This window comes from Lissotriton helveticus, chromosome 1_1 (genome assembly GCF_964261635.1).
Source record: "Lissotriton helveticus chromosome 1_1, aLisHel1.1, whole genome shotgun sequence".
Classification (NCBI taxonomy): Eukaryota; Metazoa; Chordata; class Amphibia; order Caudata; family Salamandridae; genus Lissotriton; species Lissotriton helveticus.
The window spans coordinates 1,373,113,514-1,373,174,461 of record NC_136057.1 but is presented as its reverse complement, the minus strand read 5'-3'; the positions used below and the strand labels follow the sequence as shown (position 1 = coordinate 1,373,174,461).

Sequence of the window (60,948 nt, the reverse complement as noted above, 5' to 3'; positions counted from 1 at the left end):
GTATTCAAAAGCTGCAGATTGCTCAAAATGCAGCAGCAAGAGTACTCCTAGCAATTTCTAAATTCGATTCTGCTTCCAAAGCCCTATCCCATCCGCACTGGTTGCCGGTAGCAAAACGGATCTAGTTTAAATCGCTCTGCATTCCTTTAAAATCTTTGAACAATCTGGGGCCAATGCAGTTGTCAAACTATCTTAAGTCATATATCCCAGCAATCTCCCTGAGATCAGCTGTGCCTGGAAATCTTGCTTTCCCAAGAATAAGTAGGGCCAAGTGGGGTGGCAGGAGTTTCATACAACAACAGCCAAACTGTGGAACTCTCTGCCATCCTCGCTTAAAACAGAGACTACCCTGTTAAATTTAGGAAGGGTTTAAAACCATGGATCTTTCAGGCACACATTTTAATTCACTCCAGTCAGATCCGTACTTTCCGAGGGTAGGTCCTAGACACCATAGGGTATTTGCCGCGCTTTATAAATTTTTCATCGTGGATGTGCCTGCTACCGATGTTAGCCCAGCTGCCCTGTAGCTAGCCGTTCCTCCCTTAACCCATTTATGTGGGACAGGAGTGCATGCTGCATCCTTAAAACCCTGACCCATTCTATGTCCCTCGCATGCACACAAACAGGATTATTAATGGCGCTGGCCCTACGTTGAGCCTTTTCAAAATCCCAGGTTGTGTTCTGTTTGGGCATTTTGCATTCCTTGCCTTAATGCCTTGCACACCTCGACAGGACTAGCATCTGGTACCCTTTGTAAAATCATTCTTTAGCAGCTCACTTATGAGCTATCGCCGTTGCTTGGTCAGCAAAATCAAGGGTTTTTTCCTAGCGATTTCCCACATGTTTTCTTCATTGTTTTGGGGGGGCAAGTCCCCCATTCTTTTGAGACAGATCGGAGAAGTGGACAAAGTAAGTCAGAGACCTCTTCTAAGCCTAAAATTGGTTCCTAATTAATTTGATACTCCATTCTCCGTTGAGCTTGCGAGTAATGCTGATGTTGGCATTTATCCTCCTGAAGGGCAAGCTTAAATACAGGCTGAAGTGTTGAGTTCCAAAAACTTAATTATAAAAAAAAGAGCCACGTTTCTTGCCTGTAACAGTTCTTTTGCTACTTGAAACTAGTTTAGTTGTGGATCCAGTGTATAATTCATCTAGTGACAAACTCCAAAATGCATCTTGTTTACAATATAATCGTGTGTTGACCATGGGCATGCCTTGAATGGCATGGGCTAAAACACAAAAAACTTTTGTCTGATAAGGGTGTCACCATCACAAAGGTGCACACAACTGTGAAACCAATACATCTGGTTGTTCTCTTCCTTCATGTCGTTATATCACCAGCTTTCTGGTTCTGGCCTTTTCTGTTACAAATAATTGTTATAAGTTTTACCAGCCCAATTGTTGGTCAGTAGCAACCCAACACTACAACTTCCAGAACACAATATGTTGACAAATGAAATACCGCGGCTGGAAGCACAGTGTTCTCTTGACCTGAAGGGAGGTAGGAGCTCTATGCCAGGTGGATTAGAAGGAGTGAGATGTTTGCCGGCAGCGGACAAGGTGCAGCCGTTCAAGATTAAAAGTCCTGACTTTTGGAGATTCATGAGCTGGAATAGTTTAGTGCCCCTTCCGAGATAGTCCGCTTCCACAAGGGGGGACCATCACCTCAGTTTGAAGGCCTCTGCACTAGGGAGAAAGTGGTATTGTTGGTGCCATGGTTCTTTTATCATGTACTGTAGCATGCCCCAACCCCTGAAACCTCAATTTCCATCTATGCTTGGAGAGAGCTGAGGGATCAGATACCACAGCAGACCCAGGCCCAAGGACCCGGACCAATGCAGAAAGGCACCCTGAAAATTCATGAAGTGGAGTAAGGATTCCAACTGAAGAAGTCTGTGCAGGTTTGCAGTCATGGCTGACTGCCTTGCTCCAAGATTTCACGGACCTTGCAGGTCACTCTGGGTCGATAACAAGGTTATGAGCCTGTAATTTGTACACACTTCTCTTGCACCATCTGAGATATCATGTTTTTTTTCTTACCGTCGCACCTGGGCACAAATTCAGTGGCAGCTGACATCTACGGGGAAGCAGGTTTGTGGGGGGGGGGGGGGATATAAAATTATATATTTTTTAAAACAAAACACCTTACTCCACAGGACCTCCTCGCTCCAGACATCCTTGTCGCTACTGCAGCCTGGAAACTCCCTTGACCAATCAGGGTGCTGCTCCCACCAGTGTGACAGTGTGAGAGCAGCTCTCTGATTGGAGGGAGCAGCCTCACTTGGCGCTCCACAATGCTCTGGGGGCCTGCACTTGCTCTTATCCAGCTGTCGTAAGATAGCTGGGTTAGAGATGTTTAAAGTGCGCATGTGTGGCTGGCCGTCCCAAGACTGCCGGCCAAAAAGACATGCACACTTTAAACAGTGCATTGACAGCCCACCCTCCTCACTGCTGCTGTCACTCGGCAGCTGCCCTGCCCCGCCCCCGTCCTGACACTCTGTTCGGGACAGGGGATGAAAAATAAAATGGTAATGAATTGCCATTATATTTTTCATCTCGGGGGCATTTAATTGGTGCAAGACTCATTCCGCTCCAACGGAGGAGCCACCCCTGCACAAATTGGCTTCCTATCTGTCAGCGTACTGCAATGAATGTGTCACTTTTCTCACTACTGCGGGTTTCGACATGCAGCTATGAATAAGGCTGAACATAGTATGTCTGTGCCCTGAACGGTTTCTCTCTTTCTACCAAGTCTCTGTAACAGACATCTATATCCAGATACCTCTCCGCCACCAAAGGGTTTTACTACCTAGACTGAGTTTCAGCATATTTTACTTTGCCCCTGATTCTGTTCTCTGTTAACCAGTATATTTCACCAAGCTTGGTGTTCTTCGACTGGTTTCCAATGTTTGGGTTTTTTATCGTGGGTCCTAAAACCTCCTGCGGAGGATCACCCAAATAACCCATTTCTTCTCTGTGCTGCATTAGCCTTGATTGAAATCAACTTATTAAAAGCACATGTAATGTTACCAAAATTCGTTTTTGGCTACTGAAGCTGTTAAGATCTCTGATTTCATCAACTGATATGGCCTATCTTGTAACTATTGTAAATGCAACGATCCAATTAAGATTAGACTAAGGAAATTCAATATATTTAGACCTCCCAGAGACTTTGCTGCATCATCTTCGACTGGTTAAGAAAGCAGCAGCAAGGATATTAACTAACTGTTCCAGAAAATGTATGTCCCCCATCTTACGCCAGCTCCACTGGCCTCCAGTGAGAAGTAGGATTCTTTTTAAAGCCATGACTACTGTCCACAGGACAGTGTAGCAACTGTCATTGGAGTTCTTGCCAAATAAAATGTACTTTTTCATTCTCGCACGAAAGGTTACTCACCTGTAAGTGGTGGTATCTTTTATACGTTTACATGCTTTTAAATATTCCCTTCATCCGCGTATTGTCAAAGTAAATTCCCGTTCAGGCAACTTGTTATATTTCAGTAGTCTGTAAATCTATGATGGATACTAGTGCTTGGGAAGTAGACCTAGGCAAGTCATTTTTCTTTGCAATTCTTCCCAGAGGTTTGTGTTCTGAAATATTCTCCACCAGACATAGAATCCATCTTTGGGGTAAATTTAAGAATTCGAAAGTATGTGAAACTATGAAGCATGCCAATGCGAGAGAACAATGGTTATAGGCATAAAGTTTTTCATATTCCTTCAGATGGTTCTGTAAATGATTTGTCTCTTTGCATTAGAGGCCCCAATATAACATTTATCGTTCGTGAGAACCTAGGGACATGGACAACGTCACATCCCTTACCCTGGAGTATGCAAGTTGATAGCTCCTTTGAATTTTGAGTAAAAGATCTACCCTACTGCCACAGATGCCCATTGGGGAAATCAGTCTGCTGTCTTAAAGTGAGGGCTTGTGTCTAGGCGCTTCCCGGAATGTCGCCACAATATGCATCATTTTAAGGCAATGATCGCATGTCCTGTTGGCTATAGTAATGTAGGCTAAACCTCTTTAGAGATTCTCAGCATGAGGGGATGTTAAGATGGTTGGTGAACTTTCTTTACTCTATGCGCAACTTTTGAATAAAAACAAATGAAATTAATCAACTTGTGTATTTGCAAATCATCTCTCTTTAAGGGGGCCGAAGGAGATGCCATGCTACTTCTCTGGTATACATGTGCTCTGATTCTGTTCATTGTGTGCTTTTCTAGGTCTCATCCTGACTGTGCCATAAAACCCCAGATATCATCATTCTGTGCCCTCAGCTTGTCTGTTTATCCTTTGTGTTCTTTCACTGCAAACTGTGTAAGCAAATCATGTTTTTTACTGCTTTCCTAATGTGTCTGCTACTACCTTAATTGCCTCCTGGCGAGTGTGGCCCTGATTGACCACTGCTATGTTACATAGGAGAACCAAGGCGGCTTTTTGGCCCTGTCTTTAGATTATTAGTAGCTGTGTGTGCTGTAGTATCAGGTAACTTGGGGAGAGCAAAGCTTGGTTTTCTGAGCTTTTCCTGGACACTACAGACAAGTTAATTTTTGACTGTCTGCCCCTGTTTTGTTTACCTACTATGCCTTCGGCCAGTTGTTCTCAAACCCCCCCACCCCCACATTGCCTCCATCCCCTGTATTTGTCTCCATTATGTGCCATTGGCTCCCATGTTTCTCTTTCCTCTCTCAGCCCCTGTGTGGCTCATTGCCCTATTATCCTGCGTGACACCAATGTGTGTGTGTGTGTGTGTGTGTGGTTTGTTAAACTACCATTGGGTTGCTGTACTGAACACTCAGCCACTCTGGGTGTCTCCATACTGCTTCCTTGGTCTTGCAGTGTATGCTTTCTCTGGCTTCAACCCTACTGTTTTCCTTTTGGTCTCCTTCTTGTATTGTCACTCCCTGTGTGAGTACTCAGTAGTTCTGTGTGGCTTCTTGCGTTGCCCACAGCACTTTCTGCAGAGCTGGAAAGTCCCAGTTAAGCCCAACATCTGTGATGGCATCTTCCACAACCCCCAACAGGGCCAACAGTAACTTGAAAAAAAGAGTTAACTTTATTGTTCGATACATGTACAGTCAAAGGAACTGCTAGGTAATCAGCAGCTTACAATACAAGGTTATTTACCGAAACCATGCCAGAGGCATTATAAAAGGCACTTTCAGCAGTATAGACAGTTGGCTTATTTACAGTGGAAATAGGCGTTTCTTTCCTTTCTCCCAAAATCTAAAACTCCTGGCAATTGGTGACTTTATCAGTGGGTAGTTTGGTTGTTTCAGAGTGAGACAAAACAGATTTTATGAAGGAATCTCCTTGTTTGCAGATTTACAACCATGTGCCAGCAGGAATGCGCATGTGCTTTTATCTGAACTGGCTCTACTTTAGGGACTGTCCACGAGATGTCGCCTTTCTCACATGAAAGGGGGGAGCAGAAAGGATGCACTCTTGCCTAGTGAGGAGAGGAGCTCTCCCTTTCTCCTCCGATTGCTAAAAAGGAACATCACAGTAGGCATCGTGAGTGGGCTAAAGCAGGCATATGACTACCTCCGTGATTACATTTGTGGAACGATGACGAGTCGCAGACTGTTTAGGAGACTGGACTCATTGTGTGAGATGGCCAGAGGGCGCTGTGACACAGGTTGCTGAGCATGTTGTGTCCTGGCTCCAAAGAGGGACACTGTGTCCAGTATCACAGCATAGGCAGCATTACTGGAATGGAGACCGAGCCGGCAAGACCAGTACCCATTAGTAAAGCAGTGCAGTTCCCTTTCTTGTGCTAAAAACTACCCACTGATGAAGACATTTGGACAGTAGAGTGAAATGTGTGCCCCTTTTATACATCCCTCACTGGCACACACACAGAAAATTGTTTGTTTTTGGATTGGATTCAAGTGAGAAGGGACGAGAGTCTTGGGCGAATTGACCCATAAAAACGGGAATTCAATTTTTCAACATAGTAGTACTGATACAGTAATGTCATAATACATATATATGTTTGCTATTGTTTGAGACAATGCAGTAGTGGCACATGAAGAACAGTGTGTCTGTTTTATTGGTTATGGGGAACTGCAGATTTCATCTGCGGTGGGGAGGGGGGGACGGGTTTGTTACTTGCTGGCTCTATTCGAATCTCTGCTGGCCCTCCATTCCATGCAGAAACCATCTTGTTCCTGACACTTTTTTCCACCTTGCATCCCCATTAATCCTAACATCCTTTTCAGGCATGCAGAGTAGCGAGGAAGGTTCATTCAGGGATGGACACACATGCCCCTTCTTCGGTCTTGTCAACATCTCAGGTCCAGTCAAGTTGTAGAGTAGCGCGGGGAGCATTTGCAGATGATCTCTGTTGTCAGTCTTGTAGCCCCGAAAGCATTGTGGGGCAGCATGGTAGGTAAGTGTAGCTTATGTTACAGATGGAAAACGAAGGATAGGTCCTTCAGTCAGAAAGATTGGACGGCCAGTGCAGAACAACATCTTTGGCCTTTTGTGAAGCACATAGCAAAGGAGACCTCACACGGGCTAGTGATTGTTTGAGGTACCACATTTGAGGGACACGGGTACTCTCAGATTGATGGATGGTGTCTTCTGGCTAAGGAGACAGCTAGCACACCTAAAAGTCTCCAGAAAGTCCTGCTTCACCTTAGCTTTACAACCCGCAATAAGTGTTAATTTGGTCAAGGCTGGTGTCCAAAAACGTCTTCAAACTTAGACATTCTTCTTATGATCAGCAAGGATGCTGCTCATCTGCTGTCTGTCTTTCCACATTATAGCCTTGCTTCCCTCTCCACAAGGAGAATCGCACACGCAAAAAGTCCCATTCAGATATGAAGAGATGGTTGGTTCAAGATAGAAAGCACATTGTCTTTCGTCTGCCCACAAAGATGCAGTGTGATATCTCGGACAGCCCGTGCTTTCTCTCTTTCCCAGAGTTCCCCATCACTGTCACGGCCTGGACAATGTAGTATAGACGGGCTGTTCCCAGTGGGTGGGACTGTGGGATTGGGCCACACTGCTGGACTCTGTGAGGGTTGTGTAGAGCGGTCGCTGGGAGGATCCCATGTAGGAGAATGCAGAATAGAGGCTGGAAGCTTGGCCACCATGGCTGTAGTAGGAGCCAGAGGGCTGGTGGTCCGAGTAGTCGAACTGGGCCCTTGGAATTGCAGGGAAGGCGGAGCCGTAATGTGGAAGGCCCAGTGAGGCATAGGTGATCTGAGACGCTGATGACTGCTCAGGGTAGTGACTAGTGCCAGAGCTCTCCGTCTTCACCTGGGCCTTCGACTCTGATAAAGCTGTAGCTCCATGTGGCTTTGAGATCCAGGCAGAGTGGCCCCCGCTACTGGCTGCAGCTGCCAGCGCACTCCCCAGACCATAGCTGGTGGCATAGCCTCCAGCCACATGACTGGCGTGACTGGCATGGCTTCCATGACCGTTGGGTGGCAAATATTGGTCGAACTCATTGACATCGAAGGGTTCCATGTTAGACATCACTTCATGGCTGATCTCTCCAATGTCCACATTGCCAAAGTCGATGGGCGGTTTGCTGGTCTCCCCTAGTGGACGACCCTCGCGCTTGGGATCCTTGCCTGGCTGCAGTTCTGTCTTTGGCGTGGTGGGTGGAGTGGGTGGCCCATGACCCTGACCTGCAATCGAAGGAAAACAGAGACAGGTGAAGCTTGAGTATCCCCATTTCTTAGAGGTTCAATGCTCTGGGAGTGCACTTTAATCCCACAGGGGCACATACTACCAGGCCAAGACGGCAGAGGTGGCTGTGACAGCACCGCAAGCATTCCATGCCCCTGTGGCTGTGTACCCTCAGCAGCATTGTGATCTTCAACGAAAGAGCAGTATTTGTCCCTCTTCCAAGGCCTGCTATTTGCTTATTAATATTCCTTCCCTTTTGCTCTCCAGCTCCCCCTCCTGGTCTACTGCTACTGCATGCCCCCTATTAGCCCAATCCTAGGTCAGCCCACATGTCCTGATTCCTGTCTGTAAGCTCGCTTGACCCTCGTGTGGGTGTCCTTACAAGTGCTTGTACGCCTAATCCCAGGATATCCCAGTGTAACAGGGACTTGCTCTTAGTTCTTCCTATCCAGCATATCCCTGAAAAAAAAACAAGTTACTCACCTTTTGTAAGGCCATATCAGGTAGAGAGACTACCTAGCCATAGATTCTTTACCTTTGAACGTTCACTAGATGTCAGACTGGATCCGGAAACTTTTGGTGAGCAGTACCCCTGTCCACCAGTAGGTGCACCAGTTGGCTCTGCTTGGCATTATCCGTACTGGAAGTGACGTGTTAGGTGGCTATACAGGAACCACCCTAGCACACTGACGTCCGTTTCTTTTGCAACTTTCCACTCCACAAGCGCCGAGCCACAAAGAACACTGACCAACCGTGTGGAAATCTATGGCCCTTATAGGGATAAATCCTTAACGCTATAATCCGGTCAAGGAGTGGGGAGTATGGGTAGGTTGGTGAGGAATCTGTGGCTAGAAAGAGTCTCTGTCAGATAAGATGTTACTGAAGGTAAGTATTTTATTCATCTGATAGAAAATTCTAGTCGCAGATTCATTACCTTAAAATAGATACCCAAGCAATTCCACTCCGGAGGTGGCCACATAGGGATTATACTAAGAAGTCTTGTAAGACCGAAAGGGAAAAATGACCCTCCCATCTGGACCGGACTGTCTAGGCAGTAGTGCTTCATAAACGTGGGTAAAGACGCACACGTTGCTGCCTGACAGATATCTAGCACAGGAACTCCATGAGCTAAAACAGCGGACACAGCTTTGGCTCTGGTAGAATGAGTGCACAAACCCTCAGGGGGTTGCTTTCTGTCCACTATGTAGCAGACTATCCATCGCAAAATGGTCTGCTTCTGTTCTGCCTTCCCTTTCTTGGCTTCGATATACCCTATGAAGAGTTGATTGTCCACCTGGAACACACAAGTGCGATCAAGGTAGAACAACAATGCTCTTTATGGGTCCAGTCAGTGGAGTCTGTCCTCTTCTATAGAGGGTTTAGGCGCAGTGTGAAAGGTTGGCAGAGTGATGGATTGTCCTACATGGAAGAGGTGACCACTTTCGGTAAGAAAGATGCCCTAGTTCGAAGGACACGTTTGTTAGGATAGAAAGTAAGGCATGGAGGCTGCACAGAGAGCCTCTGTGGCTCACTAACTCTATGGGCTGATGTTATCGCCACTAGGAAGGCCATTTTGATGGTGAGATGTCTGAGTGGGCTGTAATAATGCATGGCACGCCATGCCACAAATTTTCTCTAAAGACAGGCGTATACAGTCTTGGTGGAGGGAGGCCTGGTTGCCAGGATAACCTTGCAGAGTTGGTCAGAAGGTTGAAAGCTGCTAACTGTTGCGGCTCAATCTCCACGCATGAAGGCAGAGCGTTTCCAGGTTCAAATGTAATACCCTGCCCTGTTGCTGTGACAAGCTCCTCCCAAAGAGGCAGCCAGATCGGAAGATCAATGCTCTTGCTCAACAGCTCTGAATTCCAAACTCTGTGCCCAATCCGAAGCCACAAGAATGACTTGGGCCGGTTCGTTTTTGATCTTCTTGAGAACTCTGAGCAGGAGTGGTATTGGCAGAGAGGCATAAAGGAGGCCAGAGCTCCACTTGAGACAAATAGAGTCTCCGAGCAAGAGCAGCCATAGAAATTCCAGCACACAGGACTGCCTACCTTGCGCCTACTTGGCGGAGTAAAACCAATCTAACCAATGCTCTCCCCACACTTGAAGGAGATCTTGAGTCACCTCCAGGTGTTATGTTATGTTAAAATTAATTTATAGAGTGCACAGCTACTCAGAGTATCCCGGCGCTGAGACAGAAAACCAAAAGCTAAGAACAGGGGGAAAGAAAAAAGAAAAGGTAAAGAGCCAAGTAAGAAACAGTTAGGTTGTTTGTTGAAACAGCCAGGTCTTCAGTTGTTTCCTAAAAGTCAACAGATTAGTGGTTTGCCTAAGTGAAAGGGGAAGCTTATTCCAGAGTCCGACCACTTGCACTTGAAAAGAGCAGCCGCCTTTACGGACCCTGCAATACTTCGGGATGACCATAAGATGTTGTTGGGTGGATCTAAGAGATCTGGCCGGTACATAACCAGAGACTCTTCTGCAGATGTACTTTGCTCCGAGGCCATGCAGAGCCTTGAAAGCCAGGACCAGCGCCTTAAAGCGAATTCTACTGCGAACAGGCAGCCAATGCAAGTTTCTGAGATGGTGGGAAATCCGGTCTCTAGGCCCATGACTCAGAATATCCCTGGCTGCCGCGTTCTGCACCATCTGCATTCAGTTTAATAGGAGCTCCGGAAGGCCCAGGTACAGGACATTAGCATAGTCCAATCTGGGCATGAGGGCCTGAATAACAGTTTTTCTGTGTGAGGTCTGATGTAAAAACAAAAACCTCCGCAACATTTTTAGGTGGCCAAAACAAATCCCTGCTACCGCCTGAAACCTGGGGTGCCATCGAGAGAGTGTCACCTATTTTTACTCCCAGGTTCTTTACAGTTCTAACTGCAGCCTGGGGTGGCGACATTTCTTGAGGCCACCATTTTTTCCAGACATCCAGTGGCGGGGACCAAAAAAAATAATTTCGGAGTTACATTTCAGATGGTTATATTTAAACCAAGCAAAAGTTTCTTTCAGGCATTTGTTAATCTTCTCCCCATTAAATTCCTCTCCTTTCCTTCAGGTGAACAGCAGTTGAGTGTCATCAGCATCTGATATTATTGTGACCTCATTCTCTTCGGCCAGGGTAGCCAGGGGGGCCATGTACGGGTTGAAAAGTACAGGGCTCAAAATAGAGCCCGGTGGCACCCCTGCGCTGGGCCGAGAAAGGAGGTGACCAGACCTCCTGATTTTTGCCGTCTAGGAAAGAGGTTAATCACTTCAACACAAGGTGCATTCCCAAAGCCTTTGCAAAAGTAGGCCGTGGGGCACGGTGTCGAAGGCCACCGAGAGGTCTAGCAAGACCAGGACCGCTTTGCCACCACATCCAGAGTCTCTTTTATGGAATCTGATACCTCCAGCAATGCTGTCTCTGTACTGAGATTCTGCCTAAAGCCTGACTGACTAGAGTGAAACAGATTGTTCGCCTCTGCGAAATTGCTGATCACAGTAAACATATTTCTCGACTGTTTTAGCAAAAAACGGCAGAAGAGAAATAGGTCTATAATTAGTTAAGACCATAGGATCAGCCGTGGGTTTTTTTAATAAAGGAATTACCTTCGCACTCTTCCAGCCTGCTGGGACCTGTCCCTTGGAGAGGGAGGTATTCAACACACAGTTAACGGTGAGATTCAAGACCTCGGCCATGGATGCCAAAAACTTGGCCGGGCAAGGGTCCACCGGCGAGCCAGATTTCAGGCCCTTCATTATTGCCAGTGATGTCGTTAACGGCATAGGCTGGAAGGTAGAGAGGAAACCCTTATGGTCCTGCCCCTTTGAAGCGATCTGTAGAGAGGATGGCACCTCTGTCACAGCAGGGTCATCAAAAGCGGATTGTATGGTAACAATTTCTTAATAGAATAAAATTAGCTAGATTACAAATCCACTTATCAACCTAGTCTCCACCTTCGGTAAAGAGAAGCTTTTAACGATGTTGAAAATTTCCCTGCTTTTATTTCCCGTCGATTCAATTTTTGAGGCGAAAAAGCTCTTCTTAGCTGCCTGTATCTTTTGATGGTAGTCTTTTAAGGCCTCTTTGTAGTTTTTTTTATTTTCCGCCTTGACGTCCTTCCTCCAATCTCTTTCCTGGCGTTTGCAGTCCTTCTTGCATTGACGTAGGGTGTCGTTGTACCAGGAGGCTGACCGTCTAATTGCTCTTATGGGGCGCGAGGTGGGGGGAGCAAGGGTCAGAATGCCCTGTGCAATCCAATTCCCTAGAGCCTCTGCATCCTGCTCTATACCACCAGTGAGCATAGGAGGGTGTAGATCTAACACGTGTTTCAGAGCATCCGGGGTGATTTTATACAGAGGTCTAGAAGTGGATGATGGCTGCTTAGCCTGAGTCCACGACTGTTTAGACATTTTAGGTAGACTAAAACTGATAATAGTGGTTTGACCAAAGTATAGGTACAGGTGACATTGTCTGTCTTAGGCAGTTCGCAAGACCTGATCAAGAGTGTGCCCTTCCTCATGTGTGGGGGCAAATACACAGGGAACCATGCTAAGCGAACCCAGGGATTCTAACAGAGAAATAGTCTCTTAAGTGTCCTGTTGGTCCATGTGTATGTTAAAATCCCCCAGGACGAGGAAGTGTTTAAATCTGGAGGCCGCCGGAGAAATTACATCACCAATGGACTTCAAGAACGCTCCAGCCTGCCCAGGGGGTCTGTACAAGAGGACTCCCGCAAGGCACTGATGAGGGGACAGGGTAGCCTGAAAACATAAGCATTCCGCTCCTTCTAAATCCTCCAGGGGAATGCAAGTGATGGCAATATCAGTTTTGCTAATAATAGCAATTTTGCCTCCCATGCAACCGACCCGATCTTTCCTCACAATGGAGTAGCCGGGGGGAATGGCTGAAGCTATAGAGGGATTGGACGAATCCAACAGCCAGGTGGAGCCACCATTCATGATCCTCTAGGCGCCGACGGCTGAGTTTGTCCGCTCTGGCTTTCAGAGAGTCCGTCAGGTGTTGAACCACTAGGGAAATGCCATGGTGATCCAACTAAAGCCAGAGGCAAAATGCCTCTTGGCAAATGGTCTGCAACCCCACTCTGCCTTGCTTGTTGCAGTACCACATGGTGGTGGTGTTATCTGTGAACACCTGTACTAGGCTTCCCCTGATTGAAGGAAGAAAATCTTTCAATGCCAGCCAGATCACCTGAAGCTCCAGTAGATTGATGTGGAGTCCGGAATCTGCCGGTAACCAGAGTCCTCTGATCTCCACGTCTCTCGGATGGCCCCTCCAACCCAGGAGTGATGCATCTGTCACTACAGTCAGCTCTGGTTGGGGAAGGGATCTGCAACTGAACCAGTCACTATTCCTTACCCACCACTGCAGATCCTTTGCAGTTTCTTCAGAGATTTGCAACATGTAGAGAGTCACCTGATTCTGAACTCACTGGGACTTCTGGTCCCACTGAAGAGCCCGAATATGCCAGCAAGCATCTGCTACACGCATGATGCATGAGGCCCAACAACCTCAGGGTCATTCTTTAAAAAATCCAGGATAGAGCCTGAAACATTGATATCATCACCTGAATATCCTGGACTCTCCAGTTGAGAAGATAACCCATAAACTGCACAGTGTCCAGACTTCCTCAGATGAAAAGGAACATCTGAGAGGGAGTCAGGTGTGACTTTGACAGGTTGATAGTAAACCCCAGCGAGTGCAGATGGTTTGCCTTAATCTGGAGGTGGTAGATCACTTCTGTTGAAGGCGAGCCCGCCTTCAACAGCCAATCGTCAAGGTAGGGAAAGTCTGGAACCCCTGACCTCAGCAGATGAGCTGCAATCACTTTCGTGATCACCCGAGGGGCGCTGGTTAGGCCGAAGGCAAGCATGGTAAACCGAAAGTGCTCTTGGCCCACCATGAACCACAGGTAACATCTGGGGGGAGGCAGGACGGGGATGTGGCAATAGGCGACCTACAAGTTCAGCGCTACCATTCTGTCTCCCAGATCTAGGGCAGACAGGACTTGTGCGAGCGTGAGTATCTTTAATTTCTTCTTTCTCAGGAAGAAGTTGAAAAGGTGCAGGTCTAGGCTAGGACAAAGGGCTCTGTCTTGGGCACCAGGTAGTAGCGGAAAGGGCAACCATGACCTACATCTGATACAGGCACCCTATCTATGGCTCCCTTAGCCAAGAAAGCTAGTCTTCCTGATGGAGCAAGGAGAGGTGGTTCTAAGTCAGCTTGTTGTAAGTGGGTGGCATAGGAGGGGGTGGATACAAAAGGGAGGGAGTAGCCCCTTTGGACAAGCTGCAAAACCCAACGGTCGGATGTTATTGACTTCCAGTGGGGCAGGTGATGGCATATCCTGCCGACCCCCCCCCACCTCCCTCTCCCCTCTGGCTGTCCATGATTGTCTGAGGGCAAACTAAAGGGTGTTGGAGGCTGCAGCTTTTGGCGGGTGGTGGACTGGCCTGACTTCTGGCTGTCTGTCCAACGTGGTCTGTGGGAACCGCTTCCTCAGCCACAAAAAGATTGCAAAACTTGCTGACTGTAGTGCCTGGGAGGGAAGATAATTGGTTGGAACCCTTTCTGTGGCAACGAAAAAGGTGAAAGGCAGACTGGGGTTGGCGAGGGGCCATAGAATGCCCATTGACCTGACAGTCGCCCTACTGTCCGTTAAGCTGTCCAGCTTAGAGTCCTCCTTCTCACATAACATATGGGAGCCATCGACGGCATTGACATGGGCGAAGCTTGGACATCCCTGAAAAGCCAATAGTTCTCAGCCAGGTGTGGCACCTAAGGGCCACTGACAAGAAAATTGCTCAGCGGTTAGCCATGTCTGGCCCACATCATATGGGGAACTTGGCTGCATCCCTCCCATCAGCAATTGCCTGTGAGAGTATGGCACAGGCCTCCTCGGAAACCATGGGCAGCCCCTGCACAACCGAGTTCCATATCGTATGGGAGTATCAACCCAAGAGGTAGACGGTGATCACTGATTGTATTGACAGGCTCGCAGAAGAGAACATCCTCTTCCCAAAGGTATCCAGTCTTTTGGATTCCTTATGCAGTGGGGCAGTAGGGAATGCACTGTGCTTAAATTTGGGCATAGAGGCTTGGGCCACCAAGCTCTCTGAGATGGGATGCTGTGTGAGGAAACTGGGGTGATTGCGGTGGGCAATCGTCCTATGAACAGGAGCCCCTGTGCACACCTTAGACCAGGCCCAGAGAAGGACGTCAGTAAGGGCTTCATTAAATGGGAATAATTGGTGTGGGGGCAACTCATGCCTGAAACACCTCTATCAAGATGTTTGTCTTGACTGCCCCAGAGGGCAGCATAAGGTCCAGGACCTCAGACGCCCTCCACACCACCAAAGCAAATGAGGCTTCCTCCTCCGTAGCCACGGTAGGAGAAGAGACCAGGCCAGGGTCTGGAGAGGTGTCCAGGCCGCTAGCATCTACCAGATCCTCATACCAGGTGTCCTCAGGATCTTATGTTTGATTGCCGTAACGGTCCGTTGACCCCGCCAACTCATCACTGAATCCAGGCCTGACATAGTAATAAGGCCCTGGCTTCTATATAGGGAGTCTGCCACTGGAGCCGGTGTCGGACGACTCCAGAGTTGGGAATGATAATGGGGTGCCACCACAGCTGGGCATAGGCACTGAAGCGGGCGCCGCGGAAAGTCGAGGTTGCTCGACCGGCGCCTCTCTGGATCAGTCAATTAATCCCTGTGGCCCGACTGGTGCAGAGGGGGTGCCTGCCAGCAAGACCCTCCTGGACCCCTGGGGCCCTAAGCTGCCCCGTAGGGGTCAGGCCACCTGAAGGTGAGGTGCATGACTTCATAAAATACTTTTTGTTGGGTGGGGTGCGTTCCAGCTTCGGGAAACCCAGGAAGCGATGGAGACAACCCAGGCACAGGCTTAGGCTCCAGCTCCACCACAGAGCTAGGCCTCGAGTCATGACTGCCCCGTGCCTCATCCAAAGACTTGCTCGGCGAAGTCAAATTCCTCTTCGACTTTTGCTTGAGGGACTTAGCTAACTTCCCCAATGACTTGGAATAGAATTGTGATTTGCGGGTATGGCTTCATGAACAATCTCAGGACCTTCCCCGAGACCGAGATCTGGAGCCGTCGCGAAGGTGTTCAACGTCAGTTTAAAAATTTCTTTGAAAAAAGTCAGTCAAAAAGTGACTGAGGGCAGCTCTTGCTGGATCTGCGCTGACTGAGGCAGAAAGAAAAGAACTGACAGTGCGCTGTAGTGGTGCCTATGTAGGCACCGCGCACATCTCTTCTGGTGTGGACGACGCCAATGACACCACGTGGAGCCAAACTATGCCACCTACCAACGTGCAGGGGTACTGCTCACCAAAAGTTTCGAAATCCATTCATACGCCCGGGGAATATTCTATGGTAAGAAATCTGTGACTAGAAGTCTCTGTCGGGTATGCTTGCATGCGCTGATGGCTTTTCCCCTACCTTGTCCTCTAGGCACAATAAGTAAGCTTCCTCCTTTGTGCTTGCTATGCCATTTTTAGTTTCACTATGCTCACTTCCTCCTTGGTCCTTGTGCTCTTGCTCTGCCTTTAAATGTCCCAGGTAACACCCATAGTAATGTTATGTTATTGGTCTTTGTATTGTGCCAAAATCACCCTCGTAAGGGGTATCCTTGCGCAGTTATCTGAGGCGTGGCAGGAAGAGATATGGGGGGCTAAGGAGAAAATATGGCACCAAAACATCCACGTTTTAAGGTGTTTTAATGTGCTGAAATTGAGGGTTAATCTAATGTTTTGTGGAAGAAAGTTCCAGTAGTACGAAAGATGAGGAGTGCAAGCCCATTCATGTTAGGCATACCTGCCTTCTATTCAACAGAGCAGCTATTCTATTTTGTTTACAGACCTTCAAGCCCTGAGGGGGGTCTGTAGAGGGAAGAGTAAGGCCCAACAATTTAAATACCGCTGTTTGCACATTGGTAACTAGTGAAGTGCCCTCGAAATGGTGCCCCACCATTACTTGTCCTATAATGTCAGTTCTAAATATGCCTTGGTGTATCCCTTTAAAGAGGTTTCTGGACAAGCCCCTTTGTGCTGGTGCATTGGTTCTGTGTGGAGGTAAACTATGTCCTGGATGGGCGCCCAAGAAATCATGCGCTCCAGTTTCCCAGCTCTTCAAACTCGGCTCTAGTGGAGTCCCTCTGTGTTGGCGCTTTGACCTTCACTCTCAGAGAACATGTGTGACTAAAACATTTGAGCTAAGGCTACTGCAAAGGGTACTCCCGAACGTGGGTCCCATGCTCACTTTGCCACTAGTATCAAACTGAAATCAACCGATGAGCCCCAACTAGGTCAAAGCCAGTTTTGGGTTGCATTTGTTATGGTTCAGAGAGGACCTGGCACGGCAGTTTGGGCTGGACTGTTCCTTTTGGAGTAGGGTCAAGACTGATTTATATGTGGCTGTGTCGAATGGCAGGGGTATTGGAGGCAAAAGGACTGTGGACTGGGATGTGGGCCCTAGTAATTATCAGTGGCCGAGATTAATTCAAGCACTCCACCTACTTCTAAACCTTTGGAAATACCTCAAACAGCACTACCAATATTTTAGGGTATCTGCGCCATTACTGTGTAGACCAAATCATCCAAGCAGGCCATGTCCCATCTGCTAAAGACGAATAAAGCTAGACCTGCTTCAGCCCAGTCAGTGATATGTTGTCTAAGTCTCTAGGCCCAGCATGCAAGAGGGTCTATGTGTGGGCATGGGTGAACAACCATTACAACGCAAGTCATTACAACGACTTGCGCTGGGGGGGGGCGCTCTAGGATAGGGAATAGTTTCATTTACTATCCAACACCTTCCCTACTATCCACGGGGACTGGAGTTAGAATAGTAAATTAAACTACTCACTATCCAGCACCCCCCAACGCAAGTCGTTATAACAACTTGCGCTGTAAAACTTGCGTGGTAAAGGCATGCGTTGTGAAAGCATGCGTTGTAATGACATACATCCGTGGGCATGCCCACTTTGCACGAGGAAGATTCAAATCAAGATAAAGTGATGAATACGTTCAGTGGGATGTATGACGTTACAATGCATACTTTTACAATGCCTACCTTTACATCGCAAGTTTTACAACGCATACCATTACAACGCATAATGCTTTTAGGCGCTGGATAGTGAATAGTTTAATTTACTATTCCAACTCCAGTCCCCGTGGATAGTAGGGAAGGTGTTGGATAGTACATTAAACCTATTCCCTATCCTAGAGCGCCCCCCAGCGCTATGCGTTGTAATGGTTTGCGTTGTAAAAGTTGCGTTGTAATGGTAGTTCGTTGTAAAAGTTTCGTTGTAAAGGCTGTATACCGTTCAGTACTCTGTCCATATAAAACTCAAATGTAGGTGAGCACTGACTTGTTCTGCCCTTACCTGTCCCTATCCGCTACATCTTGCCCAAGCCTCAAGTGCTGCTGCTGCTTTTCCCTTAAGTGTGTCTCTGTACTTAGGGTGACCCGATGGTTCCATGTCATTTGGGGGGGCCACCTTTCCATTTCTGGACTTTGCTTTTACATATTATTGTCATCAAGTGTGTCGGTCCAATTGGCTCAATGAAAATGAACCCAGGCTACATCTCCCATGAAGCCCAGATGCGTAAAAGCAAAGTCTAGGAATGGAAAAGTAGGGTTCTGGTGACATGGAGCCAGCTGGTGCCCCTGCCCTGTAATCTCAGACCCGGGGAAGTCTCTGGACTGATAATGAGCTGTACCTCTTCTGGAGGAGTCCAGTGTTCTCATGCCCACCCCTTACCTGCTCCATGATCAGACGCTCCATCAGACATGGGCGACCTGTCGCCCGCACGTCGCAGGTCCAGGTGTGCGTTCTTGTAGTGGCCCTGTTCGCCATCGCCTGGTCCCTCGCCTTCGCCTGCTGCCGCCTTGCCGTTTTTGCGCCTCCGAGGCTGGTACTTGTAGTCAGGATGGTCCTTTTTGTGCTGCATGCGGAGGCGTTCTGCCTCCTCAATGAAGGGGCGTTTGTCATTCTCGTTCAGTAACCTGTCAGGATAAGTAGGGGGCTATGTCAGTGACAGTGTTGATAGTAGCAACCAACTGGCTAGCACCACTGCAAGCGGAAATGCTATTGTATCAGGCTGAAAGTAATTTACTTTATCGACTTGGATAGGATGAATCGCAGAACAGTGCCAGTCAGGATTTAGACTTGTGACCTGTAGGTTACACACGAATCTCAACAGCAAGCACATTTACCTGCCGAGACACCTTATTGAGAATGGGACATAGTATTGACCTGTAGGTTACATGCATATCTCTGCAACACTTGCTCAACTGACTTTGCTTTCTCACTGGAATAGGCAGTCAGGGCCGGTTGGGCCTGTGAGCATTCACTGTGTGTGTCAGGCTTTCTTCGGGAAGAGCAGTGTTTTCCCATGTGCCTAGAAGCCATTCTGTTCACACTGTGTGCCTTGCAAGCTCTCATTTTCTGCTATTATATATGGGATAAGTTATCCCATGCCTTACATTACAAGGATACTACAAGGCTCCGAAGAGTTCCATGACTATATAGAGATACAAGGCCAATGGCAAAGTTCCTTTTTTAAGGTTATGGAACTTTTAGGTGACTTGTAGTAAGAATTCTTATCATGTACGCCAGAGGGTACTTTATTCCTTTTAGTACATGGTCACACAATCCCCTTTCCCATAAACTACTTAAATACTTGTTGTGTAGCTCTTTAGTATGTAAGCGAAAGCATGTTTGCAAACATGAAGAATAAAAACAGAATCTCTAGTGCAAAATTCAAAACATCAAAAATTGTAAGATTTGTTGAAAAAAAGATATTTAAATCAGTTAAATACAAGCCACAGTTTTATAAAATGGTGCAATACCTTGGAATGTCTAGAAACATACAGAAAAATTCGAACTTTTCTATAATTACCCAAGGAGTGCAAATAGTAAACATGTTGCCATAAATAACTTTTTTCTGTTTGTCACTATACAGCTAGAAAAACAAAGCAACAGACAGTGCTTTAATTATGCTCCGTGACCCGACCTGCCTCTCCCCTGGCTGCTGGCTCTGGCAGTAGGCATTGTGACATCAGACCTCGACTGTAATACGTTTTTCCAGTTGAGTTCTGAAGTCATTTCTTTATAATAGGTGTCAAAGTGCAACACAAGTCGCGTTTTGCAAAGAAATTAGAGACCGATTTTTTTTATACAGGGATTGCAAATTCCCATGTATTCCATCTCCCAACAGACAGGGGCGCAGGCAGTTGTCTTATGCTCTTGGAAACAAGGGTGGTTTGCGGTGCACACCTGGACAGGTGAGCCCCTCCACTCTCTATCCACCCACTGTCTGAATATAACTTGAATCCCCTGCAGCAATACAGCGTCACCCCACGAAAGGAAGAGGAGCTGCGTGCTTCCCTCAAGCTTCCTAACCCCACCCCAGCCCTTCTTTTTAGCTAGACTGCAATGGCAAATGTTTAAATTTGGCCAGGATTTTAGGGCCTGGCACACGATCACAGGTGCAGTGTAAAGTGCATCCTTGTATCGCCCCCAGAATTGTAGGCACTGCTGGCAAACCCTGTCTTTTTCAGATGTGCCTCATTTTTCTCCCCTCCAGGTTGGATGCGTGGGCGTCACTAGTTCCACGTACAGTATGGTTAATTTTTTTCTTGTTTGTGTTTTAGGTAGGACTAACAACATGCCATACATGCGCTGGGAAACGAAGATGGCAGAAAGGGACTCTGTCACTAAAAAGAGGGTGTGGACGGCCACGTACCATAGGTAGGGTAGTTGGTTGGGTCACTTTCTGGGGGCTCTGTGATGGGTTGCCTAGAAGCTGTGGAGTTCCGCTACCAGCCATTTGTGGGGATCTTGGGGTGGGGGACATTGTTCCCGGGGCCAACATGCCCCTCTTAAGGGATTGGCTGTTTTGGGACTCATCCGCTTATGGCTACTCGGTTTTTCAGGTATGCTAAGATGGTTTTAGGGTGAGCTCAGAGTCCTTGCTGGGGTTACAGTGAGAGTACTGCTCCTTAAAGTGCTCATTTAAAGGGCCTGCCTGACTTGTGAGCCGCACCTTTCTCTTTGCGCCCTGCCAACCACAACGGCCTTACAGTGCTTTTTATGTGAAACTTCCAAGTTGGGCCCTCTGGAACCTTGGAATGTTGAGAACTTGAACCCTGTGTTGGGCTGCTGCAGAGAATGGGGGGCTCCACTTGGAACGCATGCAGAGTTGTGGATGTGAGAGACTTGTGCCTTAAATTTACATGGCAGACAAGATATTTATTTTGAGGCACCCTTATTTGTTTTGAGCATTGACTCCTGCCCCGTCCCCCATATGATTTAAGACGTAGCATTTTTATGCCCCCTACCCCCCAAATGGTTTACAGCGCAGCTCGTAGTTCCCCTGCCTGTTTTTCCCACTTAACTCACATCTATATTGAGCTGTGGCCCATACAAAAACTTCACTTGTTTGGGACCATGTCTCCCAGGCAGCTCTTTGGTGCTCCACACCCATTTTAATGGATTGCCTCTAGATCTACCAGCCTCTTTCACAGTGAACCCAACAATATTGCTCTGTTTTGCGGAGTGCTTCCTTGGTTCCTCTCTTTTGTTCTGAGAGGGTTCTCAGGTCCCCCTTACCGTTTCGGAGATGTGCCTCCCAATGCGCCAACCTGTATTCATTAATCGCCCACCAACTCCTATTCCTTAGATTATTTTTGTTGATCTAGAACCCACAGAAACACTCATCTGCTTTTGGGTGTCTCCATACATGGAACCTCCATTCTATAGTTCTGGATATCACTTCAGCTTGACTTGTCTGACAAAATTCTTTTATTTTAGTGTGTGCCTACTGGTTCCTAGTATCTCATGCCACGGTTGCCACCTCCTTTGCAGATCGTGCCTCACATTTGCCCTCTGTGTTTTGGGGAGTTTGCACGTAGGCCCCTGTATGTGTTTGGGGGTACATTAGTCTTTGCCACCCTTCACTCAGTAACAACGCACTACGGTTTCCGGCGTGGGACAAGAGCGGCCATACCTACCTCCAGAGCTTCCCCAGGGTCTTGCTGAGCTCGGCGTTGTGCAGGTGCGGGTACTGGTCGGCCAGCTTGCGCCGCGCCGCCTGGGCCCAGACCATGAAGGCGTTCATGGGCCTCTTGACGTGGGGCTTGGACTTGCTGCTGCCGTTGACGCGCACCGGCATGGGCACCAGCGTCCAGTCGTAGCCGCTCAGCACCTGGCTCACCGCCTCCCGGATGCAGATGGGGAACTTCTCGTCCTCCGTCTCCGAGTCCAGCTCCTTCTTCACCTTGCTCATGTCGCCGTCGCTGGGGCTGCCGGGCCGCAGGCCGTCGGAAGCTGTCGAGGCGCCTGGCGACAGGCACTGCTCCTCTTCGGACCCCGTCGGGCTCATCTCCACTTCTGACAGGCTCTGGTCGTCCGCCATTTTGTTTTACTGCCTCGTTCAAGGGGTTTTTGGTATGGGCCTCGGGTTCTGGAAACAATTCCTGTAGGAATAGGGAGAGATGAATGCAGACTTTTTAGATACGATATTGCATAAGCCTCGTGCCTTCTACAAATGTATGCAGTGCTTTTTTTGCCTGCATGACTTGTGCTAAAATGTAACTTCTTTAATTGATGCTATTGAAGCATTGGTGCTGACCCAGGTTACTTGTTTCTTTATTCTACCATAAAAAAATAAAGAGAACAGACCGTATCGTCCTGAAAAGCAAGGGGGCACTGACTGCTTGCAGAAATGTGAAAAACAAGTTGAATACAGCTTCCAATGGCTTTCTTTTGAGAGGGAAAACTTCTCACTTAAGTGTCTCCACGTCACTACAGTGTTGCTCAGATCAGTCGTCTGTCTTACCTACAGGGTAAGGGGGAAGGTGGGCAGATGATAGCCTGGAAGTAGGCTTAGGCTCCGAGTATACTGCATAAGAAGGAAAAGGAGGCCAAAGTCAGGTAACAAGTCTATGTTTTTCCCTCATAAAAGAGCGCCTCTCCTATCCAGGGACCCTTTAATGCTCCACAGACCAGCCCCATGACCAGTTAGTGGAAGCCCCAGGCGGGATGAGTGTGATGTAAAAGAACGCTCCGAATTAAAATCGAATAGTAGTGTAGCTGAACTTCGAAGAAGAGGGGGCGATATGTCTGCTTGGGGGCTGTTTACCACAGACGTCTTAGCTTCAGCCAACTATGAAGAAGCCTGGACTCGTTTACCTTGGCGGACTGTACCTTTTCGGGCCCGGGGAATTCCACCAACCCCTATAACACCTCTCAGATTTGATGTGCTGCCCATTTGAAGCATTTGTGGATTTTGAGCCCATTTCCCTTCCTGTTCACCTGTAGCATGTACCTTTCCGACCTGCACATCCCAACTTGCCTCCAGAGGTGTGGTAACTGTGCGTAGGCCAGTGGAACCCCCCCCCCCCACCCGCTTTCTTTTATTGTTCCTGTGGGTCACAGTATTACTCAGTATAAAAATGATCTAAAACCATAAGAACACGTGCACAAGCTGCCTTATCCTGTTCTTTTTCCCAATACCCGACAGGATTCCGTGGCCTAGATTTTCATCTTGCTCGATGGCGCAGGGTTTGCTTTAGCTCGGTAGGTGTCTGTTGGTCACAGAAACCTTTTTCACCAGACAGTTTGGTGCTCTTAAAATCGTAGCCAAAATATCGAGGGCAAAAATATCGACAAATACGTATTTATAGGTATTCAGTACCTAATTTCACATATGGGTCCCTCTGAGATGGATACACACACACACACACACACACATACATAAACACACACACACACACACACACACACACACATAAAAACACACTCACACACTCACACACACATAGACACATATTCAGAGTACTTAGATGTGAAGTTAATAATGGTGAATCCATACTTCCATATGGGCACTTACCTTTCAATATATTTGTCCTTGATATGTTGGCTACGATATTACGGTATAACCATATTCCCTATTCGATATTCCAGACTGCATCCATCGTTCCTGTATAATTTGCTGGGCTCCCACTTCTGTTGCAGGTAATCGGTGTCACAGAATAGAAAGGCTGCTCCTCCCTGTTCTCTTGGGCTTACTCGCACAGACTGTGCCTAAAGTGCTAAGGGTTTAATTAGTTGGTGTACTCTTGCTTCCTCCGTGATTCTCTTTTAGCTCATTTTTGCTTAAGAACCGACATTTTGGATTCCACCCCAGCAGTGCTTACAGAGCCTAATCGCGCTGAAGCAAAGGATGGAGAGTTTGGATATTTGCTTTTATCCACATTACAACGTGTTTCTATTTTTGCATGTTGCTGAAGGGATTGAACTGTGGCGGCTCCCACTGAAGTGCCTACACTGATTGGCCCTGAGGTGCTCAAGTGGTAGCGCCACAGCGTTCGAGGCCCAGCAGAACATATATATTTGTAAAGCGCACTTTCACCCATAAGGGTATCTTGCCGCTGAATAACAGATGTTTATTGTTACCCAACTCAATGGTACTCATTTTATCAACCTCAGAAGGATGAAAGGCTGAGTGGACCTGCCGGGATTTGAACCTGTGACCATGAGGTCGAACACTGGCCCCTACAGTGGATGCATTAGTCCACTAACCCACCAGGCCCAGCATAAGGGCTTGTCTGAGGTTCTGCCACTGCCAAGTGCTAGAGTTCTTGCAAGCTGCTTATGAGACCCAATGCCAGGGCACATTTGAGGTTCCCCACCATGGCCAACAGTAGAGCCCTCCTCTGTCAACACAGACTAAGGCCAGGTATCGTGCTCTGCTGATTGATGTGTTTACAAGGCCAACTCCAGGGTGGTTCTGTGATGCCTACTTTGACTCACAGTAGGGCACGCGTGCGGGGCCTGAGACTGAGCTACTTGTGCTGCCTGATGCGATCAAGTGTTGTGAAACCTAAGCCCAACACCAAGGCCTGTGTAAGGCGCTTCTGCTGCCATAAAATGGAGTCTGTACCAAGTTGTCGAAGAGACCTGACACCACGATTTGCTAGAAGGTGCCCACATTGTGCCTTTCTGTTTGTGTCCCAGGACGTAACACCAGGCCGTTCTCTGTAGTTCTAAAGCTTAACTACCAGACAGAAGAGAGGGGCTCCACAACCAAGGAGACAGAGTGCCATATTTGTAGTAAAACAATTCTCCCCTTGGGAAAACCAATCTGACATACATAAAACTTTCAGCCAAGTGTCCAAAACACTCCTTCCGCGCCTCTCAACGTCTTTTCAATTTTAAGTCGATACGTTCTAAAGCTTAACAACATCACTGGATCTGGCACTGATTCCCATTAGGACTGACAAAGAAGTCACATATGACACCAAGTACAGCAGTACTGGGTACAAAGGCACAGATCGCTGGTACAAGAGACACGTGCAACTCCTCTGTGGGGGCAGATTAATAAAATGCTTGAACCTTTCAGGTAGGATAAAAAGCACAAGAGAAGCAACCTGGTTCGGTCATTTCCCCCTGTGCAGACTGCACACAATTGCTGCCAACCTGTGAGGCTGCAGCCTTTCTTGAAATCCTGGGCAGATCTAGCTGCGGAACACTTGCTGCAGCTATTCCGAGTACCATCCTGAGCAGACAGAACCAAGGGACTCTTAGGGCCTCTGAATCTTTCTCCGTTCAGTTCCCCAAGACAGTGGTTCTTAAACTTTTGACTTCTGTGAACCCCCATTTAATCACTAGTGGATCCCGGGTACCCCTACTTAATCATTATTTGAATCCGGGGACATCTGCCAAAGTATTTGCAATGATTTGAACTGCAAAACAATACAGAAAGAAGCATTCACCAAACAAATGATGAATATTTTATTTAATTCACAAATATAAACAAATAAAACTTTTAATGGGAAGGTTGGAGCTTTTCTAAATTCAATTGAGGCCGCTCATCATCCATACTATTTTCTGTTTGATGCCAATGCACTGCTCCTACAAATCAATCTGAGGTATACTAAGTTAATTTGTGGCTTCCAATTTCAAATTCCTTCATATTTACAGAATGTTTTACATCTTTAATGCAGAGGGGATTAGCTAAACATTTATCTCAAAGTACCTGTAATTACTGCAACACAAACTAAGTTTGGTTAACCTCGTAACAAAAATGCTAATGTACTTGTTTTTATCAATTTAATAAAATACTTTGAAATCAAAAAACATTTTGCTTCTTTATTTATATGTACTTTATTAATATGTTAATATGTAATTTTCTAAACAGTCGCGGACCCCCTGAGTAGGCTTTGCGGACCCCCAGGGGGCCCCGTAATACAGGTTAAGATCCACCTCCCTAAGAGAAGTCTTTCAAGACCCCGTTTTGGCCTTGCCAGAGCCTCGATTGCGGGAGGGCGCAGAAAGGGCAAGCTTCTTATACCTTCCATTTTAAAGGGATCAGCATATCTATGGCACAGTTGCCCTACATACAACCTTAGCTAGCCATGTCAAGGATGTTGTGAGGGATACCTTGCTCCGCAGTGGCCTGCCCTGACGCCTGTTTGTGATTGTAGGATACTCCTACATGATGGTAGCTGGACCCATGGCCCACTCTTGTTTGAGGTCTGTCCAACCAGAGGCAATGGTTTCTGACACCCGTGGACCAGGGCAGCCCAAGTTTAGGCTCAGTTTTTGACATATGTGACTTTTCTGCTGTTTTCTTTATGAAACCCAAATTCAACAACTTATTCAAAAAGAGTCACCTTTAGGCCCCATTATCCACTTTGTCCAGTGTCTCGGGCCCAAGCCTCTCAACTCTATCGCCATAGGCCCCCGGGTCAGCTATCCGGAGACAGTGGCCCACAATTGTTTCTCTGCCTCTTGCATCGACCAGATATTGACTCTGAGACCAGGGCTGAAACCGGAGGCAGGCTTTGTGGTATATGTCTTCTGTACACCATTACGTTACAGAATGGTGCAAATGATGTTTAAATATAGAGAACCCTTTCCAAGCAGGAGGGTGTTCTGTCCCAGATACTTCCATCTGAGGTTCAGCCATCTAAAGAATTAGTATGAACCATGGGTCAATATTTGCCCTGGCCATGTGTGCTTTTAGGCACCCCCAGCTCAGCCATATGCTGTGAGTTTTTAATTTGATCCTGGTTCCTCTAACCATGACTCACTTGAGAAAGAAGCCATGGTTACTTGTTCTCTGGGAAGGAGAGTTAACACAAATAATTCATAGTGCTTTCTTGCTAAAGCCGGTCTGTCAAGTTTTACTCCCAAAATATGGCAAAAAATGTGACATTTCAAGCTGATTTAGTAGCAGAAAAGCAACAGGATTCCCTCTAGTCATCTTGACCATCTATTTAGGCGTCCTCTAAGGCACAGGTTTAAGTCTGGATCTGCCATTCATTGTGGAGGACTTTGTTTTAGTGCCCAAGAATGATGAGCAGCATGCCAAGTACAAAGCTGGACTCTAGCTGAGATCCTTGGTGATTATTGGTCCAGCCCCTCCCCTCCTCCAAGACATTGCAAACTTCAGAGAATATCTAAGAAGGGTGAATAAGAGCTATCCACATTTATGGGATTTTCTAAATATATATATATATATATCCACAACCCAGACAGGTGAGAAAGTTGTGACCTGAAATAAAGGCATAAGAAAACCACAATGCCTCGGCTCCATCAACAGCAAGCGAAGAGCAACTAACTACTCCTCCTCAAAGTGCAGTGTCTACTCTCTCCTCAGGGCTTGGAGGCAGATGACCACTGAACCACAGGATGCCTCTGATGTTGGGCTGATGTTCAGATTCTCTTGCTCCTTCTGCTTATTCAAAGTCATATTAGCTGGTGAAGATCCAATTGTACTGGAGTTTTGGGAAAAATAAGATATTCTTTTAGCTGAGCTCAAAAAGCGGTTTTATTCCTCAATACTTGTTTTACATAAGAGGTCCAGAGTATATCCTCCGTGTTTACCCGCCTCCTCCTCAGCCTTCGCTCAGAAGCCACCAGCTCGTCAGCCGGGACTCTTGCTCTTACAGATATCAAAGATGTGTGTTGCCATATTTCTCATCTGGAAGCCCTATGGGAGGTACTTGAGGTTAGTGATTGGATACGTTCTCTAACTCGGCAGAGTCTCCCAGGCAGCCTTAGCCAGCGCCCTTAGTGTCGAACCGCGATTTGATGGCGGTGACTATATACATTACTCCATCAGGGGCGTTAAACAACCCAATGAAGCCCCTCTATAGTATTTGGCATTGGGAACTAAAATATCACCTAAACTATGGAATGGCCCGTAGTTACGAATGGTTTTGCATTGCCTAATTGTGATTTGGTAATAGGAAATTACAATTTAGGAAAATGAACCTAATGGTACCTCTGGTCTTTAATTTTATCCCAGGCTATTTCATGGAACTGTCCCATTTTAAACCAGAAAGATATGGAACCCATGAATCGGGGCAAGAAGCTTCCATTGGCCTCCCGGAACAACTGGGTTGTAGATGCAGGGTGTTGTCTCCAGTCCGGCTTGCCTGAAATGTTTACGAGGCTTGGGGCAAAAACCTATTGCAGGGCCCTAAGCACCTGTTTCTAAGTGATAAAAAGTAAAGTACTCCAAAAGAAGAGGAAATATGGCGTCTAGGATCTTTTAGCGGTAGTCACATAAGCTGCCTCACTTTTTGAAAACTCCAAGTTCACTTGCAATTAAGAATCTTTTAATACATTTTGCTGAAAGAGAGCAGGGCCTGGGCCTAGTGTCCCCTCTCCTCCCCATGTAACTGCTCTGCCTCCAGTGGTGAGAGGGTTTCCACCTGGAAGGGCCTCCAGGAGTCCTAATGGGGCCTTGTGTGACTGCCGTTCCCTTTGATGTGTGTCCTTGTCCTCTGTCTAAATCACGGGGCTATGGGACTTGCAGTTTCCATTCGTTGTCCAGTTCCCCACTCAAAAGGCGGCAGGGCAAGTGTACATCCCTGAAGGGATTCTGGTTTTCGTTATTTACATTGGGCTATCCGTGGCAAACTGGACCCCAGCGAAGTTTGCACAGAATTCTGGAACTTGTGGTTTTTACATTTTGCTACACACCCTGTTTGGCCTTGTATGATTGAATAAGACATTTCAGGTGCCCAGATCTGGTGGCATCCACTCTTGTGTTCAGTGTTAGATCCCATTGTCACAAATTTGAATCCTAGCTGGTCCACTCAGTCTTTCATCCTTCCAAGATCGATCAAATGAGTACCATTGATTTGGGGAGCAATAAGCAACTGTTTTCTGTCAATAGCGCTAAGAACCCTCCTAAGGGTGAATGTTGCACTGTACAAATAGGCCGGTTATGGCTCGTACCACCTCGTATTTGTGACTGGTAAGGACTCCAGGTGGCTCTGGGCAATAAAGTGGTAGACCCAGGTGCATGCATTCCCCACTAATAAAACAAATAGGCATTGGTAAAGCCAATAGCACGTGCTGTTGCAAGCTGGTGCAATATTTATTGTATTTTTACACAAAATAAATCATAACTTCTTAGCAGGCGAGTACACTTAGACCAGGTAATGTAACTGGCGTTATTTTTAATGCAGTTCACGAGGATAGGTGACGCTTACAGATGCAAAATAAAGGTGTTGTTGGTTTTGAATTAGTAGGATTTGAAGATATAGTTTGAACGCCAAGAAAGTTTAAAAAAAAAACGCAAAGAAAAAATGACTGGCAAAGTATTGACACACCAGCCTTGGCACTAAAGTGCACCTTTTTAGGGTGGTGTGAACCTGTGATCAGACTAATGCCGCCAATCACTGCATAAGACAGTCCGTGGTTGAAGCGGACTGACCCAAAATGCCATGCTGACTGCTGTGGTGGGCGGAAGCAAAATGTGAAATACATTTGAACAGACCAATAGAAGAAGAGAGCTGACCCAGAGCACCTCTGTGCATTTCTTATTTATTTCATTTGTTTTACATATGGCTGGTGAGGTAGGAAGCTGTCTACAGGCCAGACCAGAAAAGTACTTTTTATCTTTCCTAGCATCTGTGTTGATTTCAGTACATATTCGGGAGTTAGGAATCACATAAAATCGATTTCAACCTAATGTTAAGTCCGTATCACTGCTGGACATACAGTCACCGTCATATCAGCCGTGACAGTTACCGAAGCACCCATTGTGACAGTCCTGTCTTGCTCTCATTCACTTCCACCACCTCACCCGCTGCGACAGTTCCCATCATCCCAACTGTGGCAGTCTCACTCGCTGTAATAGCACCTCATCCACTGTGACATTCGCCAGGTCACAAGCGGCGACTGTTGCCATCTCAATCACTGTGAGAGACACCAGCCGTGACACTCTTCGCCTCACCGGCTGCGAGACTCGCCATCTGACCCACTACGACAGTCACCGACTCGCCCACTACGACAGTCACACACTCACTCCCTGTGACAGTCACCGTCTCACCCACTACACCACTCTCACTCCCTGTGACAGTCACCGTCTCACCCACTACACCAGTCACACTCTCACTCCCTGTGACAGTCACCGTCTCACTCACTACACCACTCTCACTCCCTGTGAGTCGCCGTCTCACTCACTACACCAGTCACACTCTCACTCCTTGTGACAGTCACCGTCTCACCCACTACACCAGTCACACTCTCACTCCCTGTGACAGTCACCGTCTCACTCACTACACCACTCTCACTCCCTGTGAGTCACCGTCTCACCCACTACACCAGTCACACTCTCACTCCTTGTGACAGTCACTGCCTCACTCACTACACCACTCTCACTCCCTGTGACAGTCACCGTCTCACCCACTACACCAGTCACACTCTCACTCCCTGTGACAGTCACCGTCTCACTCACTACACCACTCTCACTCCCTGTGAGTCGCCGTCTCACTCACTACACCAGTCACACTCTCACTCCCTGTGACAGTCACCGTCTCACTCACTACACCACTCTCACTCCCTGTGAGTCGCCGTCTCACTCACTACACCAGTCACACTCTCACTCCTTGTGACAGTCACCGTCTCACCCACTACACCAGTCACACTCTCACTCCCTGTGACAGTCACCGTCTCACTCACTACACCACTCTCACTCCCTGTGAGTCACCGTCTCACCCACTACACCAGTCACACTCTCACTCCTTGTGACAGTCACTGCCTCACTCACTACACCACTCTCACTCCCTGTGACAGTCACCGTCTCACCCACTACACCAGTCACACTCTCACTCCCTGTGACAGTCACCGTCTCACTCACTACACCACTCTCACTCCCTGTGAGTCGCCGTCTCACTCACTACACCAGTCACACTCTCACTCCCTGTGACAGTCACCGTCTCACTCACTACACCACTCTCACTCCCTGTGAGTCACCGTCTCACCCACTACACCAGTCACACTCTCACTCCTTGTGACAGTCACCGTCTCACTCACTACACCACTCTCACTCCCTGTGACAGTCACCGTCTCACCCACTACACCAGTCACACTCTCACTCCCTGTGACAGTCACCGTCTCACTCACTACACCACTCTCACTCCCTGTGAGTCACCGTCTCACTCACTACACCAGTCACACTCTCACTCCCTGTGACAGTCACCGTCTCACCCACTACACCAGTCACACTCTCACTCCCTGTGACAGTCACCGTCTCACTCACTACACCACTCTCACTCCCTGTGAGTCACCGTCTCACCCACTACACCAGTCACACTCTCACTCCTTGTGACAGTCACCGTCTCACTCACTACACCACTCTCACTCCCTGTGACAGTCACCGTCTCACCCACTACACCAGTCACACTCTCACTCCTTGTGACAGTCACCGTCTCACTCACTACACCACTCTCACTCCCTGTGAGTCACCGTCTCACCCACTACACCAGTCACACTCTCACTCCCTGTGACAGTCACCGTCTCACCCACTACACCAGTCACACTCTCACTCCTTGTGACAGTCACCGTCTCACTCACTACACCAGTCACACTCTCACTCCCTGTGACAGTCACCGTCTCACCCACTACACCAGTCACACTCTCACTCCTTGTGACAGTCACCGTCTCACTCACTACACCACTCTCACTCCCTGTGAGTCACCGTCTCACCCACTACACCAGTCACACTCTCACTCCCTGTGACAGTCACCGTCTCACTCACTACACCACTCTCACTCCCTGTGAGTCACCGTCTCACCCACTACACCAGTCACACTCTCACTCCTTGTGACAGTCACCGTCTCACTCACTACACCACTCTCACTCCCTGTGAGTCACCGTCTCACCCACTACACCAGTCACACTCTCACTCCCTGTGACAGTCACCGTCTCACTCACTACACCACTCTCACTCCCTGTGAGTCACCGTCTCACTCACTACACCACTATCACTCCCTGTGAGTCACCGTCTCACCCACTACACCAGTCACACTCTCACTCCTTGTGACAGTCACCGTCTCACTCACTACACCAGTCACACTCTCACTCCTTGTGACAGTCACCGTCTCACTCCTTGTGACAGTCACCGTCTCACTCCTTGTGACAGTCACCGTCTCACTCACTACACCAGTCACACTCTCACTCCCTGTGACAGTCACCGTCTCACCCACTACACCAGTCACACTCTCACTCCCTGTGACAGTCGCCGTCTCACTCACTACACCACTCTCACTCCCTGTGACAGTCACCGTCTCACCCACTAAGACAGTCACCGTCTCACCCACTAAGACAGTCACTCTGTCACTCCGTGACAGTCACCTTCTCACTCACTACAGCAGTCCCTCTCTGTGACAGTTGCGTCCCAGCCGCTGTCAGTTGCCATCTCACATTCTGTGATATTCATTCCTACCGGAAGTGACGTAGTCTTTCTTTGAGGGAGGCAAGAGTGAACAACATCTAGAGACACCCCCTTGAACTGTACTGAGTAAAGGTACGTTAGGGACGACAGATAACCATGGCCTTTAGTCCATGCTGCTGACTTGTGCTGTCCTGTTCAGCCCTTCCACATTACCCACTCGTTTTACTTTAAGGGCGCTGGGCCCTCACCCAGCCACGGGTGGCATGCTTCGTCCTAGGGCCCTCAGTCGGGTGGCATTGTTGCACCGAGAGTGGGCTCAGCCGTGCTAGGGGAGCTCTCGTGCAGGTCTCAGATTTGTTATTACTGATGAAAGACTGCGGGAATTTTCCTGGGTGTCCTTCCCTAGCCATTAAAGGGCAACGGACGACATATGGATAACGCATAAAATGCCCTTCTGCAAACACTACTGACTCTACAATAGTTGCTGCTTGGCAAATTGCCTGTAGTAACATGCTTGATCTCACACTCACTCTTTCACCCGATGCAGTATTCGCTCTCACCCTTGGTAACATTCACCGTCTCACCCACCCCACCATCTCTCCTGCCCGCCTGAGACATTCTTGTTACCCGCGGTTTTGTGCCTGTTACGGTCTCGGGCTAAGTCCTGTGCGGGCTTGAAATAATCGGATAGGAAACGGATATACATTCCTTCGTATCCTTTCAAGGCAAAGGCCAAGGGCAGCAGTGAGCTTTCAGGGCGGGCGGGTGCCTCTGAACCAGCCGCGTTAACCCGCTGAGCTATCTTATGTGGGGTGTGACCTGCAGGTTACACACACACCTCTTTGGCAGGTGCGTTTGCGCGCCGTACCTGGGGCCTGTAGGGTGCACGCACATGTCTAAGAACATATTTTAGTCGAATTCGAACTTGCGATCTGCGTGTTGCATCCACATGTATGTGTGCTGCCGGTGCGGCCTTCTTGGTGCTTAGCCTGCTGCCCGCTGGTTGCAAACGCCAATCTGCAGCGTTTACAGTAACCCCTTAAACTGCCTCACGGGGAATGAAGCCTTTAATCTCCCGGTTGCACACGATTTGTCCCCCGGATCGGCTGTGCTTGGAGGGCGCCTGCAGCCCGTCGGTTTGTAGCGTCTCTGTAGCGTGTGCAGTAACCCTGTAAGCTGTCTCACGAGGAGTACGTGAAACCACTTGGCCGCATTTTGCACAGAGGTCTCTGTGCAGAAGGTACAGTAACCCCGTCAGACTGACTGACTGACCCCGTCAGATGTCTGGGGGTCTGCACAGATCTACCAAGCAACTCCGGTAACCCTGTGTGTAAGCTGTTTCATGGGGGGAGTGGAGGGTGTGACCACGTTACACCTACACACTTATCTCTGCAGCAGGACCAGTAACCCTGTAAGCTATCTCGTCGGAAGTGAAGCCTGAGAGAGGCAGCCTGCATGCAGATCTCTGCAACAGGTACAGTAACCCTCTTGTGTCATTGGGAGTGGGGTCCGTGATCTGCGTGTCACACACAGATCTCTGCGTCAAGTACAGTAATCCTGTAAACTATCATGTGATGTGTGGTGTTTGTGACCTACATGTCAGGCACAGATCTTTGCAGCAGGGACAGTAGCCCCCCAAGTTGTATGTGGAGGTCATGAACTGCGTGTCACGCAGAGACCTCGGCAGCAGGTACAGTGACCCCGTCAGCTGTCGCCTGGGGTGTGGAGGTCACCGTCACGCACAGTAAGCTGTCTCGCGGAGAGTAGAGCCCGTGGTTTTCATGCTCCTCGCACTCTTCAGGTACCGGGGTGGGGCCGGTCTCACTTCTCTACCGCGGATGCAGTGATGCCCGGAGCAGCTGTCAGACTTGGGGAGGGGGTGGGTGCAGACCGTGCCCACAGGGCCCAGCAGCAGCGCCCACCTCTGTCTTGTCCCGGGTCTCCTTCCTGCCGTTGGGGCAGGTTCCTCGCCCGGAGTGCTTGGCACAGGCCACCTCCTCGCCCCCTCAGACTCAGGAAAGCCGCGCTTCCTCTTCCCACCTTTCCCACTCCCCCGCCCCCTCGGAGGGAACAATGAGGGGTCTATCCGGGGCTCGGGTCTACCCACGAACGCTGCACCAGCACGGGTGTAACTGCTCCTACACCTGTAATGCCGCGATCAGGCCCGTTTGTTTACTCTGCAAATAGTTTCTCTTTCTCTCGTGTAACACCCGTTTTCAAACATCACTTACACGAGTAAACAGTAAAGTGAAGCTGCAGTCTGACTCGCGTGCCAGCCTTTTGTGTTTACTGGTAGATAGCTCAGAGGGTTAAAGCGCTGACGGCCGATCTACCTGTGATCTGCAGTTAATACGCTGGAGACCCTTAGCCGACTCTGCCTTTCATGTTTCTGCGGTCGATAAAGTGAGCAGCTCGCTTTATGTGGCACATATAAAATAAATTAAGCTTTGTTTTCTTAGTAGTATTATTACACTTAAAGTGTAGGCTGTTTTTCTGCATTTAGCTCAATATACACTGCTATAACCAGTTCGCTCATTTAGTTATCATTTTTCCGATTGTCAGCGTTAGTGTTCGGGTGGATTAACTTTCTTCTTTAATCCCTAAGTGTTATTTTGTATTATTTTATACGCATGGCTATGTTTGTTAGTGAATTCCGCATGTCCGCATTTGCTACAGTTTTGGGTCTATCGTGTTTTTTAGAATCGGATGGAAGGGTTCTTGTAGTGATTGTTGAAATAAACAATTGCATCTGCGACTGTTCCTCGTGCGTTGGTTCAGAGTCGGCGCTCCCTCGGGAGTGAGTTTTGTTATTTGCAGCGATAGAAGGAAATGGCAAAGAAAGGAATTTCGAATAGGAAGATGGCTCTGAGGACTTTAAAGAGAGAGGGAAAAGTGAAGGAAATAAATCGTGAAAGAAAGATGCCGAGGAAAGACGGGGTATGTGATAACGGAGTACAGGACATAAGATGGAAAGAAAGAAAACTGTGGGTAGAGGGGAAAAAGTGAGAGAAGGAAAAAGACAGGAGAAAGGGACAACACACGGAGCGTAGAGGCTACACTGAGGATCGTAGAGAAGAAAGGACATTTAAAGGGAATTATTAAAATAAAGAAAACATTAAGAAAATAGAGCACTAATTAAAAAGTGAGAGATGGGCGAAAAATGGAAAGGAGGGAAGTAGTAAGACGGGGCGAAAGAAGAAAGCAAGCCCACAGTGGAAAGAAGAAAAAGAATGAAGTATTTAGAGAAGGAAACTGTGGAGAACAGGGAGCGAAGCCCTGAAGTGAGAGAAGGAAGTAAGAGAAGGACTGTGAAAGTTGGACAAAGAGGTGAGTGACCTCTGAAAGCAGGAAGGACGTTTGAGAATTGGAGAAAGGGGACAGATAAAAAAAAAGTGAGAGGAGGAAATGATGGAAAAAAATAGAAACGGGAGGAAGTGGTGAAATTAAGAGAAAAATAATAAAAACATTGAGAGGAGACCGTGAAACAAGTAATGAAATAGTAACAGAAGGGGAGAGAAGAGACGAAGCAGTGAAGGGAAGAGCGAGAAAGAAGGAAGCAGTGATGCGAGGAGAGAAGGGAAGAGAGAAAGGAGGAGTCGGTGAAACAAGAAAATAAATATACAAGGGAGGAAGAAGTGAAGTAAGGAAGGAAAGAAGGAAGGAAACAGCAAAGTGGGGAAATCAAGGGAATTTAACTGTGGGAGAAAAGATAAAACTGACAAGGAGAGATAATAGAATGAGCTCCAAAAGCGGGAGGATATTAGAGATTAAACGACGGGGACTAGAGAGGGAAGAAACAATGAAAGGATGAAAGAATGGCTTAAACAGCAAGCAAGTGAAAGAGGGATGAAGGCATGAGACAATGAGGAAAGGAAATAGTAAAGCATAAGGTACATAGAAGAGGTGAAATGAGACATGTCCAGGCAGAGAAAGAGGGAGGTGACGAAACAGTGAAATGAGAAGATGAAATAGTGAAGGAGAAGAGGAAGGTGCCCGAGGGGGGAAATGACAGATGTAGAAGAAAGGGAGAGGGGAGGAAACTCAAATAAAAAGAGAGGAAATGAGTGGGTGAGATAAGGAATGGAACGAGAGAAAGAACACCTGCTGGAGATGGGAAGAAACTCGTAAGCAAGGAATTAATGAAAGAATGGACCGGTAAAAGGAGATATGTGTGATGAGGAATAAATCGGTAAAAGGGAGGAGTGTGCGAGGGAAGGAATTGGTGAGAGGAGAGAACTGAATCGGTAAAAGACGGAATGAGCTTGACGGAACGATTCCGCGGGAGAAAGAAGGGATCACTGGAAGAAGGAAAGGCGGGTAAAAGGAATGAGAGAGAGAGAGACTGAAGGAATTTGTGAGGGGAAAATGAATCGGTGAGAACGGAGAAAGTGATGAAAGGAGGAAGGAATTAGCGAGAGAAGGAGTTGACCAGGAAAATAAGGAATTCGTGAGAGGAGAAATAAATGAATAAAAGAAGGAATGAGTGAGAAGAGGGAGGAGTCCGGAAAAGAAGTAATGAGTGAGACAGTGAAGGAGCGTTTTAGGGATGGACTGCCCCCTCGAGAGGAGGGTTCGGCTCAAGGTACAGTTGAGCCCAGGTAGTATTTTGGCGGAATGAGTCCCCCTGACTGAAGTAAACCCCCGTCTTGAGCCCGAAACCCGCTAATTCCTCGTTGAACGGGCCTCCTCTCCGACGCGCCATTGCCGCCCCTGTGTGTCCATCCGCGACGTCTCCTGTATTGGATGAAACATTGAAAGGCCTTCGAGCAGCAGCACCTGTACGCGGATCAGTGTGATCTGGGTAAACCTGGTTTGTCGAAAGAAGAGGCTGCTGACATCCTTTAGGCAGGGCCACTGTAATTATGCGGCAGGAGAAGGCCAAATTATGCTGCAGGGTTGAATACATTATGCGCAGTAGCGGAACAAAACTTGGGGGGCTCCAGACTCAATCAGGAACTCTCGGATCAGGGTCCTGTGCTAAGCCCCTGTACTGAGCCCCCACAAAATCTGTAGGGGCCTATGTTACACCACTGATTATGCGGTAAGAAATGGCAAATTATGTATAATGCGGCACATTTTCAAATGTTATTCGTTCATTTTTTCGTTATTTTTAAACGTGTTAACACTGGCTGCACCTCATTAGTATCAATGTAACGCCCAAATATATCAATAAGCAACATAAAGCTGACCAGTCAAGTTTTGAAAAGGACCTTCCACAAACGCTGCTGCATTTTTAGTATTGTTGAAACCGTCGGAGCTAGAAACAAAACATATGTTTGTTAAAATCTGCAGATAATGCTGCAAATGATGGTTTATGTGGCAAATGCGGCAAATGTATAATTCTGCGAAAATCACGCGACCGCACAATGGTCTTGCTTTTAGCCTGCACGTATCTTTTGGGCAAGTTCAGCGGACTTTGGGACACACACTTCCCCAGAAATATACTAGGACTCGCGCTGGCAACAAAAACTTAACAGAAATATGTAAGGAATACTCCGTATATTATACTACAATATACTAATTATAATGGCAATACCACATGAACAGGAGAACAAAAATGGAATTATTCATACAAATAATGACAATAAGAAAACAGTACACACCACAGCTCTGCGAGGCACACCAATGGCGACTCGGCGCTGTAAACATCTCAACATATAACACAATTGTAACTTTGATAGTGACAGTGACAACCGGAATAACGCCGACACTCACAATAATCACATTAATAGGTAGAATACTGTTTGTAGGGATGCAGTGCTTACATTCAATACCAGTTTAGGCCGAGCCTCGGTCATATGTTCTGTGCAAGGGAGGGGGGGCGGGGGGTGCAGGAGAAAAGGAACAACCTGAGAGGAGAGAGGCAAGATAACGGACAGAGCCCGACTGTTGTGCCCAATAATAACACGGAACTTGAAAAACGGGTTTGTGGGAAAGAAGGAAAAGTAGAAAGTTGGAAGGGAAAGGAAAATGCACCGGGGAGATGAAAAAAAGGAACAAAAGGGAAGGAAGCGAGGAGAGCGAGAGAGTACATGTAGAAGGGAAGGAAGTAAAACCTCGAAGACGTTGGATAAAAGGTTAACGACAGAGAAGGAAGGAGGTGAGAAAATGCACAGGTAAGGAAGGAGACGGCGAAAGGTGGAGTCCAGCTTAGGGAGGTGAGAATAGGGAACGAGGCTAAAAGACAGCGAGTGAGAGAATAATCTAGAAATAAGGAAACAACCCAAGCATGAGAGAAGGAAGGGGGTTGAGTAGAGTGGGGACAGGGCAAGAAGGACTGGGGTGAAAGGGCAGCGAGAGGGAGAGGTAAGAGATGAGTGAAGAGAGAAAAAAGGGCGCGCAGAACAGAGGGTGGTGGAAGGACATTTCCAGAGGAAAATAAATTAAGGAAATAAAGGACTGACAGGAGGTGAGAGAAAGGAGACCTTGGTAAAAGGAGGGAATACGGGATTGAGGAGCTCAGTGGAGCTCGAGGAAATGAGCGTAGATTGGGGGAGGTACAACTATGGAGACGACGGAGAAAAATGGGGGGCAAGGAATGAGCTTGTGAGTGAAAGAAGACTGTAAAGAGTTGGCAGGGTGAAGGAGTAGAGATGGGAAGAAAGAGTGATGGAAGTAAATCAGGAAACGAAGGAACCAGTTACGTTTTCAATAGCAAAATGTAATGTGTGAAGTTACGCTTATAGTGGGGGGGTGGGGGGGGGGGGGGGGGGTCTAGCGCCTTGATGCCCGGAAAGGGTTTGAACTATTTACAAGTGAAAGAGACAGCTTGAGAATGATGAAAGGAGAGGCAATGGACATGGGAATGGGAGCGCCAGAAGAAAAAGCGAAGGGCTTAATGCTGAAAAGGGAAGGTGGAAAGGAGTAAACAAAAACAGGATCTCATAGAAGGAAACAAGTTAGAAAACAGAACTAGGAGAAATAAATCAGGATGAGGAGGGATAACCGAAGAACTGGAGGAGGAGAGGGAACCGAGCATGGGTTAAAGAATTGAAGGGCAGGATGAGGTGTTTAGGGAACAGAAGTTGAAGGACCTCTAATACCAAGGCCCAGCACAGTGGCACAGGGAGAACAGGGTGTGCTAGCTGGGTTCAGCTGCGTACCTTCAGATCCGGACGGCCAGTGCTGGCACACGGGCACCTCCCGGTTGGAAGGCTCTGGGTCGGGCAGTGGGAGGGGGGCTCCTATGTTAGCAGCCGATAGAAGGTTCTGGTGCTGGCACAGGGGACCCTCCGATCTTGGCACTCGTCAGGTCGCTCTGGTGTTGGCACAGGGTCCTCTCCTTTATTGGCAGTCGTGAGATCTCGCTGGCGTTGGCACAGGGGACCCCTTGTGTTGGCCCTCGTCAGATAATGCTGGTGTTTTGCACAGGGGGCCTCTCCGCTCAGTTCTCTTTCGCGGCCTCTGTCATTGGTCCATGGACACCGCCAGCCTTCTCTTTAGTCAGCGATCGACGGAGGGTTGGCACAGTGGCCTCAGTTTTCTCTGATGTGGCACTGGGTCGCTTTTTTGTCAGGTGTCGCTCGGTGGTTCTGATGGGGTTGGCAGGCAGTAAACCCGTCTAAATCAGATAATCCTTGCGTTGGCACAGGGCCCGTAGGTGGGTTTCTGGGATTTCCCCAGGATGGCACAGCGCCCCTATAGCAAGGCCTGGCTCGGCTAGCCCCCAGCAGCCTCACAGCCTCTTCCTGTGGTTGGGCACTGGTCTTAGCCCTCTGACGTCCCTTGCCCAAGTGCCAGACTTTAACCAGCTTCCCTGCTAAACCCTCTCCGGCTGGCTCCCCCCGCTGCCATTGGCTGGTCCCGGAGCCCGTGGGCGGAGCCAGAGACCCTCACGGGCTGCGCGCTGGGAGGGGCTGGGAGGAGTGGCAAGTCTTGGAACTATCTGTTCTATGCCTTGGATTGCGGTTGTGAAGATTTAAAGGTCACCTACAAGTAGGAGCTCTGTCGAAGCGCCTCGTTTCTGACGTGCGGCGCCTCTGGGCGCACGCGCGGCTCGAGCAGTGCACCTCGTTCCCAACGTGCAGGACTCCTGCTGTTCCAGTGCCCCGGCCCAATCACTGCTCTCCCACTGCACCACAGTCTTAACTTGCACCCCCCAACCCCCAGCTGTCCCAGCCCATGCACTGCTCTCCCACTGCACCACAGTCTTAACTTGCACCCCCCAACCCCAACCCCCACAGCTGTTCCAGTTTCCCGGCCCATGCACTGCTCTCCCACTGCACCACAGTCTTAACTTGCACCCCCCCCTCAGCTGTTCTAGTGCCCGGGCCCATGCACTGCTCACTCGCTGCACCTCAGTCTTAACTTGCACCCCCCCCCCCCCCAGCTGTTCTAGTGCCCGGGCCCATGCACTGCTCACTCGCTGCACCTCAGTCTTAACTTGCACCTCCCCCCCCAACCCCCAGCTGTTCCAGTGCCCCGGCCATTGCACCGCTCTCCCACTGCACCACAGTCTTAGCTTGCGCACCCCCCCCCAACCCCCAGCTGTTCTAGTACCCGGCCCTTGCACTGTTCTCCCACTGCACCACAGTCTTAACTTGCACCCCCCCATCCCCCATCCCCCAGCTGTTCCAGTGCCCCGGCCCTTGCACTGCTCTACCCGTGCGCCACAGTCTTAACTTGCACCCCACCCCATCCCCCAGCTGTTCCAGTGCCCCGGCCCTTGCACTGCTCTCCCACTGCACCACAGTCTTAACTTGCACCCCCCATCCCCCAGCTGTTCCAGTGCCCCGGCCCTTGCACTGCTTTCCCACTGCACCACGGTCTTAACTTGCAACCCCCCCCCCTCCAGCTGTTCTAGTGCCCGGGCCCATGCACTGCTCACTCGCTGCACCTCAGTCTTAACTTGCACCCCCCCCATACCCCAGCTGTTCCAGTGCCCCGGTCCTTGCACTGCTTTCCCACTGCACCACAGTCTTAACTTGCAACCCCTCCCCAGCTGTTCTAGTGCCCAGGCCCATGCACTGCTCACTCGCTGCACCACAGTCTTAACTTGCACCCCCTCCCCCCCAGCTGTTCTAGTGCCCGGGCCCATGCACTGCTCACTCGCTGCACCTCAGTCTTAACTTGCACCCACCCCATCCCCCAGCTGTTCCAGTGCCCCGGCCCATGCACTGCTCTCCCTCTGCACCACAGTCTTAACTTGCACCCCCATCCCCCAGCTGTTCCAGTGCCCCGTCCAATGCACTGCTCTTACACTGCACCACAGTTTTAGCTTGCCCCCCATCCCCTTGCTGTTCCAGTGCCCCGGCCCTTGCACTGCTCTCTCACTGGACCACAGTCTTAACTTGCACCCCCACCCCAACCCCGAGCTGTTCCAGTGCCCCGGCCCATGTACTGCTCTCCCACTGCACCACAGTCTTAACTTGCACCCCCCATCCCCCAGCTGTTCCAGTGCCCCGTCCAATGCACTGCTCTTTCACTGCACCACAGTCTTAACTTGCGCACCCCCCCCAACCCCCAGCTGTTCCAGTGCCCCGGCCATTGCACCGCTCTCCCACTGCACCACAGTTTTAGCTTGCCCCCCATCCCCCTGCTGTTCCAGTGCCCCGGCCCTTGCACTGCTCTCTCACTGGACCACAGTCTTAACTTGCACCCCCACCCCAACCCCGAGCTGTTCCAGTGCCCCGGCCCATGTACTGCTCTCCCACTGCACCACAGTCTTAACTTGCACCCCCCCCCCCCAGCTGTTCTAGTGCCCCGGCCCATGCACTGCTCACTCGCTGCACCTCAGTCTTAACTTGCACCTCCCCCCCCCAACCCCCAGCTGTTCCAGTGCCCCGGCCATTGCACCGCTCTCCCACTGCACCACAGTCTTAGCTTGCGCACCCCCCCCCAACCCCCAGCTGTTCTAGTACCCGGCCCTTGCACTGTTCTCCCACTGCACCACAGTCTTAACTTGCACCCACAGCTGTTCCAGTGCCCCGGCCCTTGCACTGCTCTCCCACTGCACCACAGTTTTAACTTCCCCCCCATCCCCCAGCTGTTCCAGTGCCCCGGCCCTTGCACTGCTCTACCCGTGCACCACAGTCTTAACTTGCACCCCCCATCCCCCAGCTGTTCCAGTGCCCCGGCCCTTGCACTGCTTTCCCACTGCACCACAGTCTTAACTTGCAACCCCCCCCCCCCCCAGCTGTTCTAGTGCCCGGGCCCATGCACTGCTCACTCGCTGCACCTCAGTCTTAACTTGCACCCCCCCCATCCCCCAGCTGTTCCAGTGCCCCGGTCCTTGCACTGCTTTCCCACTGCACCACAGTCTTAACTTGCAACCCCCCCCAGCTGTTCTAGTGCCCAGGCCCATGCACTGCTCACTCGCTGCACCACAGTCTTAACTTGCACCCCCCCCCCCCAGCTGTTCTAGTGCCCGGGCCCATGCACTGCTCACTCGCTGCACCTCAGTCTTAACTTGCACCCACCCCATCCCCCAGCTGTTCCAGTGCCCCGTCCAATGCACTGCTCTTCCACTGCACCACAGTCTTAACTTGCGCACCCCCCCCCCCATCCCCCTGCTGTTCCAGTGCCCCGGCCCTTGCACTGCTCTCTCACTGGACCACAGTCTTAACTTGCACCCCCACCCCAACCCCGAGCTGTTCCAGTGCCCCGGCCCATGTACTGCTCTCCCACTGCACCACAGTCTTAACTTGCACCCCCCAACCCCAACCCCCACAACTGTTCCAGTGCCCCGGCCCATGCACTGCTCTCCCACTGCACCACAGTCTTAACTTGCACCCCCCAACCCCAACCCCCACAACTGTTCCAGTGCCCCGGCCCATGCACTGCTCACTCGCTGCACCACAGTCTTAACTTGCACCCCACCCCATCCCCCAGCTGTTCCAGTGCCCCGGCCCATGCACTGCTCTCCCTCTGCACCACAGTCTTAACTTGCACCCCCCCCCCCAGCTGTTCTAGGGCCCGGGCCCATGCACTGCTCTCCCACTGCACCACAGTCTTAACTTGCACCCCCCAACCCCCAGCTGTTCCAGTGCCCCGGCCATTGCACCGCTCTCCCACTGCACCACAGTCTTAACTTGCGCACCCCCCCCCAACCGTTCCAGTGCCCCGGCCCTTGCACTGCTGTTCCACTGCACCACAGTTTTAACTTACAACCCCCCCCCCCACACCCAGCTGTTCTAGTACCCGGCCCTTGCACTGCTCTCCCACTGCACCACAGTCTTAACTTGCACCCCCCCCCATCCCCCAGCTGTTCCAGTGCCCCGGCCCTTGCACTGCTTTCCCACTGCACCACAGTCTTAACTTGCACCCCCCCCCCCAGCTGTTCTAGTGCCCGGGCCCTTGCACTGCTCACTCGCTGCACCTCAGTCTTAACTTGCACCCCACCCCATCCCCCAGCTGTTCCAGTGCCCCGGCCCATGCACTGCTCTCCCTCTGCACCACAGTCTTAACTTGCACCCCCCAACCCCCAGCTGTTCCAGTGCCCCGGCCCATGCACTGCTCTCCCACTGCACCACAGTCTTAACTTGCACCCCCCCCCAGCTGTTCTAGGGCCCGGGCCCATGCACTGCTCTCCCACTGCACCACAGTCTTAACTTGCACCCCCCAACCCCCAGCTGTTCCAGTGCCCCGGCCCATGCACTGCTCTCCCACTGCACCACAGTCTTAACTTGCACCCCCCCGCATCCCCCAGCTGTTCCAGTGCCCCGGCCCTTGCACTGCTTTCCCACTGCACCACAGTCTTAACTTGCACCCCCCCCCCCCAGCTGTTCTAGTGCCCGGGCCCTTGCACTGCTCACTCGCTGCACCACAGTCTTAACTTGCACCCCCGCACCCCCCCCCCCCCATCCCCCAGCTGTTCCAGTGCCCCGGCCCTTGCACTGCTTTCCCACTGCACCACAGTCTTAACTTGCACCCCCCCCCCCCCAGCTGTTCTAGTGCCCGGGCCCTTGCACTGCTCACTTGCTGCTCCTCAGTCTTAACTTGCACCCCCCCCAACCCCCAGCTGTTCCAGTGCCCGGGCCCATGCACTGCTCACTCGCTGCACCACAGTCTTAACTTGCACCCCCCCATCCCCCAGCTGTTCCAGTGCCCGGGCCCATGCACTGCTCACTCGCTGCACCACAGTCTTAACTTGCACCCCCCCATCCCCCAGCTGTTCCAGTGCCCCGGCCCTTGCACTGCTTTCCCACTGCACCACAGTCTTAACTTGCACCCCCCCCCCCCAGCTGTTCTAGTGCCCGGGCCCTTGCACTGCTCACTCGCTGCACCACAGTCTTAACTTGCACCCCCGCACCCCCCCCCCCATCCCCCAGCTGTTCCAGTGCCCCGGCCCTTGCACTGCTTTCCCACTGCACCACAGTCTTAACTTGCACCCCCCCCCCCCCAGCTGTTCTAGTGCCCGGGCCCTTGCACTGCTCACTTGCTGCTCCTCAGTCTTAACTTGCACCCCCCCCAACCCCCAGCTGTTCCAGTGCCCGGGCCCATGCACTGCTCACTCGCTGCACCACAGTCTTAACTTGCACCCCCCCATCCCCCAGCTGTTCCAGTGCCCGGGCCCATGCACTGCTCACTCGCTGCACCACAGTCTTAACTTGCACCCCCCCATCCCCCAGCTGTTCCAGTGCCCCGGCCCATGCACTGCTCTCCCACTGGACCACAGTCTTAACTTGCACCCCCCCATCCCCCAGCTGTTCCAGTGCCCCGGCCCTTGCACTGTTTTCCCACTGCACCACAGTCTTAACTTGCACCCCCCCCCCCCAGCTGTTCTAGTGCCCGGGCCCTTGCACTGCTCACTCGCTGCACCTCAGTCTTAACTTGCACCCCCCCCCCCCCATCCCCCAGCTGTTCCAGTGCCCCGGCCCTTGCACTGCTTTCCCACTGCACCACAGTCTTAACTTGCACCCCCCCCCCCCCCCCAGCTGTTCTAGTGCCCGGGCCCTTGCACTGCTCACTCGCTGCACCTCAGTCTTAACTTGCACCCCCCCCCCCAACCCCGAGCTGTTCCAGTGCCCCGGCCCATGCACTGCTCTCTCGCTGCACCACAGTCTTAACTTGCACCCCCCCCCCCCCGCTGTTCTAGTGCCCGGGCCCTTGCACTGCTCACTCGCTGCACCTCAGTCTTAACTTGCACCCCCCCCCCCAACCCCGAGCTGTTCCAGTGCCCCGGCCCTTGCACCGCTCTCCCACTGCACCAGTCATAACTTTCACCCCCCCCCCCCATCCCCCAGCTGTTCCAGCACTGAGGCCCACACAAAGCTCTGCCAACCAAGCCCTGCTCTGCCAGTGCACCTCACTTCCGACATTTCCCCTCTGCTGTTCCAAGACGGAGTCCCAGGCCTCAGTGACGCATCACAAAATGACGGCCCCTCGCGCGCCTGGGACGAGGGGCTGCAGCGTCCCACAGACGTGCATTGGCCTTGGGCTGAGTGGGGACCCTCTGAAGTATTGGGGGCCCCATGAAGAGCCCCCCACTGTTGCGCAGGTGTCTGCGTCACGCCTCTGCGCGCCCCCTCCACCCACGCACCGTTTCTATTGCAGAAATGCCGCCTCCCCCACAGCGCTCGGTCAGGCACCTCACGCCGTACCTGGGACCCCCCTGTTCCCGGAATGGAAGCGGCCGCTGCTCTGAGCGGCTCTAGGCCGAGGGCGCCAGACAAGAGTGCAGGAAGGGGGACCGGAAGCGTTGGCGCTGCACCCCACACCTCACCTGCAGCACTCTTGCAATCCTTCAGTGGGGGCCACACACCGCTCTGCCCGACCCCGGCCCCCTGCGTCACTGGAAGAGGTGGCCCTCTGGCAGCACATGGGCAGAGGGCTTCCCCGCAGGGTGGGCTCTCTCTGGCATGGTGAGGTCTGTGTCTGTGGCGGCTAGTACAGTCTACCTGTGACTGTCTCTTGATCGCGGGGAGTCTCTCGGGCAGGGTGGGGGCAGACGGTCACCTGCGAGGCCTAGAGGGAGCAGAGAGCGGGGCAACCTTCTGGGAGGGGGGGGGGGGGGGGGCGTCCATCTGCCGGCTGGAGAAAGGAGAGGGCAGCGTGTGTCCGCCCAGACGGCCCGTCACTGTTAGCCCTGACTGCCATAACCCCACATAGATTGGGCTCATGCAGGCTCTCTAAACCCGCAGCTTTAACCCCCCCCCCCCCAAATAGGTTGGTTTGGACTGAATCTCACATAAATACGTAATTTCCCGGACCAGGCTCTGGTACCCACACGAGACCCCTAACATGTACACTTCGCCTGGACTCCACCCCTGAACCCCCAGCTCTGGCTGCGACTCGTACACGCCCCCCCCGCCCCCCCCCTCCTCACACACAGCGACCTGTCTCTCATGTCATAGGGTTCCACCAGGCTATGCCCCTAGTGGGCCGGCACATGTGGGTCTCTCCTGGGCTGTTCTTTGCCCTGCTCAGCCATGGATCCAATCCGTGCCCCTTACACACCCGAAAAGAGCCAGCGGCCGTTGCCCGGGCCTGAGTTTTGTGCCCTCACATGCACTCCTCGCCTGTGGCCCTGCACTCTGAAATCTGAGTCTAGCCCTTCCTGCAGCCTAGCTTCTCACACACCTGAACCCCCTCACAAGGATGCACATGCCTAGGCCTGGCTCTGGTACCCAAACCGGGCCACTCACATACAGGCTAGCTCATTTACCCTTCCAGGCCAGACCCTCGCACACCTGAGCCCCTGTCAGAGGGCTTCGGCCTGACTCACTTGTGAACCCTTCCTTGGTGGGCAGGGAACACCTAGGGGGCCCTCCTTACACGTGGGCCTCGCATGAGCCCTGCGCCCCTCAGGCCGCCCCCTCATACATCTGAGCCCTCCTCACAGACCTCTGGCACCTATTCCCCCACACACCTGGCCCCCCCTTGACAGAGTGCCTTCGCCTGGTCCGCACATCGCATAGATCCACCATTGTCCGGGCACGACTGTGGTGCCCACAATGGGCCCTCACATGAGGGCCTCGCCCGGGCCCGGCCCGCCGCACCGAGCCACAATACGCCTTGTGTATTAAGGGAAAGGAGTTATGAATCGGGAGTTTGATAAGTGCGCCCCCCCCGCTGTACCCCCCCTGCGGCCGCTCCCTCTTCTCTTTCTTGTTTTTGGGCCTCCTCTGTGCCCTCTTTGTTCCGAGTCCAGGTGAATCCATCATGTGACCCAAAAGGGGAAAAATCTTTATAAAAAGCAGCAATAAGGCTCTTGTCTTCGCTCAGAGCGCAGAAGAGTCCGGACGGGGCGAGGGCTCCCTTGTCCTGGGGGTGCCTCTTATTGAGGGGTCTCCACCAGTGCCACGGAGGGCATGCACCCTCATACTTTGCATTGGGAGGGCACCGTCCTCCCAGGGCGCGCGAACCCCTGCAGAAGGAGCCGATCAGAGGGCCTGGGCCGCCCCACAGGACAACCCCAGAGACTGTTCCTCGCAGGTGCTCAACCCAGGGCACGGACCCCACATCGGAGGACCGGCTCAGCAGGGCACACACCCCAAAAGATCCGCCCGGAGAGCGCGGGCCCTTCCAGACTCCGAGCACCGCGCACAGGTACACACAGGAGCTGGTCAGAGGGCGAGGACGCGCACTGGATTTGGTCGAAGGTCGCGACCCATCACAGGAGCTGACGTATGACACGGACCCTGAAAGGATCCGAGCAGAGTTCACAGAACCCCCCTCCCCCCCCGAGGAAAGCGCGCCCCCACAAACATGCCGGGATTGAGTGGCGTGGACTCCACTACCCCCTCCCCGGGGTGACCATCAGCGTTCCGCTCCAAGCCCTCCCCCACAAGGGTGCGGACCTACACAGGGGGTGAGCGGAGGGTGCAGACCCCCACAAGCGGTTATCGGGAAGCCCAGACCCTAAACGTCGGTGATTGGACGGCTGGCAGCCTCTTCCTGCCATCAACACGCACTTCAGCTGGAAGATGAGTCCTTTACTTGTGGAGTGGAAACAGGACATATTCCCCAGGAGATTAATCCTTTATTGCACTGTCAATGCAGTCCTAGATTTTGTGAGGCGAATCGTCTTGTTTTTCTGTATGCCCTGTTTAACCTCGTGGGAGATGAGTCCTTTTATCCTGCAGCTAGTGTTTCGTCTCCTGGGATCTGATCCACGTGGTCCCTGCAAAACCCACAAAGCTTTTATTTTTTTTTAGAGCCACATTATATAATCTGTGGAGGATGAGTCCTTTTAGCTGGAAGGTGCGCTTCTGTGGAGAAGAGTCGTTTATAGCAGAATACCATGTTGTCTTTTGGTAAATGAACCTTCATGGCAGCCGAGTTGGTGATGTGTGGGTTGTAGTTCATGTAATCTGTGGGCCATGATTCCTTTAAAAATACAGCTCTGTAACCCGGAAGAGGAGTCCCTTATGGCAGTAGAGTCTGTAGGAGCCTAGTATTTTATATACTGGGACTATAATCCATGGAAGATGAGTCCTTTCTAAAGAAAATAGTGCTATGTGTAGGGGGAGGTGTGAAGTGAGTGATTCTAAACCGAGGGTCGTGTCATCTATAGAATGAATCTGTAGGCCGAAGAAGTTGAGTCTTGTTTTTTCAAACATAAAAGCACACAGTCTCCGGGATTGGAGTTCCTTGAGTCACACGGCCAGGGATTCCGAGAAGATGAATCCTTTGTGGTACCAGTTCGGGTAAATTAAGTTGAGGAAAGCAGTGTGTGGCCTGTGGTCACGTGGTCTGTCATACCTATGGCCTGTATGAAAGCGTGCCATGTTGTTTGTGAGAGGGGAGTCCAGGGGGGTGGGGGGTCCTTTATTGCGGGAGGCCATGGACTATGTAAGCATTACTCATTTATGCAAGGACACCGCCCCCGTGACATGTGTCACATAGTAGACCTGCATGCTCTATGTGGAAGAGGAGTCCTTTAGGCCTGTGTTTATTAGCAGATGTCCTTTATTGTGGAGTGCCGTGTCATATCTGGGGAACCCTTCCCTTACTGCAGGGTGCAGTGGCAGCCGTGGGAAGTAAGCACTTTATTTGAAGCAGGGGACCGTGCTGTCCGTTTCTTAGGAGCCCTCGTGATCCCAGATGATCTATTGTATGGGAGATGAGCCCCTCTGCAGAAACCCTTTCACTCTGTGGGAACCCCGGAGTGAATGTAGGACGTGTCCTGTGCGCCTAGAGACATTATTAATAGATGGAGCCCGTGTGAGCTGGGGGAGGGGAGGGTGCAGTGCCACCCGGGGCGTATGAGCTCCTTGTGTCATGGGACCATGTGACCTCTGGTATGTGAGTTGTTTATGAAGGAGAACACGGGATCTGGAGGCGAGAAGTCCGTGGTAGCCGGAGGCTGTTATTGGCAACATGAGTCATTTATGGCATTATATGTGGGGTTCGGTGAGAGGGCGTGCGGCCTGCGGTAGACGAGTCCTTTAGGGCTCGGAATGCGGGACCTTGTAGCCGGGGGGTGAGGGGGGTTAGGGGGGGGGGGGGGTTGAGGGGGAAGGTTTTATGGCAGGAGCCATGAAGATATGGAATATGTGGGGAAATGGATACAAAATGCCTTGAAGGCCCGCTCATGTGTGGGCAGATGGATAGTTTGTGATGGACAGCCATTTAATTATTGGGAGATGTGTTGTTTTTTCAATGGACCAGGTGCTAAATCCCTGAGAACGGGTCCTTGTTTCCATGAGGCCCTTCGCTCTGTGGATGATGGATCCTTTTTCGACAGGGGACGGCGTGATTTACTGTGCATTAACTATTGATAGGAGACCACCAACCAACCAACCAACCAGTCTGGGAACCGTGGGGCCTTTTTGGCGCACTGCCATGTGGGACGAGATTGGATTCTCTTAGGATCTGAACTCTTTTCATTTATGGGAGATGTTTCATTTAGGGTCCGTGGCCTTATAACCCAAGGGAGCGCCATCCTTTGTAGGATGTAATTCGTGTCATCCAGGTTAAATGAGGCCTTTGTGCTTTGAGGGCAGGCGGTCGTCGCTGGAAGAGCATTATTAGGAGAACATATTACCTGTGGGCTTGGGAGGGGTGTCAAACTGTGGGGAAATAGTGTTTGATTCTTTTACGCATTTGGAGGTAAGCCATTTATCGCCGAGACCTTACTGTCAGCGGGAGAGGAGTCCTTTATTGGTGTGTGCTAAGTGAGGTATTATGCAGGCCTTTTACAGTGGGCGCCATGTCACCTTTGATATATGCATCCGTTATGCGAGAGACCACGTTGTGGGTTTGAGAGATTCCTTTATGGACCACGATTATATCTGTGCATATGTACTTATGTATGGCAAGGGCTGAGGTAATCTGTGTGAGATGAGTCCTTTGCACGATGAGCGAATTGAGTCTGTGGTGGGAGATGGGGCATCCTTTGCTGTCGGAGATGGGGTGGGTGGTATGTGGCAAGGGACCATGTGATTGGTTCTCTCTTTTTCAGATCGTGTTGTTTGGAAAAGCAGGCCATGTTTTTGTGGAAGATTGGTCCTTTATTGTAGAAACCGTTTCATCTTCGGGGAGATGACTCTTTGTTCTAAATAGTTAGGCAGGAATCATTTGAAGCAGTAGACTATGTAAGCGGCAGGGGATAAACCCTTATGGCTTCAGACTGTCATGTATAAAAGAAAACGACCTTTTCTGAGGAAGGTGAGTCCTGTATTGCAAAAACCATGCCATCTTTAGGGAGATAGCTCTTTGTACTAATCAGTTAGGCTGAGAGTCATTTGAAGCAGTAGGCCATGTAAGCAGCCGGGGTTGAGCCCTTATGGCTTCAGACTGTCACGTGCGAAAGAAAAGCATGTTATCCGAGGAAGATGAGTCCTTTATCGCAGGAAATCATGTAATATGTAGGGAAATAATCTTCTCTGACATCTGGTTCTAATCTTTTGGGTAAGTGTCCTCCTTTACCTTTACCATGCAATCCGCGGACGATGAGTCCTGAATGGCCTCGGACTGTCATTTGGTACCGGAGACCATGCTATTTGTGGAATTGAGTCGATGTAGTCTGTGAAAAGCAAGTGTTTGATAGGGGGTGGGGGTACCGTCCCCAATCTGTGGGAGATTCATTATTTGTGGTTCAGGACCGTGCGTTCACTGGAAAGGGATTATTTCTGGTCTGATGCCATATCTTTTTGCAGAATGCGTCTTTTGTGGCAGGGTGGGTGTTCATTCTGCGATTGGTGAGCACGTAATCCCGGGTTATGTTTTCAGCCCGGTCGGCTACCTACACCACCCACAAGACATTTGAATTGCATTTATGAGCGATGGCATTTTTTCTAGTGCCTTGATGCCTTCTTGCTCACCTTGGCATGGCAGGACGGGGGACTGACAACCACGTGATCATTTGAGTGTTTTGACCCCACCCCCGCCGGCCGTCGCAGGAGGGAAGAGGCTTGGCACGTGACTAACTGCCTGAGTTAGCCCCAGCCCCCCAGTGGCACCAGAGTTTTGCATCAGGGTGCAGCCCGCGTGCCCGGATATTGACCCTGAAAAGACGTTTGCTAGATCCGGGGTGTCGGGGCTCTATTAATGGGGTCAGTTTCCCCCACCGCAAAAGGGGGCGGGGCTTAGCACTCCGTGACAGTGATGTGAGTGTGGTGCCCACACCCTGGCCATTTCATCCTGATAGCCAGAGAATAACATGATTTGGGCAAAGTGTCGAGGTTGGCTGGGGAGGGAGGGTGGGTTCGGCGACTTTTATTTTTTGGGGCAATATCAGGGAAAATTTGGGGTACCAAGCAGCAGACCCCTCTCTGTTTGCCCCCTTACATTGATGCCTGGGGGGGGGGGGGGGGGTATACAAATGATATAACTAGATGTGTCGTCGAGGTCGTCAATGTCCCCGAACGCCTCTTTTAGGGGCAACCCCTTCAGACCGGACATCAAGGCACTTTACGCCGCGCCCAAGAGGGACTTTCGCGGGAGTTTTTCGTTCGGAACCCAGCTTCCGCGCTCTTGGCGAAGCTTAGTCGGGAATTCTATTATTTTAAACAACACTCCGAGAAAACACACAGACGTGCTCTAAAGCACAACAAAGAGCACCACGAATGAACATTTTGCCGAGTCTTTCAGCCACAGCTGAGGATTGTTTTTTTTAAACCTAGTTTCTAGGAAAGAAATAAAGCTAGCAAAACTACTTTTTCCTGAAGAATATTTACGCAAAAGTTTTAGCGAGAAAAAATATCTAGGTGATATTGGCCAGAAGTTAAAAATATTGCAAACGTGTGTAAAAAAAAAAAAAGGAATTTCATTTAATCCAGCGGGCGGAACGGAAATTTCTGGTACCCACAGACTCATGGGTGGAACTTGTTGCGTTGCCCACGGCGCGCACCTTGGCGCCCTGAATGTTTAGGGTGGATTTAACATAGAGCCCTTCTTCTGTGGTCAAACGAGAAAGAGGTGCAACGTAGCCAGCCCCTGGTCGCAACAACGCTCCACACTTTTCTCTACACGATTGTTGTAAAATGTAGGCAATAATTTGTTTAAAATTATTTTTGTGGCGAGAGTGAGTGAATATGATTTTATTTTGTCTTGAAATTCGGTTTGTGTGTCTGTCCGGCAGGACAATGGAAGTCGTGTGTGATCCGTGGGGCGCAGTACCCGATGCCCAGGGGAGAGCTCGGTGGGTTCAAGCGCCTGTCGGAGAGCGCTTTATGAAGCAGATATGTGTTCAGAACGAGGATGGGAATCCTCTCTTAGACACCCCCATTACCGTGTCCTGGGGGTCTATGTATGGGAAGTAGATCCCTGGTCAGGCTGCCAGCACTTCGAGCTGGTGGGTGGTGGTGGGGTGCTCCATTCTCAATGTCACATGGGCGGGGGGGGGGGGGGAGAGTTCTGGCGGGGTGACAGTCACAATGGAATGAATTGCGTGGTTTAGGATTCCGGTCTTCTTGCCTCCTCCTCCCCCCCCCCCACACACACTGCGCTCATTACCTGGTTTTATTTGTAACAGGTTTTTTTTTTTATTTAGACCTGTCTACTATTGCATTTTTCGTCCTCTATCACACCAAATCCGTCTTCGCCTCCTTTCGCCCCCTGTTTACTACTTACACAGTCTCACTCACATCACTTCTTCTCGCCACATTTCTCGCGCCCACTGCACTCTCGGTGACCATACCACGCAGCTACTTTTCCCTCCAATTCCCCTGTGCCCTCTATATTTAGTTTTTCCTCCTTCCTCACTTTCTCCCCCCCCCCTCACTCTCTCACAAACACCTGACGGGTCTTTCCTTCACCTTCTCTGCCTCATTCCTCCGTATTACGCTCTCCTTTTTACACAACGCCCCCTTGCCCCTTGCCCCTTGCCCACTTGCCCACTCAGCTCTCAAGGTGACTCACATCTATGCCACGGACGGTGACTGGGGGGAGGGGGGGGGGACTGTCGCCACTGCAGAACATCACTGACTGATCTGTTTCTTTAGAGGGACTATTTTACCACTAGGCGCATTTATATCTTCGCTCACATCAAATATCAACAACATAATAGCCCCCCTGTTCCCCGCGCCCCCCCCAAAAAGAAGAGGGAGGCTAGTTTGACATGGGACAGTTAAAACGGCTTAAGGAAAGAACGAACCACTCTTGGGTGTGCGCCTGTGTGGCGTGTTGTACAGTTATTCACTGCCCCGTCTGGTGGAGCAGCCTGGCTCCCCCTAGAAGGGTACACTTTGGTATGATCCCAGGGTGTCATAGATCAGTTAAACCCCTACCATGCAGTGTCGTTGAGGTGGCAGATGTTCCCTATGTTGGTTTGCTGACTTCCACAGTGGGTCCTTGACTGTGGGGTAGGTTCATGTGGTGTCTTTGGGCTCTCGGGCTGTGGAACCCCAATGTAACTGTTGACTGTTGTACTCTGTAAGTGAAATCCCCTCATGATCTGTAGCATGATGGTCTGTACCTTGCCCCTGCAGGGTGAAAAGTGAATTAATGTAACCAGCTATGTCAGACAGCTCGAAACATTGCTCGCTGTTTCCAAGCTGATCTGAAAATAAAAAACGAACTCCAAGAAGTATCCGTGTAATTAATACGCATGACACCATGCAGGTGCAGGGAAAAGGGGCTGAGCTCTGTGAGCTCACTGCTGCTCCTGCAAAACCCATCATGACACAGCCCATTTCAGTGTCGCTTAGACCTCATAGGGTTCCATCTGTTGAGTTGGCTTCAGCAGTGGTGGCACCTTGACTGTTGGGTTTAGCCATAGAGTTTTGTAATGCTGGCTGTGTGTGAAGTCCCTTCTATGCAATTCATTGATGTCTTGGGGTGTTCCATTTGTGGGAGCCGCTGACTTCGATACTGGCTTGGATTGACCTTAGGTCGGTACTGCTGCGAAGCAGAGCCTTGGGTGTTTCATAGGATGTGAATCCCTTCTTTGTGTCTTGTAAAATTCTCATGTGCCAGTCGGTTGAAGCTACAGGTCGCGGCAATCAAGTGTTCGCCTGTCAGACACTCAAGTAAGCTGTTGACTGTTGGGTAGGGTTTCAGAGAGTCCAAGGGACTCAGTCTGTTAAACCTCTTCTGTGTACTGCTGAGATCCTGACATGTCCCATCCGATGGATTTGCTGACTGTTGCTATGGTGGCCCCTTGACTGCAGGACATGGTTTTAAATAGCTGTATGAAAGCCTGAAACCTTCTCCATGCGTTTTATTTTGTAGTCTCGGGGTGTCTTCTTTGTTCAAGCTACTGTTGTCAACATTGGTGGCCGCTTGACTGTGAAGTAGGGTGTTGTACCCCTTCTTTCCGTGTTGTAAGTTGTATGACTTGCCAATCTGCTAGTATTGCAGGCCTCAGTTACGGAGGCACCTAAGTGGTCACTCCTATGTCGGGCCTTGGCCTGTTTGATCCCCAGTTAAGCTGTTGAATGGTGGTCCCACCGTTTGGATTTTTGTTGACCCGAGGTGGGATGTCTGGCACCCCCTATGAGTCCTGGAGAGACAGTTCGCCTGGTTCCATGTGCCTGAGCCGCTGGCGCGAGACGGGCAAGGATGGGTTAACCAGAACAAGTCTTCTGGCCTCTGCCGCCGCAGGGCCTTGTAATTGCGACTTCAGTGTAGGAAGTGAGAACAAGGAGCCCTTTCTGTCCAGCAGAATTCATGGCAGAGTCATCACTGTGTGTCGTTCAACTCCTGATCCTCTGTCCCAGGAATGCTCGAGGCTAGGAGGGCGAAGGAGGCAGCCGGGCAAAGGGGCGGCTCCGAACGGAAGATCACAGATCAAGCGAGTGACTCTGAACTTGGAGCCACAGTTCAAGGGAGCGACTTCAAATTGGAAACCACTCAGTGTGGGGTTGACTCTGATTTGGAGACCCCCAAGCAAAGGGAAGCGCAAAATTTGGGACTATCGAACAAGGCACCAAGAATAATCTATAGGCCACTGAGCAACTATACACTGGAAACCACTCATCGTGGAAACGTCACCAATCGGGGAACATCTGATCAATGTGACAGCTCCAAAGTGGAGATCAGCATGTAAGAAGGCAAATGTAAGAAATTTCTTAACTAGAAATCAAACGAGAGAGAAACTTTAATCGCAAGACCATCAAAGAGACGAGAATTGCAAAATGAAGATTGTTAAGCTGGGAGGCAACCCCTGATTGAAGACCACTGAGTAAGAGGCTCACTCCAAACTCTAGAGCAAGGTACAAGGGGGCAACTCCAAGCCTGAGCCCGCCAAGCAAGGGAAAGCCCTTACCCACAACCGAAAAGTAAGGAGATTTCGCCAGACTTGAGACTGTTTAGCAAGATGACAAGTCCAAGGCTCAAACACTGAGCAGAGTGAAACTCCCAAGTGTGAGACCACCAAGGGAGAGAGTAACTTCAAAGACCACAAGCAAGGGGACACCTCAAAACTGGGACCACTAAGCAAGAGGAATCTTAAACTGAGACCCTGAGTCAAGGGGATAACTTAGAACTGGAAAGCAAAGAACAGGTGTTGAAATACACACTGAAGATCAAATAACAAGTAAGGAATTTCACCCTGGAGACTGTGGATGCAATTCCAAACTGGAGACCACCAAACAAGGAAGCCATTCAAAATGGAGACCATCAAGCAGCGGTGCACACTGAAGATAATTAGGCAGGGAAACAATTCCACACTGGAGACTAATTAAACGGTGGCAACTCATAACAGCGAAACATCGACAAAGGTTAAACAGCAACTCCTAACTGGAACCCATGTGCAGAAGGGCAACTCAGAACTTAAAAGCACAAAGCAAGTCACTACTCCAAATTGGAAACCATGAAATAGGCCGGAGACCACCAAGCACATTTGAGAATAGGCACAAATCCAAATTGGAGACATGAAAGGAGTGACGGGCTGTACAACTGGAAACCACCAAGCAAGGTTGCACACACCAAACTGGAAAGTACTGAGCAAGGAACAATTCTAAATTGGCAATTAGCATTGACCATCAAGGGGGAATCTCCAGACTCAAAACCACTGAATAATAGGCCTACTCCAAACGGTAGAGCGAGCGAAGGGACAAACCCAAAACTGGTGACCATCAAGCAGAACAGCAACCTCAAACTGGAACTTACTTAATAACAGGATATCGCAGTAACTAGCAAGGTAGCAATTCCAAACTAGAGCCACCAAGAAAGTTACAAACTCCAACCTGGAGGCCTAGCAAGAGGTCCAAACTAGAGACCAAGCAACATGGCAACTCCAAACTGGAGACCAAACAATGTGGCAACTCCCAACTAGAAACCAGACAATGTGGTAACTCCATACTGGAGACTGGGCAAGGGGGCAACTCCAAACCAGGCATGGTGGCAACTCTAACCTGGCAGTCACTAGGCATGGGGGCAGTTCTAAACTGACAGTCATGGAGGCAGAGTAAACTTGGAAACGGCAGAGTCAATTCTGAATTTCAGAAAATAATCCATTAAGCAATGGTTCATTTAAAAACTGGGACCAATCAGCAAGGGAACAACTTCTAACCCAAGACTGTCCAGAGAAGGGCTAACCTCAAGGAGGAAAACAGCATGCAAGAGGTGCATGCACTTTACCAGACATAATATCGTCATGAAACCCGCTCCATCCGTCCCACGGCGAGAGACGGCAGGCCTAATTCGTGCCATTCATCAGGGCACAGTGTATACAAGCCAGGTACAGTCAGTGCTAAAAAATGTGGCTCATTACCAAGAACAGTCTCCCCTGGGGGTGGCATGCTCTGTATCCCTCTGACAATCCGCTGAGCCGTTCAGCCCTGGCGGAGACGGGCATTGCTCATCTATGCAAATACTCAAAGCCCCATCTATCCCTTGAGGTGCCACTCTCCACAGCCAACCACTCCTAGCGGCAATAGGTTGTGCGTGCCACTGCCACTCAACCGAGCAAATCACTCTTGAGGGGGGTCAGAAAATCTTGTTTTTGTGCCAACATAACTTTTTTGTTCCAGTTTTATATCTCCGTGCCAGAGTTCTCAGCCAACAGGCCCTAAAGATGGTAGGTTCCGTATCCCTGTGGCAATCTTCTATGCCAATAAGACCTACGATCGACAGGTCCTGCATCATAGACAGTCCCCAATTCCCTGAACTATCCAGCCCGAGAGAGACAAGCTCTAAATCTTGCTGCCGGTCTCCTGAGCATCCTACCACATTGGTGACTGTCTGTTACCCTCTGTGCCAAACCCCTTGACTGTCAAATCCTAAAAGCAATAGCCCCTGAATCCTCAAGCCCATGCACTGTGCCATCTGACACTTGACATGCCAGGCCCTGAACCTTCTGCTTGTCCCCTGAATTTAACAGAGCTGGTGGAAAGCAGGCTTTGTACCCAGCACTGATTGCCTAAGTGTATTCAAACATGTCAAGTCAAGTCAGAAAATTTATATAGCGCACTACATACCCAGAGGGTCTCAAGGCGCTTAGGAGGGGAAGAGGATTACTTGTCAAATATCCACGTTTTAAGTTGCTTTCTGAATGCTAGGTGGTTCTGGGTAAGGCGAAGGTAAGTGGGAAGTGAGTTCCATGTTTTAGCAGCCAGGTATGAGAAAGATCTGCCTCCCATGGTGGTCTTGTTGATGCGAGGTACAGTGGCGAGGGCTTGGCTGGAAGAACGTAGATGGCGGGGGGGGGGGGGTGTAGAAGGACAGTCGTGAGTTAAGGCATTCTGGTCCAATGTCGTAGAGTGATTTGTGCGCGTGGGTTAGCAGTCGGAAAGTGATTCTCTTATTGACGGGTAGCCAGTGGAGGTCTTTCAGGTGACCAGAGATGTGTTCGCTGCGTGGGATGTCCAATATGATTCTGGCTGAGGCGTTTTGGATTCGTTGGAGTTTCTTCTGGAGTTTAGCGGTAGTACCTGCGTAGAGGGTGTTTCCGTAGTCCAGTCGGCTTGTGACCAGAGCATGGGTGACTGTTTTCCTGGTCTCGGTGGGGATCCAGCGGAATGTTTTTTTGAGCATGCGAAGAATGTTGAAGCAGGATGAGGAAACGGCGCTGACTTGTCTGTTCATTGAGAGTGAAGAATCCAGGATAACGCCTAGGTTCCGTGCGTGGTCTGTCGGGATGGGTGCTTTTCCAAGGGCTTCCGGCCACCAAGAGTCGTCCCATGCAGAGGGGGATGTACCTAGGATGAGGACTTCTGTTTTATCTGAGTTCAGTTTCAGACGGCTGTGTTTCATCCATTCAGCGACTTCTTTCATTCCTTCGTGTAGGTTAGTTTTGGCGGTGCTGGGGTCCTTGGTGAGAGAAAGGATTAGTTGAGTGTCATCCGCGTAAGAGATGATGTTGAGGTTGTGTTGGCGGGCGATGGCCGCGAGGGGGCTCATGTATACGTTGAAGAGGGTGGGGCTGAGAGAGGATCCTTGTGGTACGCCACAGATGACTTCGGTGGCCTCGGACTTGAATGGTGGAAGGCGGACTCTCTGGGTTCTTCCGGTGAGGAACGAGGTGATCCATTCAAGTGCTTTTCCTTGTATTCCGATGTTGCTGAGGCGTTGTAAAAGGGTGCTGTGGCAGACTGTGTCGAATGCTGCAGAGAGGTCGAGGAGGATGAGGGCGACTGTGTCTCCATTGTCCAGTAGAGTTCGAATGTCGTCTGTTGCTGCGATAAGGGCGGTTTCAGTGCTGTGTTTTGCTCGGAATCCAGATTGTGAGGAGTCGAGGGAATTGTTGGCTTCGAGGAAAGCGGCGAGCTGGTTGTTGACAGCTTTCTCGATGACTTTGGCCGGGAATGGAAGGAGCGAAATGGGGCGGTAATTTTTGAGTTCGGTGGGGTCCGCTGTGGGTTTTTTCAGAAGGGCGGTGAGTTCAGCGTGTTTCCAGTTTTCTGGGAAGGTGGCGGAATTGAAGGAGCAGTTGATGACGTCTCGGAGGTACGGTGCTATGACGGAGTCTGCTTTGTTGAAGATGTGGTGAGGGCATGGGTCTGTGGGGGATCCAGAGTGGATGGAGTTCATCAGGCGGATGGTGTCCTCGGTGGAGATTGGGTTCCAGTTGTTAAGGGTGTTCGCGGGGGGAGAGTGTTCAGCATATGGTTGGGTGGGTTGGACTCCGGGTTGGTTGTCGAAGCTGTTGTGGATGTCTGCAATCTTGTTGTGGAAGAATGAGGCTAGGGAGTCGCAGAGGGCTTGAGAGGGGGTGATGTCGTTGGAGTTGGCTGAGGGATTGGAAAATTCCTTGACGATGTTGAAAAGTTCCTTGCTGTTGTGGGCGTTGTTGTCAAGTCGTTCCTTGAATGCTGATTTCTTAGCCTTTCGGATTAGTTGGTGGTGAGTGCGGGTGGCGTTTTTGAAGGCGTCCTTGGTGTTGGTGGTTGGGTCTTTTTTCCAAGCTTTTTCGAGGGTGCGGCAGAGTTTCTTGGACTTCTTAAGATCATCGTTGAACCATGAGGCCTTCTTGTTGCCAGGTTTGCTTTGACGTTTTTTCAGTGGTGCTAAGGTGTCGGCGGTGTTGGATAGCCATAGGGTGAAGTTGGCGGCGGCTTGGTTTGGGTTAGAAGAATGGGTTGGGGTGCTTAGAAGGAGCGATGAGGAGATCTGGTCGGTGGTGATTTTGTTCCAGTTTCTTTGTAGAGTTGGTTGGAGGTGGTTGGTGGGTTTGGGCTTGTTGTAGGTGAAGTGAACGCAGCTGTGGTCAGTCCAGAGGAGATCCGTAGTGTGGCTGAAGGAGACATGATTGCTGGAGGTGAAGATGGGGTCGAGTGTGTGACCTGCGATGCGGGTGGGGGAAGTGACCAGTTGTTTAAGTCCGAGGTTGGCGAGGTTGTCCAAGAGGGTGGTGGTGTTGCGGTCGTTGTTCTTTTCAAGGTGAAAGTTGAGGTCTCCCAGAAGGATGTATTCTTTGGAGGGGAGCGCGTGTGGAGTGATGAAGTCCGAGATGTCTTCACTGAATTTTGCGCGGGGTCCTGGTGGTCTGTAGAGGAGGGTGCCTCTGAGTGTGGTCTTGGGGTCGATGTGGATCTGGAAGTGAAGGTGTTCGGAGTTGGTGAGGTTGGAGTCAGAGCTGGTTGAGATGCGGATTGATTTCTTATGGACGATAGCGATTCCTCCTCCTGTGTGGCCGGTACGATCTTTGCGCGTGATCTTATAGTCTTCAGGGATGGCAATGGTGATGTCTGGGGCGGAGGAAGCGTTCATCCATGTTTCCGTTAGGAAGGCGATGTCTGGAGAGATGGTGTCTAGTAGATTCCATAGTTCAATGGCGTGTCTGTGGACCGAGCGGGTGTTGAGAAGGA

General features: G+C 50.3%; 1 protein-coding gene across 1 annotated transcript; it reads right to left on the bottom strand.

The window, feature by feature from the left end:
* Nucleotides 1–5,037: 5,037 nt before the first annotated feature.
* SOX10 (SRY-box transcription factor 10) lies at nucleotides 5,038–40,090 on the bottom strand. The gene is made up of 4 exons (XM_078683814.1): nucleotides 39,475–40,090; nucleotides 21,684–22,148; nucleotides 18,430–18,674; nucleotides 5,038–7,644 (listed from the first exon to the last, which is right to left on the bottom strand). Exons 2-4 carry the CDS (start codon nucleotides 22,085–22,087, stop codon nucleotides 6,947–6,949), a joined length of 1,347 nt encoding a protein of 448 aa, XP_078539940.1. The 5' UTR covers nucleotides 22,088–22,148; nucleotides 39,475–40,090; the 3' UTR covers nucleotides 5,038–6,946.
* Between the last annotated feature and the right edge of the window lie 20,858 nt (nucleotides 40,091–60,948).

Coding starts and splice junctions, on each gene's coding strand:
- SOX10 (XM_078683814.1), bottom strand. CDS start 22,087: ATGGCGGACGACCAGAGCCTGTCAGAAGTGGAGATGAGCCCGACGGGG. Junction 18,675..21,683: donor ACCCTGGGGAAGCTCTGGAG/GTAGGTATGGCC, acceptor TTATCCTGACAG/GTTACTGAACGAGAATGACA. Junction 7,645..18,429: donor AGCGTCTGATCATGGAGCAG/GTAAGGGGTGGG, acceptor CTTCGATTGCAG/GTCAGGGTCATGGGCCACCC.